The sequence below is a fragment of the Vombatus ursinus genome, unplaced genomic scaffold, assembly GCF_900497805.2.
Source record: "Vombatus ursinus unplaced genomic scaffold, bare-nosed wombat genome assembly UNPS02000580.1, whole genome shotgun sequence".
NCBI classification, from domain to species: Eukaryota; Metazoa; Chordata; class Mammalia; order Diprotodontia; family Vombatidae; genus Vombatus; species Vombatus ursinus.
Window position 1 is genome coordinate 14,608,624 of NW_020940358.1, and position 72,089 is coordinate 14,680,712.

The window sequence follows — 72,089 nt, forward strand, 5'->3', positions numbered from 1 at the left end:
ATGTATACATAGATATCTATATTTATGTATCTATAGGTATCTATATCTACATATAACTGCACTGTTGCTTCTTTTTCTGTGCCTTTAGGTAGAATTCAACATTTCTATTTAGTGACCTTCCCTAGTCATACTTTTGACTTGTAACTTTGTGTCTGTGCACCTGTGTCTATCTTTCTGTCTGTCCCTGCTTCTTTCTGTTTCTGTCACTCTGTGTATATGTATGTGTGTATATCTATCACCTATTAATATATCTATAACTGTTTCTATATCTATACACACATATGTGTCTATGTATGTATTTGTATGTGCGTGCGTGTACACATATATGAAGAGCTCCATTGTATATTATGGGCTATAGGCATTATTCCTTAGGAATGTACTACTCAGACTTCAGCGCTTTGTATGCTGAGTGTGGTGTCTGACAGAAAGACTGAATTTCATCATTTCAAAAGTGCTAACTCAGTCAGTGATTGACCAATGTCAATCTTAAAGGGGCTTAGTGAAGGGAAATTATTTTATTAAAAACAAAACTCAATTTTTATAGTATAAAAAAGATTTGCAAATTACCTTCTCATCATGACCTTGTAAGGTAGGCAGTATAAGTTTTATTGCTCCCATTTTACACTGAGGCTCAGGGAAGTTCAGAGCCTTGTGCATGTTCACATAGCTATTGGTGTCAGAGACAAAATTTGAAACCACACATCTTTCTGATTCCAAAGTCCAGCAGTCTTTGAGGTATGTAGTAGGAAAAGCCAGTGTGTTCAGAGGATTCTATGTGTCAGACACCAGGGGAGTAAGCCCTAAAATGAACTCCCAAGGGCAGCCTATCATGCTAGGAGAACAGGATTCCTGAACCCAACTGTTCTGTTCTGGGATGGGCCTGGATGACTGTGTTGCTCCCCCCTCCTCTGTATTTTTAGGTGAAATTCAACATTTTTTGTTCAGTGACTTTCCCTAGTCATCTCTTTAATTTATAACTCTCTGTCTCTCAGTCTCTGTCTGTCTCTATCTTTGTCTCTGCCCTTCTCTGTGTTTCTGTTGCTCCTTGTGTGTCTCTGTATCTCTGTGTCTCTGTCCCCATGTTTTTTTTCTTACTCTCTATCTATCTTCCCATTCTCTGCCACCATTAGATAAAAGCTCTGGGCATCTTGCTTATTCTAATCTTTATATTATTCATTAATTCAATGAGCATTTATGTTACTGTATAAAAGACTGTACTTGGCAATGGGAGAAGGAGGGACAAAGACAAAAAGAATAATAGTTCTTGCCCTCAAGAAGCTTACATTCTACTGGAGGATATAACATATTAACTGATAAGTAAGTACGATTTGAGAAGTGAGTGAGCACTAAAGAGTAGGGGGACTGGGAAAAGCTTCTTGTTGGAGGTGGTTGGTACCTGAGCTGAATCTTAAAAGAAGGTAAAGATTCTAGGATATGAAGGTCAGGAGGGAATGCATTCCAGTCATTGATGATGGCCTGTGCAAAGATTGATGGTCGATAGAACACCCACTTTGGGAGTATTTGGCCACTGTTTTGTAAGTAGGCCAATTTGTTTGGAATGTAGAATGTATGAAGGGAAATAATGTGAGATAAATCTGGGAATATAGGCTGGAACTTGTAACTCAAGGCTGAAGAGTTTGTATTTTATCCTAGAAGCAATAGGGAGCCACAGGAGGTCATTGAGCCAGGTAGTGGCCTGGGCATTATGCTTTAGGAAGATTATTTTTGGCCACTCTGTGGAGGATGGATTAGAGAGGGAAATGACTGGAAACTAAGGAACCAATTAGGTTTTTTCAATTGTCTTGGCAAAAGGTTATGATAGATATCCCCATTCAATTACCCTACCCTTCCTTAAGTTATTCCTGATTTAATGGGCTTGGAGTTAGAAGAAGGATTTGAGTTCCAACCCTGACACTAACTGTGTGACCTCTAGCAAGTTGCTTAACTTCTTTACTCCTTGGTTTCCTCATCTGGAAAATGAGATAATGATACCTGTACTACCTAGTTCAAAAGGTTGTTTTGCAAATCTAAAAGTTCTGTAGAAAGGCTAGTTACTGTAATTAAAAATAATAATGTTTTTACGGTTACACACAGTCTGGTTAGATTTCATTACAAGGATTCCTTTCTTTCCTTACAGAGCTCCTTCTCCAGACAATTAGTTCTTCCTCTCTTTTCCATCCCAGAGGGATACAGCTTCATTTCTAGGGTACCTCCTGTCCCTATAAAAGCCACATTTCTCTTAGGCAAAGGCTCTCCTGATAGCATAGTATCAAAAAATCATATATTTAGGGCTGGGAGAGATCTTAGAGGACATCAAGTCCAATGCTTTCCCATTTTACAGATGGGGAAACTGAAGCAAAGAAATTAGTTCCAAGGTCTCACAATTAGTAGGTATCTAGGGGATTTGACCCCCAGATCTTTCCAATTTCAAGCCCAGCACTCTATCCAAGGAACTGCCTCACTATAGAGCTGTGAACATCTCTAGGAGTTGGATATTTGGGTGTCTTGGACAAATTCTAGACCCAAGCTTGTGTTCCTGCAGAACTCTGGCATGTTTTGGTTTGATTTTATATGTCTTCATGTAGAAAACATAGAATTTTCTGGGGGAACCTATCTATATTCATACTCTGCCTTCTCCCATACCCGGAATGCATTCTCTTTTCCATCTTTATCTTTCTGGATCCCTCCCTTTCTTCAAGACACAGCTCAGAGGCCACTCCTTTTGCACCTGAAAGTGTTTCTCCTTCCTTCAATTTTTCTAGGGCATTTTGCCTGAATCTTCCCTTTACCTCCATCTTGTCCCTACCTTGTATTATAGTTTTTGATCCACATGCCATAGCCTTCACATGTAGAATATAAGCCACTTGAAGACAGGGACTATGTATTTAAAAAATAATAACAAATCTCTGCCTTCCAGGTACCTTGCCCACGGGAGATGCTTAATGAATGCTTTTTAAATTTAATCAAATAGGGGCCTGAATCAGAAATCAAAGGAAACACCACTGACAGAAAGTGTAAAGTCAGATCAAGAAGCAGGTTTAGGGTAAAAGATAATCACCTTGGCAAGCCTGAGCATGGATGAAGTGATGGGACTCCTTCCAGGGCCCAGAGCAATCAACCAATTGAGGTTCATTTTAGAGCTGAAGGCAGGGAGTGTAGCTAAGACCAGCTCTCCTGCCTCCAGGCTCATGACCACTGAGTGAGGTGTGTGAATTGGAAGGCCCAGCACCAGGTGTGATGGGGAGAAGTGCTGATCCAGCTGGTGACTAACTGACTTCTATCATAAATGACTGACTAACACAGCAGATAACTAAGCAAGCACTGGGCAGAGATAACACCCTGTGGAAATGCTTATTAAACTTATTATTTTTGCTTTTATAAAGATTAATAACAGCAGCGGCTACCAACCAATGGATCTTTTTTGGCCTCCTATGAGAGCTTTCCAAAAATAGACATTAAAAGATGAATTTGATCCCACCTTTCCCACCAAAGAAAGGAATCCTAGAATCAAAGACTTTGAAGGCCAAGAATGACCTTAGCTGTGAGCTAGAGGAAGCAGCAGGGGAGGCCCAGACCTCTAGGTTCCTCCCACAGGGAACAGAAATTATTTCCCCTCTTACTTTGTGTGTTTTTCAAACAAAATAAAAATGTAGCAAAGGAAAGTCTTTTCATCAGCCGTAATATAAGGACACCCACCCACCCCTATCTCACCCCTTCCATCCTTTCCCCTTGGCCTCTTCAGTACAAATGCCTTGAGGCTCTGGAAGCCGGGGAAGGTTGGATATTTATCTGGGATCCTATTCTAGAGAAATTAGAAGCTTTATTCTCAAATACTGAAAAATATCTGAATATTCAGATTATTGAGGCTGAAAGAATATAGAACTCCAGATATGAAAGTGACCTTTGAATGTGAAATGCAAAGTATAGATATGGTAGAGCTCTTAAACCATGAGAATGCTGGAGCTGGAAAGGACCACAAAGATCATCTAGTACAACCAACTCATTTTTTCAAAAGAGGAAACAGGTCTCGAGAGGTGAGTTGGGTGACTCAAAGACATATAGAGATCAAATGGTGGGAATGGAATAAAAATTCAGGTCCTTTCATTCCCCCAAATGTTTACAGGTCTCTGTTTTAGGGTGAATGTCTCAGCACCAGGTCTACCCTTAACCAAAACTAAAGGAGTTAATTAAACCATGCATACCCTTTGAAAATCCAGTGATACCAATATTAGATCTATACCCCAAAGAGATCAAAGAAAGAGGGAAAGGATCCACATGTATTTATAGCAGCTCTTTTTTTCTGTTGCAAAAAAAACTGGAAATGAGGGGTGGGATACCCACTGATTGGGGAATGGCTGCACAAGATATGGTATATGAATGTGATGGAATGGTATCGATTCTTTAAGAAAGGATGAAGGGGATAGTTTCAGAGAAACCTGAGAAGTCTTATAACAATGACAGAGAGTGAAGTGAGCAAAACCAGGAGAACAATACACACAATAACAATAATATTGCAAAGATAATCAACTTTGAAAGTCTGGAATGACTAATCACAATTCTAGAGAAATCGTGATGAAACATGGTATAGATCTCCTGATAGAAAGGTGTCCTCTGAGTTCCAGATGGCAGATTAAGACTTTTTTTTTTTGACATGGCCAATTGGAGATTTTGTTTTGCTTGACTATACATTTTTATAACAAAAGATTTTCTTTTTCCTGGGACAGGGTGGGGAGAGAAGAAAACAGAACTTTGAAAAAAAACAAAATTTAATTTAAAAAATAAAATAAAATAAACCAAAGGAGCTAACACCTGAATACCTAAATTTCTCCCTTTTCTTGTCCATTCCTTCTTTCAATAAACCTTTTCAGAAAGGCCCCTCAAAAGCACTTTATAATACAACTTATATTAAAGTTAATGGTAACCTAAAAGAACTATTCTCAGATCAAATGAAAGAATTTCAGTCACCATTAATTTGACAGTGTTCATTCCACAAGCAGTTAAGTACTTCTATGGGAAATCACTTAACTTCTCTGGGTGCCATTTTCCCCATTTATAAAATAAGGAGGGGATTGGACGTGGTGACTTCTAGGTTCCCTTTTTACTTTAAATTTATGATTCTACAATCCAGTATACCAAGCATTGTGCTAGGTACAGAGATACAAAACTAATAATTAAACAGTCTTTGTCTTCAAGAAGTTTATGTCCTACTGGAGGGAAACAACATGAAGGTGCATAAATAAGTAGAAAGTACACAGTAAATACAAAGTAATTGCAAGGAAAGATCACTTAACTCAGCTACCAGTGGGGATCAAGACCACCTTCTTATAGGAAGTGGTACTTGAGGTGAGCTTGGAATGAAACAAGGCACAGGAAGAGGCAGAAGTGAGGAGGAAGTGTCTTTGGCTCATGGTGAACAAAGGCACAGGGAAGGGAAATGGAATCCAATGAGTAGAGTTCCATCCTAGAGCTCCATGCCACAGAGTTGACTGTTCATTCTGCCTATGGTTAATTGCACCAACTGATTAACTAATCAATCAACATTGTCTGTTTTGAGACAGACCCTGTGCTGGTTACTGGGCACGTGAAGACAAAAAAAATAAAAACAATTCAAGCTCTCAATCACAGATAATTAAGATAGTTGCAATGCATAGTATTTTATGATAAGTGTGTTAGAAAAATGCAAACAAAATGCTACAAAAGCTCTGAAGAGAAAAAGGTCCCTGTGTATGTACATATTCATATATGGGTGTGTGTATATACACACATACATATATACATGCATATGAAAAGATAAAGATCCATATATATTTATGTGTTTACATATATATGTATGTGTGTGTGTGTGCATACACACACACATAGATAAGCTAGTAAATGTTTATCAATCAGCTGTCTGAAAAAGCACGACACATTTTTTTTCCCAAGGCAATCAGGGTTTAGTGACTTCCCCAGGGTCTAGTAAGTGTCAAGTGTCTGAAGCTGGATTTGAACTCGGGTCTTCCTGACTGCATGGCTGGGCTGTATCCACTGCACCACCTAGCTGCCCCAGCACAGCACATTTTTAAATTTAGTCTTCATTATTAACATTTTCTCCATCATTTTCTTAGATCATTCTAGACAATTAACAAATCATGTTTGCTTATTTCAGAGGTATAAATGCTCACATTGAAAATTTAACAATTGACTTATGAGCCAGTATGAGCTGGTTCCAGCACACCTTTGTATTTTTTATGTTCTAATATTTTATGAGTCTCTAATCCTCTGTTCTTAGTAAATGGTCTGAGCTCAGCTTAGCATCTGGGGACATTCTATTGGTAAGTTCCCTGCCTGAGTGCTGCAGTGGAAATAACCTTGGATTTGGAATTAGAGGTTAATAAGCCTAGCTCTACTCTTTACTATCTGCGTAGTCTTGTGAAAATCTCTTAACCTTTCTAGGCTTCAGTTATTTCCTCTGTAAAATGGAGGGGTTGGAAGAGATGATAAGTCCCTTCCAGTTTTAAATCCTGTGATCTTAATTCTAGCTGACCAAAAGCTCAGGGGAGTCCAAGACTGTCCCTGCCCAATCCGTCTTGGCTCTAGGCATTTCCTGGAGCATTGAAGGAGTCTGCAGTTGTCAATCCCAGTGTTCAGCTTTGTTGACCAATGAAGAGGTCTAGAGAGTGGGTAACCAGTAATAGATTAAATAAAGCAATTCTGCTCTATTTATTATTTGTGGTGGCCCATTAAGGTTGGCAACTTTCCTAACCGAGTTGAAAAAGGCTATTCCCCAAAGTAATACTCATACGTTGACTTGATAAAATGGCAATTCTTTTTCACTGGGTTTAGAGCTACCTTCCGGATCAGTAATGGGGATCAGTTTGATAGATCCATCGGCTCTCTCTCACTCACACACACACATGAAGGTTTTTACCTATGACCTTAGCCTCATTGACACACAATGAGCCCATAGTTGGAATTCATTTGTCAGGGAAGGTCAAGGTTGTAGGTGGAGAAAGTGGGAATATAGGAATTCAAGGGTATGTCCACCAAATACCAGAGCCCTGGAATTAGGGCATTCCCCTTAAGTTTGAAAAAATGTCAAGTTTAGGAGAACTAAAAAAAAGATCTATTTTATATAGCCCCCTGAGGTGATATAGACTGAAAATATCAATAGGGTCAAACAATCTTGGGATAAATTCCTGTATGTTACTGATAAATTCATAGTGGGTTACTGAAAGAAAATGAGAAAGTAATTGTTATCATTTCAAGGCATGAGAAGCAGTGTGTTGAAGTGGATAGAGGACTGACCTTGGAGTAAGGAAGACCTGCTAAGAATCAAATCTTGCCTCCGACAGATGATGGCTGTGTGACCTTAGGTAAGTCACTTAAGATGCCTGTGTTGCAGTCAAGCCTATGAGACTACAGATTATAGACAGTTTTGATCCATATCAGTAAAATAAGTTTCCACAGAGGAGCTTTTCTCACTCCCTGCCTCACAACACGCATAAAGTGCTTTACAATTTAGAAAACCCTTTCAAAATATACTTTGACATCTATAGTTTCATTTGATTTTCACAAAAATGCTATGAAATAAACCAAACAGCAATTATTCACCTTCATTTTACAAATGAGGAAACTGAAGATAGATAGTTAAGGGACTGCATATGGTTGTATAGATAGCCATAGATGGAGGAATTAAGAATCAAAATAAAATCTTTTGACTTTTCAATTCAGTGCTTTTTCTGCTTAAAAATATCTGGGGCACATCCTTGACTTTTCTATTTGTTCCCTGTCACAAAGGTGATACTCTTATACTTTGTCCCATGATCCCTCTATAGGATCATAGATCTGAATATATAATAATATAAGATCATGGGCTGAATAGACCCTGGGTATTTCTATTTTTTTTTTTTTTTAGGCAATTGGGGTTAAATGATTTGCCCAGGGTCACACAGCTAGTTAAGTGTCAAGTGTTTAGTCTGAGGCTGGATTTGAACTGAGGTCCTCCTGACTTCAGGGCCGGCAACATCTACCTGCCCCTACCCTGGGTATTTCTCATTGGAAAGTTTGTTGTTGTTGTTGTTCACATAATCTCGGAAAGTGTCTGATCCAATGAGTGCCTCAAGCAAAAACTCCTACAAAATTCATGAAAATAGTCATTCAGCTTCCACTTAATGGGGAACTCATTAGTTCTAGAAGCATCCTATTCCATTTTCTTTTGGACAGCTCTAATTCCTAGGAAGCTCTTCTTATCAGCCTAAATCTGCTGCTCTTCATTTTCCACCCATTATACTTAGGAGCTATTCCCTTAGCATGACTCAACAAAATATGTCATCATTAAGAAGACACTGAACCTGTGGTTTTCTTTTTTTTTCTTTTAAAATATGTTTTTATTGATATTTTTCTGTTTTTTACATCACCATAGTATCCCATGTATCCCTCTCCCTCTCCTTCCCTGAGAGCCATCCAATATGACAGATAACATTTTTTAGGGAGGAAAAAAAAAGTCAGTACATTGATTTATGCATTGAAAAAATGTAAAAACATGTGTAATGTGTAATAACTGTGGACTACCTACATCCACAAAGAGGTAGGTTAAGGGTGTTTTCTCATATTTCTTCATTCAAGTCTCACTTGGTCTTTATCATTTTGTTGCATTTATTTTTATTTTTTTGTTGCATTGTTCTTTCTATTTACATTTTTGTAGTTATTGTGTATATGGTTTTCTTGGCTCTGCTTACTTCGCTCTGGGTCAGTTCATATAGATCTTTCCATCTTCTGTATTCAGCACACACCTCATTTCTTAGAACACAGTAGTGTATGATTTCATTCATGTGCCACAATTTTTTTTAGCCATTCCCCAATTGATAGGCATCTACTTCGTTTCTAATTCTTAGCTATAACAAACAGCGCTGCTATAAATATTTTGGTGTATATGGGGACTTTTTTTCTTATCAATGGCTTCGTTAGGGTATAAGCACAGTGTCCAAGGGGTAAAGACATTTCAGTCACTTTATTTGCACAATTCCAAATTATTTTCCAAATGGTTGTTCATAGCTCCACCAACTATATATTATTGTGTCTGTCTTGCTATAACCCCTTTAGACTGTTGCCATTTTTTGGTCATTTTTGTCAATTTGCAAGGAATGAGGTGAAACTTTCCGATTGTTTTGATTTGGATTTTTTTTATTATTAGTGATTTAAAGCATTTTTTTCATATGACTGTGAGTACTTTACAGTTCTTTTAAGAACTATTTTTTTATATCTTTTGACTATCCATTGGGGAATGTCTATAAGATACACACATATATACATACACATATATGTGTATAGATGTATATATGTGTATATATACACATATAAATGCATACATATGTACATGTTTATATATATATATATATATATATATACATATATAGGATACCAAACCTTTATCAGAGAAATTTGATTCAAAGATTTTTATTGCATTTAATCACTTTCCCTCTTATTCTAGATTCATTAATGCTGTCTGTGCAGACTTTTCCATTTCAAGTAATCAATTTTCTATGATCTATTTTATCTTTTGTAATTGTCTCTATTTCTTATTTGATTAAGAATACATCTCCAACCCATAGCTGTGAGAAGTATATGATCTGTTTTCCCTCCAGGGGTGGGAAGCTATGGCCTCGAGGCCACATGTGGCCCTGTAGGTCCTCAACTGCGGCCCTTTGACTGAATCCAAACTTCACAGAACAGATCCCCTTAATAAAAGGATTTGCTCTGTGAAGTTTGGATTCAGTTAAAGGGTTGCTCTTGAGGACCTGTAAAATTTATGCTGTGATCTTTAATATTAAGTTTATGTAACTATTTAGAATGTATTGTGGTATGTGGTGTAAGGTGTTGACCTAAGCTTAATTTCTGCCAGACTACTTTCCAGTTTTCCCAGCCATTTTTATCAGATGGGGAGTTTTTTTTCCCCCTAAGTAATTTATACTTTCTATTTCATCAAAGACTTGGTAACTGAGTTCCATTATTTCTGATTCTCTATTGTATAGTTGTTCCATTGATCTATTTCTCTATAACAGATACCAGGTGGTTTTAATGACTGCTGTAATAATAGTTTGAGGCCTAGAAGTGCTATCCTACCTCCTTCCTTTTTTATCATTTTTCTTAATATTCTAGATCGTCTGTTTTTTTCCCAAATAAATTGTTATTATTTTATCAAATTCTATAAATTATCCCCTTGATAATTTGATTTGTATAACGTAAGTGTCAATTAGTTTTGGCAATATTGTCCTTTTTATTATTTTGACACAGCTTGTCCATGAGTATTGAATATTCCTCCAGCTATTTAGGTCATTCTTTATTTCTTTAAAGAGTACTTTGTAATCCATGAAATCTATATGTAATCCATGAAATCTTTGACTCTATATAAGTCTTTTTTGTGCTGTGGGAGGTTGATCTCCAGATATTTTATGCATTTTATAGTTATTTGGAATGAGATTTGTTTTTCCACTATTCCTTCTTGTGTTCTGTTATTATTATATAGAAATGTTGATTTTTGAGGACCTTTTTCGTAGCCTGCTACTAGGCTGAAGCTATTACTTGTCTCAGTTACCATCTTTGCCTATTCCCTGAGGTTTTCCAAATAAACTAGCATATTGTTAGCAAATAGGGATAATTTTATTTCCTCTTTAATTATCATTATTCCTTTAATTCCTTTTTCTTATTTTATTGCTATTGCTAGCATTTCCAGAACTATATAAAATGATAGTGGGGAAATTAGGCATCCTTACTTCACTCCTGTATTTATTAGAAAAGATTCTAGCCTATTGCATATGGTGCCTGCTTTTATTTTCAGATAGATAATTTTTTATGATTTTTAAAAGAAAGGTCCCTTTTGCCTATATTTTGTAGGGTTTTAGCATAAAAGAGTGTTATGCTTTGTCAGAAGCTTTCTCTGCATCTATTAAGATGATCATGTAGTTTGGGATGTTTTGGTTTTTAATATGACTATGTTGGTTGTTTTTCTAATATTGAAAGCATCCTTGAATTCCTGGTATAAATCCCACTTGATCATAATGAGTGATTTCTTAGATAAATCACTGTAATCTGTTAGGATTTTGTTTAACATTTTTTAATCAATGTTCATTAATGATATTGGCATATAGCTTTTTTCCCTTGTTTTATCTTTCCCTAGTGTTAGGTATTAGGATTATATTTGTCTCATAAAAGGATTCTGGTTGGGTGTTTTCTTTCTCAATTTCAGAGAATAATTAGTGAAGAACAGGTACTAATTGTTTTTTAAAAGTTTGATAAAATTGTTCTATGAATCCATCAGTCCAGGAGGTTTCTCTCCAGCTCTGCTTTGGTAGTTCCTTTACAGCTAGGTCTATATCCTTTTTTGAGACTGGGTTATTTAAGATCTCTAACTGGTCTTCTGGTAGTTTGGGTACTTAATATTTTTGAAAGTATTCCTCTATTTCTTTTGTATTTCCAGTTTCATTAGCATTTTGTTTTTGTTGTTTACTCATTTCAGTCATGTTCAACTCTTTGTAACCCCATTTGGGGTTTTCTTGGCAAAGATACTGGCATGGTTTGCCTTTTCCTTCTCCAGCTCATTTTACAAATGAAGAAATGAGGTCAAAAAGGTTAAGTGACTTGCCCAGGGTCACAGTAAATTTTAGAGGCTGGATTTGAACTTATCAGGATGAATCTTCCCAATTCCAAGCACAGTGCTCTATCCACTGCACCACCTACCTGTCCTTTGTTAGTGTACAACTGTGTAAAATGTTTTTATTATTCTTTTTACTTCTTGTGGTTTTCCTGTGATTTCACCTTGCTCATTTGATATTTTATTGATTTGATTTTCTAACTTCATCTTTTTAATCAGATTAGCTAAGGGTTTATTAATTTTATTAGTCTTTTCAAAGAACCAGCTTGTAGTTTTACTTATCATTTCCATGGAGTTACCTCCAATTCATCTATTTTCCTTCTAATTTTTAACATTTCCTCTTTTATGCTTTTTAAAGGTTTGTTTATTCTCCAATTTTTCAAAATTCACCTTCAGTTCATTAATCTCTTTTTTCTGTTTTGTTATAGTATAATTGTAAGGTTACAATTTCCCTCTCAGGATTACTTTAACTGCATCCCAGAAATTTTGATACGATGTTTCATCATTATCATTTTCTTTTACATAGTTATTAATTATTTCTATGACATGTTCTTTGACCAACCAATTTTTTAAGATTTCATTGTTAAATTTTCTTTTGAGTCTCTGTCTTTTGTCTGTGATCCCTGAACCAATTTCTATTTTTGTTGCATTTTGATCTGTAAAGGATGGATTAACTATTTCTACCTTTTTACATTTGTTTGCAATATCTTTGTGTCCTAGTACATGGAAAATTTTTGTAAAAGTTCCACATGCTACAGATAACTATGTATATTCTTTTGCTGTCTAATTTAGAAGATGCCATAAATCTCTTAACTCTAGTTTCTCCAGAAATGTGTTCAGTTCCATATTTTCTTTTTTATCTTTCTGTTAGACTTATCCAAAACTGATAAAAGGACATTGGAGTCATTTGTCACTATTGTTTTATTGTCTATGTCTTGAAGCTCAGAAGCTCAGTTTCCTTTATGAATTTGGATGCTAAAGTATTTAGAGCATATAAGTTTATTACTGATACTGATTTGTTGTCTATGGTTCCTTTCACCATAATATATTTTCCTTGTTTGTCTCATTTTAACTTTTGAATGTTTATTTTTTTTTGTCTGATAGCATGATGACAGCATCTGGTTTTTTTATTTACTTACTACGTAGTAAATTTTTCCCCATCCCCTCAGTTTTATTTTGTATATGTCTTTGCTTTTTAAATATATTTCTTGTAAGCAACATATTATAGGGTTTTGTTTTCTTATCTAATTTGTTACTCTTTTTCATTTTATTGGATTGTTTAATCTATTCACATTTAAAAATTATGAGTTATATTTATATTTTCCTCCATCTGTCTCTAAAGTTGGAGTTTCTTTAAGTTATGATTTATTCCCTTTTCTACTGTAAGTTATGTTATATTGCTTCAATTATTTTATCTTTTTTTAAAGGTGATCATTTTCCCACTGGCTTTCTTCCCCTCCCCCTGACTCCCTCTTTTTATTTGTTGCCTTTTTTCCTTTAAGATTTTATTTGTTCTTATCTCCTGCTTTTATTTGTTATATATTTCTTCCTTCTCTTTTTTCCTTTCAGTTAGCCATGTGGATTCCCTGCCTCCCCTGCACCTTCTTTTCCTCCCCTCTAACTGGCCCTGTTCATTAGTTTTTTTTTCATTTTTACACCCCTTTCCAAAAATGATTTCTCTCACTCTTTTCATTACCTATCTTCTCTTTCTGTTTATTCTAGACCTCATACTCTAATTCATGACCCTTATAATTATCTGATCTCTCTTTTTTCTCTATATTCTTTATATAAACAAAGCTTCCAAGGTATCTATTCTAAGCTCTGCCCTTTAGGTGCTTTCTGCCACTGCCTTACTTATCCAATGGATTCCCCTTTTCCATTGTGTCTCACTCTTGAAACAATGTCAATTTATTGCAGCTGTCAGAGAGGACACTGCCCCACAGTAGAGCCCCTTCCTTCTCCACTGATTTATACCCTTCTTATTGACCTTTTATTTTCTACATTTAAGTGGAAATCTCCTCCCTTTATCCATGCTCTTTCACTCCTCCAGGTGCCAGTCACCCCCAGAGATTCCATCTTCCTTCCTCCCAGAACAAGTAGATTTTACAGGCAACAAATCCCCCAGGTCTTAACCAGTGTAAGGTCCTCATCTCCCTTTATTCATAGGAGTAGTCACCCCCTCCCACCTCCAAAGTAAAGGCACCTTCCTTTCCTCCCTTTTCAGTCTCCCCCATCTACTCACTCCTGTGTAGGCTTCTTTGTCTGAGACCACAGAGTTCACCTTCCTTCATTGCTAACCCTTAATTTGACCCCAAAGCATTACACACCCTTCTCTATCCCTCTGCTCCCCTTCTCAACTTTCATGTGCCTTTTTATGCCATAATGTAGACCTACAAAAGAAACATTTACCTGTAGGCAGGTTATCACCAGGTTCTGTCCATAATTCCCTCTATCCACCTCTTTGCTTTTACCTCTACCAGATTTCCACCTTTGCTGCTGTTTTCTTGTGTGCCTTTAGAAAGAAACCTATTACTTATCTTTCTGTTGTCACTGTATTGCTGTTGTCCGCATTTATTCATTTCTATTTTGTTGGAGGGTTCAAGAAGAAAACAATCTCTTCAGTTCTGGTTTTCTATCTAAAAGTGTTTCAAACTCCTCTTTATTATTGAATGTCCATCTTTTGTCCTATATAGTTAAGCTCAAATTTGCAAGATAGATCACTCCGGGCTACATCTTGAGCTTCAGTGTTCTTTGAAACACGTTATTTCATTCCCTCCACCTTTTTCTAGAAGGTATAGAATAGTCTTACATTATTCAAAAATCTTTTCCATTGTATTTGATGGTCTGTAGAATTTATTGTTTCTGAACTGAATTTTTAAATTTAACTATTATATGTCTTGGAATTTGCAACCTTTGCTTTTTTTCTTTTCTTTTCTGGGGGTGATCTGTGAATCTTTAAATTGGGATTTCATTTCTATATACAGAAGTTCTAGAAAATTCTCTTCTATTATTTCTTTCATTATGATGTTAATTTTTTGTCTTGTGTTCTTTTGGGAGACTTATGATCCTTAGATTGTCTCTATGCATCATATCTTCAAAGTCTGTTTGTTTTGCTTGCAGAGTAAGTGTATTTTCTTTTGATGTTTTTATTTTTTGCTTCTCTTCTTCTGGGTTGTCCTTCACTTCTGTGTATTTGCATTTCCAAACTATTATTCTCTCTTTTTGTTTTTTTTTTTGTTTTTTTTTTTTGGTGAATCTTTGCAGATTCAAGGTTTTCTATTCTATTCATTATTTTTGCTATCTAGGCCATGCATTCTACTCTCATAATTGTCATTTCTCTTTAAACTACTCAGGAGCAGCATGTTGTAGTTCCATGCTTTCCTCACATTCCACAAAGTACTCTGTCTCATCAAGTGTTGGATCATTTTCCTTAATTTTGAAGTATTTATTCATAGATGCCTGAACTCATTTACTAAATCTGGAGTTCCTGGGTTTTTGTTTTTGTTTGTGTTTGTGTTCTTACTTCTTTTGGATTCTGGGTATCAAAGACCATGGAAATACCTGAAATTGATCTATCTTTGGTGCATAATTTCTGTTTTGGAGAGATTTGAGAAGTTATGGGAATCACAGAAAATGTCTAGTGCTATATCTTGGTGCTCATTCTGTGACTTTCTTTTAAAAGCAGAGTGTTGCTCTCATTAACATAGCCTATCACTGTCAAAGCCATTCCCTTTTACCAACAGGAATCAGGAACACCTGGAATTTAGGAGATCTAGTTCTGATTTTGTACCCAAACTAGTTGAGGGATTCGGGTCAAATAATATACTCCTTCTTGGGGCTTCCTTTTCATAGATGGAGGGAAATGGTCTACATGACCTTTAAGATTTCTTCCATTCAGATAGATGGCATCTTGATGCACAGAGTGCTGGGTCTGGAGACAGGAACTTATCTTCCTGAGGTCAAATCTGACCTCAGACACTAGCTGTGTGACCCTGGGCAAGTCACTGAACCCTGTTTGTCTCAGTTTCCTCATCTGTAAAATGAGCTGGAGAAGGAAATGGCAAACTACTTTAGTATTTTTGCTGAAAAAACCCAAAATGGAGTCATGGAGAATCAAATATGACTGAAATGACTGAACAACAACAAAGGTTTCTTTAATTTCTATTATGCTATGTGCTATGCTTCAAGGTACTTTTCAGCTTTTTTGGACTATGTTGTATGTTTTAAGGATCCTTCCAATTCTAATATTCAATGTTCTATATTCTGAGGTATTTTCCAACCTTCTTATACTATATTCTATATTATAAGAACCCTTCCAAGTCTAAAATTCTATGTTCCAAGATCAATTCTTGCTCCAACATTCCATGTTTTATGTTCTAAAGACTCTTCTAGCTCTAGACCTTAGAAGGTGTTCTACCTTCTAAGGAATTTTCCAGCTCTGATGCATTTTCTAAGATGTCTCGTAGCTTTAACATTCCATTTCTTTTTATAAGATTTTTTCCAGTTCTAAAATTCTATGTTCTATAGTCCCTTTCAGTTCTAGTTTATCAAGTTCTAGGCTCCTCCTCTTCCTTTGGAGAATACTCCTCTTTTTTGAATACCAAGGTTATCACTAGGTGGCACCACCACATTTAAGCACACAAGGGGAAAAGGAAGTAAAGAAATAGGAGAGAGAGAGAGAGAATACAAATGGTCCAAGACAACTGAACAACAAGTCCACCCCAAAGTAAATAGTGGGAGTTGTCTCTTGACCCTATGAAGGAAAGCTTAGAGTACCCAAGGAGGCTGGCAGAAAATTTATCCCCTGCAGTCTTGGCTATACATTTATAATTTTGCACTGATACTGTGGCAAAGAAGTCTATCCTAGAAGCCTTGAGAGACACCATTAAGTATTCATAATTCACATTTCATCAGCAGATAGAAATGAAGTGCTCATTCAGAATGCATTTCAAATTTCTTGCATCAAGATGGGGCTGATGTTGCGATTTCCCCCAGTTAACAAGGATGAAGGAAGGGAAGGGGCATTTTTCTTAGGGCTGATATTATTCCAATAGACCTAATGCAACGTGTTCTTAAGATGCACAAATAAAGCCAATCTAAAAGAAATACTACCCATGATGGTCCATGGTTAGAGCCAATGTTTGGGGAGGATCAGAACTCCGTCCGAAGTAGGGCCCTTGCAAGATAACTTCAAGTTATTTTTATCAAAGATGTACATATAGAGTATATAGAACACAGCTGGCCCATGCCCTAGGAATAGTCATGGTCTCCAGGTCTCAATTTCCTCACATTAAGCATTTATATTATAATAGGGTCATAGGATTTGGAGTTGGAAGGAACCTTAGAGAGTATCTAGTTCAGGGGTTCTTAACCTGAGTTTCATGAATTTTTAACACATTTTGATAAATATTTCAATATAATTTGCTTTCTTTGTAACCCTATGTGCTTCATTTTATGAATTTAAAAGCGTTATTCTAAGAAGGGGCCCATGGAATTCACCAGATATCTATGACACAAAATGGTAGTCCCACTTCCTCATTTTATCCATAAGAAAACTGAAACCAAGGGGGCCAAAAACATGCCTAAGTCTTCCAACCCCAAATCCTGTGCTCTTTCCACCATATCAACATCCATTCTTTTCTTCATTCAGTCACTTATTAAGGACATTCTAAGTTCAAAGCACTGTGGGGTTGATAAAGAAACTTCATACCAATTATAACAAGAGGATCACAAAATCATAGATGTAGAACCTGGAAGGGAACTAGTCTAATCCCCTCATTTTAGAGATGAGGAAACTGAGGTTCATAGATGGGCAGTGATGTATAAAATCAACCATGTAGCAAATGACAGGGACAGGTCCTCTGACCCTAGAGTCATTCATTGTTCTTTCCATTTTAATGCAATGTCTAATAAAAACACATGTTGCCTCTAATATCTTACAATAAGAAGTGGTTTTTTTTTTTTTGGAAGGGGTCTTGTGAGAAAGAAGGAGGGAAGAAGGGAACATACAGTAATCTCCAAAAAAACAAAAAACCCAGAACAAAACAAAACAGAGTTCAAAATCTCTGAGCCCCAAGGGGAGACCTTGAAAAGAAAACCCTTATCAAGTCATCCAAATCTTCCTGTCCCTCTCTTTCTTTATTTCTTACTGGTACCAATGCCCTAAAGTTTCTACCTTTAGCTACAGTTTCTTTGTCTCAACTTTCTGAGAAGCACAAGTCAGTACCTCTCATAGCAAACACCATTGCCACAAAAGATCTATACAACTTCCTGTATCTTAAGCCAATGATTTAATTGACTGAAACTTGACCTAAAGTGAATAAAGCAGAGCTTTAAGTCCTAATACAAGGCTCTGTGTCTGGCTCTGCCACCTACTGACTGTGACCTATGTGACAAGTCAACCTCTCTGGACCCAAGTTTCAGTAACTGTAGAAATAGGGACTTTGAACTAAGAGAAGGTTTGACTAGATAATTTCTAATGACCCTTTCAATGCTACAGGCATGTTCATCCAGTTGTAATAGTCTACATTTTATGTTCTAAATTTCCTTCCAGCTCACATATTCTATTTTTCTAAGTCTTTTCATGCTCTGATAGTCTATGTTTTATTTATGTTTCCTTCTAATTTTGATATTCTAGGGTCTAGATTCTAAGGTCTCTCTCAAATTTCATATTTGGTGGTCTCTAGTTCTTTCCAAATCAGATTTTTTCTAAATCTGATCTTATCCAAATACCCTAAGGTCCCTTCTAGCTGTTGCCCAAATTACTTTGCACTTACTTTCTTTTTGTTTTGTATTTACACATATATGTAGGTGTTGTTTCCCCCAGTAGAATTTAAGCTTCTTGAGGGTGAAGGATGTTTTTTACTTTAGTCTCTTTTTCCTCAACACCTAGAACAATGCCTGACACACTATAGGCATTTAATAAATGCTTGCTGAATGAATGAATGAATCAATAGCATAATATTCAATACAACAAAATTCCAGCTCAACTGAATGTTTTGTAGTCTCTGGTACTTTATTGTAGCAGAATTGGGTAACTGAGGGACAGGTAAGTTCCCAAGTCATGCTTGGAATTTTATGAACACACTAGTCCCAAAGTCTTAAAGAAGGTGACCAATGAAAAAATGCCCATATGACCAAACCAAGAGTTCATCAAGGATAAATAGCAGAGGAAAAAAAAATCTCCTTAATGGAAACCATTTAAAAAATTCTAACCTTTGTTTGGCTGAATTCTGAGGGCACACAATACCTACTGAGTTCATTTTGGAAGTACAATAAAGATATCTTCTTTGGCAGGGTTGGATTTGGGGATTTCATTGCTCAATGCTACCTTTGATGGGGGCTGTATTTCTGGCCTAGTTAGGTAGTTTATCTGTTCCTATTCATTAAAAGAGAGCCTGCAGCTATCTGAAGACTATGCTCAGCATTGCATTATTATTGCTCCAAAAAGCATGGACAAGAATTGATTATAAAAATTCCGAGATTTCAGGAGGGAATTCCCAGGTGTCTTGGAAATAAATGCATCTGGGCTTTGGATAGGAGGGGGAAAGGAGCAGAGAGAGAAAGGGTACTATGGTACAATTTGGCAACTATAGTAATAGACTCCTTCCAAAGTTGAAGTAAAACCAAATGTATTCAGCCTAGCTCAGTTTACTGCCTGGAAAACTCTAGAGTTGAGGCTAAGTTATGGGAAACTGCTGGGCCTATGAGTCAATCAGATCCTAGATAGGAGTCTATGCTCCCTGACCTGGTAGAGCTCTTCGTCATGTGGTTCAGGTAATAGGGCGTACAATTAGAGCCACCACCCTAGTCTGGGGCCTCTTTCACCTCTTGCTTGGACTATTGCAACAAGCTTCAATTGGTCTCCCTGCCTCACCTCTTTCCTCCCTTATCCCTCCTCCACACAGCTGCTAATGTGACATTCCTAAAGGACAGATCTGATCATGCTCCCTTTGCTTGACAAATTCCAGTGGCTCCTTATTAGTGCTAGTAGATAGAAGCAAAGACACACTCCTCTGTTTGGCATTTGAGGCCCCTCACAACCTGGCACTAGCTCACCTTTCTAGGCGTATTATATATTACTCCCTCTTAAGTACTCTTCAGACCAGCCAAATCGGCCTTCTTACAATACAGCAATCCATCATTCATCTCTATTTATACAAGATGGCCCCCATTCCTGGATTGTGTTCCTTCCTCACCTGTGCCCCTTAGACTCCCGAGTTTTCTTCAAAGTTCAGCTAAAGCCCCCTACATGAGGCCTTTCCTGATTTCCATCCCCCCTCCAACTGCTATTGCCTCTTCACCAAAATTACCTTGTACAGTCGATTCTCATCGTTCATAGTAGTTATGTTCTATAAAGTCTCCACAAACACTCAATTAACAAACACTGAACCATTGCTCCCAGGGGAAATACAGGGTTAGGTTCCTGAGAGTCTCTGGTCACAACATTTTTATCAACTGATCAACACAACCTTGTTTTATATGTGTTTCTGTTTAAAGACACCTTATTATGTATACATGTACACATATGTGTATGTATTTCTTACAAATAACTAATTATACCTAAATTAGGTGAACTTCCTCTTCTTTTTTCTGGACATACTATATTATTGATTCATTAACATTGAAGTCAGGGCCAACAGCACAACATGCCTGAATGAAGCTTATCTAACACATGTATTTTCTCCAGAAGACACATCACAGCCTCCTTGTGCTTAGGGACACTAGGCTGCACTTTAGCACTCTGCTTAGGGACCGTGAAATTATTAACAAAAAGCACCAAAATGCAAAAAACATGGCACTAAATAAATTACATAAAGGATACTTCTTTACAGTATGAGTAACAAGAAGGTGGAATCACCTTGTTCACCCTCAGCCAGAAACATGTATTGGGTGATTCAAATTTTTCACTGCTCTGTGAATGTCCACAAATGACTTTGAAAGTACTGTGAGAATTTATTTTGGGGTTAGAAATAAATTTTAGTGAATAGGCAAATTCACAAATATAGATTCCATGAATAATGAGGATGAACTGTATTTATTTTATATATACTAAAAATATATATATTTTATATATACTAAAATGCATATATATGATATTCCTCAGAATGTAAACTCCTTGAGGATAAGAATTCTCCTATGTTAGGATCTAGCATAGTGCTGAGCCTATGGTAAGGACTTAGTAAATGGATCAAAGATTTAGAAATGGAAGTGAACTTCAAGGTCATATAGTCAAAACACCTCATTTTGCAAATGAGAAAACTGAGGCCCAGAAATTTTAAAGTGGCTTACTCAAGGTCTTTCTGCTATAGCACACATCTAGCTCAACATGATCAGTTTATAAATGGGAAAAATTAAGGCCACAGGAAGTTGCAACTGGCCTAGGGGGTACCACATCAGGTCTTCTGATTCTAAAGCTAGTGCCCTTTCTACTGTACAGATTATTTATGTGCAGTAGAAGCCAGTTTTATTACCTTGTGTGCATTAGAAATGAATAATAACAATAACTCATGTATTAGTGCTTTACAGTTGCACAGCACTATGAAATGAGTAATTATGACAGTCTGTGAGGTAAGTAGTATGAACATTTTTGTCCCCCTTTTACAGATGATGAAACTGATGCTTAAAAATGCTAAGTAATTTGCCTCAAATTACAAGGCATGTAAATAGAGACTGGGTTGGAACCCAGTTTTTCTTAATCTGTCTGGTATGCTTTTCATTACACAATTAACTCTGAAGCTCAGAATGATGGAGTAGAAGGCATTTTCCACCTCTGCTCAGACTAGTGCTGGGGTGCCTTTATACATAAAAGAAGTAGGTAGATGTCTACGTGTTGTCCTTTGAATGGACTCCAGGTAGAACTCAAATGATTTCTCCCTGTGCCTTCCATATTCCACCATGTAGTTTTGGTCCTTTGGAGTTTTAAGGTTTTTTATTGCCTTCAAGAGTTCCTTGCTTAAAACCAGACAAGATATTAGAGTAGCATGAAGCATTACAGCCTAGCTCCTCCCATAACAACTCCAGCAAAGATCTAAGAACAATGCCAGACTGAATAGTGATGGAAAATAAAAAGAAAAACCACAGTGGGTTATCTTTTCAGCTTATGATCATAAATTTGACTTATAGGCAGATGGCCAGATCAGGTAGCATAGAATAAGAGGGGGCCAGGATCACAGGCTTAACCCCTAAGCCTCTGGAACTGGACCAGTAGTATGGGGTCATCCAGAATGGGAATGGACTCAGCCCTGGACCTAGAATAGACTAGGCTAACAATGTAATCGCTCTGAACCTGCTGGACCATCTAGATTAGCTAACAGGGGCTGAGACCAACTATTATTTACTGGAGAACCACCCAGGGGCAAGTTTGCAGTTATGTTGTCCAGTTTCAAGCTAGAATCTGGAGTCTGGAAAAACCAGGAGAGAAATGATCAGACTGTGCCCTTGATGTAGACACACAGAGCCATCTGAAAGTTCACAGTTCCCCAAGTGCCTCAGTGATCCTGGAAGAACATACTACTCAATACCTGAAGAACGTAGTAGTGACGACCTCAGATAAGACAAGCTAGGACTATACAAAGCCATTACAATCCTACCAGAAGTGCAGTGAGCCTGGCTCTAACACACAGCATCAATTCAGGAAATGAGGCTGGAGGAATGAATAACAAACAAACCAAAAAATCAAGACCTTTTATGGTGCCCTAGACACCCAAGACACAAACCCAAAGAGGAGAATAACTACAAAACCACTGCAAAAAAAATTCAGAGAAAAACACAGCTGGGGCATATAAGATCAGTTAGAATTCATTGAAGAAATGAGATAAGATTTGACAAAAAAAGAGTTTAAAATGAAATAAATGAAAAGAGAACAATAGAGAAAAGAATTGAAAAAGAACCAAGAGTATTAGAGGAAAGACTTAAAAAGAGGATTAATAGCTTAACATAAGAGGTACAAAATTTTACCCAAGTAACAGACTCCTTAAAAAATAGAATGGAACAAACAGCAATTCATGATTCATGAGGCAACAAGAAATGTTTCTTTTAATAGAAAAGATTGAAAATATAAGTATCATATCTAAAACAACTGAACCAGAAAACACATCAAGCAGAGAGCATTTAAGAATCATTGGATTGCCTGAAAGCCATAACAAAAAAAAAAAGCATGAATATTATATTTCAAGAAAACTGTCTAAACATGTTATTAAAAAAAATGGCAAAATAAAAATAGAAAGAATCTCGTGATTACCTCCTGAAAGAAGTTTCAGGAAACAATCACCAAAATCTAGAGCTTCTTAGCTCCTCCCATAACAACTCCAGCAAAGATCTAAGAACAATGCCAGACTGAATAGTGATGGAAAATAAAAAGAAAAACCACAGTGGGTTATCTTTTCAGCTTATGATCATAAATTTGACTTACAGGCAGATGGCCAGATCAGGTAGCATAGAACAAGAGGGGGCCAGGATCGCAGACTTAACCCCTAAGCCTCTGGAACTGGACCAGTAGTATGGGGTCATCCAGAATGGGAATGGACTCAGCCCTGGACCTAGAATAGACTAGGCTAACAATGTAATCGCTCTGAACCTGCTGGACCATCTGGATTAGCTAACAGGGGCTGAGACACCAACCAACCAACAAAAAGACATTGTGAGTTGTCAGAAAGAAAATCCAGGTTCTGAGGAACCACAGATAAAAATCACAAAAGATTTAGCAGCTAACATAAAAAAAGAGTGGAGAACATGGACTACCATATTCCAGAAGGCAAAACAGATAGTCTTAAAATCAAGAATAATTTACCCAGAAAAACTGAGTATCATGCTATGAGGGGGGGAAATGGATTTTTAATGAACTAGGGCTTCTAAGCATTCCTGATGAAAAAATCAGAGCTGAGTATAGACTCTGAATTAAAAACACAGGAGTAAAGACAAACATAAAAGGCAAATACACGTAAGCAATCAAAAAGGACTCAATAAGGGTGCATTGCTTGCATTCTAATGGAAGAAGATGACACAAATATCCCCTCAGAACCCTAATGTCATCAGCAGCCATCATACATGGAGTCAAATAAGACAGGACTGGGAGTGATTTTGTTTTGTTTTGATGATGTTGAAAGAAAAAAAGGTAGGGGAGGGAAGAATTGGAGAGGAAATGTGGAGGAAACTCATTATCTTACATAATTGTGGGGCACAAATAAAAGTCTATGCAAATGTGGAACTGTAATATTGCTTTCATCTGAAATGGTCACAGGAGAATAGAACACACACCCACATGTACACACACACACACACACACACAGAGTTTGGGATAGAAATATCTTCAGTTCAACAGGAAAACAGGATGAGGTGAAAGGCAGGAGTAAAAAGAAGGGTAGATTTAGGGAGACTTTAGTAATAAGCAAAACATGATCTCTGATCTCAAAGGGGAGAGGTTCATAAAGAAAGGTTTTAAAAGCTTAACTATACATATTTATTACAAGCATTTTGTTTTTAGTTTAATTTTTCAATTATAGAGGGTGGGAGGGACAAAAAAATCAGTTTTGGTTTGTTGAAAAAAATTTTTGATTGAACTCTTGGTTGCTGTGGGCTAGAGCTGAACCAGGGCATTCCTCTGTAGTTGATGTCCAGATATTAGAATGAAATGAGACACTCATAGGTCATTAAACAGATAGCTAAAGGAGATTTACATAGACATACCATGGAAAGGAGATTCAAAAAGGATGGGTACCAAGGACATCTCAAATTGATTCAACTGAGCAAAGATTCCCTGCCTCTGAGTTGCCCATGATGGTCCCAGCCTAGCATCAGAGCCAGCCTGGAACTTCTTATGGCTGTTTGTACTTAAGAAAGCAGAAATTGATGCCAACAGCCCAAGTCAATAGGATCTTGAGGACACTTTCAATACTTTTAAAGGAAAAACCAGCCTAACTTATATGGAGGTTGGGACTGAGAGGGTTAGGGTACTAACATACCAGTAGTCATATTTTAAGCATCATAGTTGCATAGCTTCTAAATCGCACCTAAGTCAGCCTCAAGGGAGGATTAGTAGACTGGTAGCTAAAAACAAGCTGTGGCTAGGAACAGTTGCCTGGAATTCAAGAGATGAAGACACTTGGAGAGAGAAAAGAAGTATTGCTGTTAGGGAAATGGCAAAAGGATACCTATGGGGAAAATGAATCAGCTTGATAGTTTGACTAAGGACACTCCTTTGGCATAATTCAGGATGCCATGAAAAGAAGCTAGGTAGCAAGGCCAAGACCATGGTGGGGCCCTACCTTCCCATTTCTTTTTGGTTTGCTTTTCTCTAATGTCAATATTCTATTGGTGTTGCTGTTTACAAACTGTCAATCAACATTGGTAGAAGGAGGTTTCCCAATGGGAGTACCCTAAACTATTGAACTCATAGACCCAGTACCTATCCCTATTCTGCCATTACAAAGTATTTTCCTTATTATGACTCTGTGAAGTAGAAAAGTATTCTCCCTATTTTTTAGAAGAGGCTCTGACAGGTTAGATGACCTGAATGGGATCCTATAGCTAACTAGTAAGTAGCAAAGCCAGGACTCAAGCCCAATTCTTCTGACTCCAAATCTGGGACTCTTTCCAATGCATGCATGTTCTCTACCCCTACCCCCATCACTGTGTTTTAATTCATGTGAGCACAAAGAAATTGTCTTTGACTGACTAGAGACAAAATAATGGTTCAACCTTAGTCTTTGTCTCCTGTTCCCAAATAGAGCCTCTCTGTCTTTCCCTGATTCTGAATTCTAAAAATTCTAAATTCTATCCATGTCTACACTGGCCTAGCACCCAACATGAATAAGCATTCCTACTTTTGTTCCAACTCAAGTCTCTCTTCCATTAAGGATTCCAGGCCTCTGACTTTAATTGCTCAATCAGATCTATAATTTATCTAAATGAAATATTTGACGACTCTCTGATGACTTGATTGGCAGAAGAAAAATGAATATGAATATGCTGTTACTAGGTTCCAAAAGATGCAGAGTTGAGCAGACCTTTAGTAGGTCTTAACTTTTTGGTCCTTTCTTGACCTATGACATTTTCAGTTCCTGGAGATATGCCAAAACCAGCAAGGGGTTGAGTAGTTGCAAGGCTGAACTTGGTCAGTGCATATTTTGGGGGAAGGAACTGCAATGGAGTGTGGAGAACCAGGAATTTCAGGCAAGGGGGAGTTCTCTTTCTAATAGATGATCCAGGATCAGCTAGGTGTCAAAATGGATAAAGCTGGTCTTGGTGTCAGGAAGATCAGAATTCAAATATGGTTTCAGACATTTTCTAGCTATGTGACCCTGAGCAAATCATTTAATCTCTATGTACCTCAGTTTCCTCATCTATAAAATGGGAATAATAAAAGTACCTACCTTTCAGGGTTATTATGAGGGCAACATGAGATATAAAGTGCTTTGTAAATCTTAGAACACTATATAAATACTAATTATCATTATCATCATTGCTATTATTATCAATTTCACTTGTGGGGATGAGATCTGAACCCCTAAAAGGAAAAGACCATGTCTTTGGGATTTGGATCCCAAAAAGGAAAAGCCCTGGACTTTTCCATATGGTCAAGTCTCAGGTATTCACCTGAGGCTATAATCCACTCAACTGGCCCTTCATTGTGGCTAAGTCCAATCTCCCAATTCTGTTCTGTTATCACCCCAGGCCACTTCCCACCCTTAATCCTATCTAGATTCCATTCTCTCTTGGCCACATGTTCCAGGACCCTGGCATTCTATTACCACACAGTTACCCTAGCTTACTGGCCACTCCCATCCAGATCCTCCCAATATACCTCCTCACAGTCACCTCAGACTACTTGTCCACTCCTAGACCCCTCCCACAGTCTTTCTGTATATAAGATCCATCTTGTTTCCATTAAGGTGCTCAACTTCTTAAAATCTGGCCAGGGGCTGAGATTTAATCTAGCCCACTTGTCAATATGATCATCACAAAAGTTCAGATTCCTTAACAGTCTGGCCAATATGACAGATCTTTAATAAACCTTGTCTTTGGCTGAAAGAAGGCTTGGGTCAATTTCATTCAGACAGGACCCACATGTCGCTATTTTGGGGTCCCAGCACCCCTAAACCTCAACATTACCATCTCCTTTCTGTGTGATTCTCCTCCCATCTAGGTTTCTAGGATAGTCTTAGAGTGCTCTGAGAGTTCTGATTCTCTGAAGGGAGTGGGATTCATAGTAGTTATTTCTTGATAGGGGAGACAAAAGCAAGTTTTCAGGCTGAAAAGAAAAAAGATCCAGTAGAGAGGGAGAGATTGAAGGTGCATGATAAAGAGAGGGCTTACCCAATGAAGCCAGATGCTGGTAAAAGACTGGAGGGAATAGAGATAAGGATTCTGGGAGAGGGATTAGCTTTGACAAAGTAGAGTATTGCCTCTTCTTCTGTGACCTGAGGGGCAGGAGAATGGGCAAGGGCACTGAGAGGTTTAGAGGAATGTAGGAGGGAAATTGCGAGAATTCGTGTCAGATAACAGTCTTCTGGGTAAAGTGTTTGGGGCTTGAGAAAAAGAAAATTGGAAGTACAATTGGTGTGACATGATGGTAAAAAGAGTTATAGTGAAAAAGTAGCACTGGCTTTGGGGTCAGAAGACTATTACTTAATAGAGTGTGACAGGTGAGTCACTTCACCTCTCTAAGACTCAGTTTCCTCATCTATAAAATTAGACCATATGATACTCAAGATCCCTTCCAGCTCAAAATCCTATGAAAGAGTCAGGAGAAAGATACTCTTAAAGTCCCAAGATTTTGTTGTAGTCTAACCCCATTATAAAGCCTCTCTCTGGAGTTTGCATCCAATGAGTCTGAGAGTCAAATTATACTTCCTAGGATATATAGTAGTATTCAGTAAATAGGAATGCAAGAATAAAAGAATGAAGGCAGGAAGGAAAGAAGGAAGTAAGCAAGGAAGGAGAGAATGAATGAATGAATGAACAAATGAATGAATGAAAGAAAAAACATTTACTGTATGCAAAACTTTATGCTAAGCACTGGAGATACAAATAGAAAAGCAAGATGGTCCCTGATCTCAAAGAGCTCACATTTTAATAGGGAAGACTGCATATGGAAGGTTTGTACTAGAAGACTTGAGTTCAAGTCCTAATTTTGACATTGGTTAGCTGCATGACAATGAGCAAGTGGCTTCACCTCTGTTCTAGCAGATCTATTATCAACACAAAGAATATCCTCCACTTTAGCTCTCATTGATTGGCCAACAAGAGGTCCCAGCCCAAGGTGCTCACTTGGTCATTGTTAGGGTTCTGATGTCTCAGAGTGAGTGTAAATAGCAATTGTTTCTATTTTGGCCAGAAACTCTGAGCTTCTTCCCCTCCCAGGTTGATTTTTTTTTGACTAGGTAAAAGAGGCCATTCTTTGCCTCATTTCTTACCTAGCCTTAATCACTGATTGGGCATTGCCTTACACCAGGGGTGTGGAACCTGCAGCCTGGAGGCCATATGTGGCATTCTAGGTCCTTGGATGCAGCCTTTTGACTGAGTCCAAGTTTTACAGAACAAGAAAATTTGTTCTGTGAAGTTTGGATTAAGTCAAAGGGCTGCACTTGAGGACCTAGAAGGCCACATGTGGCAGGTTGAAGGTTCCCCACCCCTGCCTTAGACAAACTGAGACCTGGGAAAGACCTTAGCTTAAAAAGGCCAAGGTCTCCCACTGCACCTGGGGCCATCTCCAGTTACCCTAATCTAGATCTTGCCAATAGACCCAGGTGGCTCTGGAAGAGAGAGTGAGGCTGGTGACTTTGCATATCCCTGCCTCACTTAAATCCAATTCATTTGCAAGTCATGACATCACCTTCTTGATATCATTGGTCCTCTTGGAGAATGAAGGACAAACAACAACAATCCAAAAATAGAATGGGTTACACTAGGGAGATGATGGGGGCAGCTATGGGGCTCCATAGTGCGTAGGGCATTGGGCCTGGAGTCAGAAAGACTCATATTCCTGAGTTCAAATCTAGCCTCAGACACTTACTAGCTGTATAAGTAACCCTGACCAAGTCACTTAACTCTGTCTGCCTCAGTTCCTCACCTGTAAAGTGAGCTAGAAAAAGAAATGACAAACCACTCCAGTATCTTTGCCAAGAAAACTGAAAATTATTGAATGAAGTGTTATGATGAGTTTCCTATCACTGAAAGTATTTAAGTGGAGGTTAGATTATTATTGGGGATATTTTGGACAGGATTTATTATTTGTTAAACTAAAATGACCTCTTGACTCTAAGATGTTATTATTTTCTCTAGGTATCAGTTTCCTTACCTGTAAAATGGTAGCAATAACACTTGTACTACCTACCTCACAAGGATAATGTGAAGAAAATACTTGATTGTTGACGTGCTATAGGTATGAGTTCATAGTGATGATAAGTATAATAATATTCAAATATACAAGTCTTACTTTATTTTCTGGTACCAGTATCATTACGAGGCTCTACTACATTTTGATGATACCTCAGCCAGGTATCATCAGTGAGCCTTAAAGTGCTATTCATCCTCAGGAAAGATAGCAGATTAATTTTGCCTTTCTCCATAATAACACAAATGTGTAGAAGTATCATCTAAGGAGTATATCCTAAGGGCAGCTAGGTGGTGCAGTGGACAGAGCACCCGGCCCTGAAGTCTGGAGGACCTGAGTTCAAATCTGGCCTCAGACTAAACACAACACTTATTAGCTGTGTGACCCTGGGCAAGTCACTTAACCTCAATTGCCTAACAAAAAAAAAGGAATATATCTTGATAGAGCAGCCTCTAGATCTGTTCTGATATTGCCTAGAAAACACCTGCTCTGAGTCCAGCTCCCTGGAATGAATCTATCTTTTGACCATCATCAGAACTGGCTTTAAGTGAGGGGAAGAGAATGAAGCATCATGTCCTTAGACCTGTGAGGGGGAAAATTGGCATGTTCTTTCTGGGATTCAGGATGACAGATTTTCAGAGTAGGTAGGACATCTTGTCCGACTCTCTCCTTTTTACAGAGGAGGAAACTGAGACTCAGAGAGGGGAAGTCACAAGTAGCCAACTACCTCATGCAGTTTCCTATTCTATTAAATAAGGGAGTTGGATATGATGAGTCCTAAGTTCTCATTCAGCTTTAAATTCTATAATCCTATGGTTCCATGAGCATCTGTGAGAGAAGAACAATTAGGAAATTCATGGATTGTTTCAAGTTTAATGAACATTTACAAAGTGCTTACTGCATTCAATATATTCCTTCCATTCAGCATCCTAAGGAGGAGTACTCCTAGGAAAGAACGTTTGAGTTTCATGAGAGAGATGGGGTCAACATAAACACTTCTGTGATCATGACCCCAATCAAGGCAGAAGCCCATAATTAAACATACAAACCATTTGACTTGGAAATAGAAAGCTAAACTGAACATGATCATTTTAGTTATTCTTCCCTCCTTCTATAACCCCAAATCAGACCCCTCAGAATGAAATAATTGCAAATTCTTTGAGCTCCTTTTCTTATAGACTGCATCACAGTTTCAGTTTTTCTCTGAGTTCCCTAAATAGGAAACCCACCTCAGGGGAAGCTTACTGTACTAAGGTGATAGGTTAGCAAAACGTGAGGTCTGACAGGGAGGTATAATGTCATCTTAGGCTTTCAAGAAAGTCTTTCAAAGAGCAACCCAGCAAGTGAAAGGAAGATTGTTGAATAAATTAGCCAGAGTAGCTTGACAGGGTCCTTTTTAGATCTCATTGTGAGTCTAAAATGAGTTCTCTTCCAGGAAGGTTTACCTGTCCAGGTAACCACTGAATCTTCCCCTTGTTATTATCTCTGCCTGATGAAAAGGCATTGAGTTCCCATACAAGAAAGCGCCAAGGCTTTGAAGAAAAGATGGATCAGTGTTCAGATCAATCTGACCTTGAAACCCAAGAGTAGGCGCAGCCCTAGTCTCCTGGCTGGCTTTTTAAGAGCAGACTATTTTCAGAAAGTGAACTGGCTATTTCAGCCTCAGACCTAATGCAATTTTTTTTCTCCTCTGTATTTCCTTGCAGCCCTAGTTAGACTCTCATAAACCTGCTTTTTATATATGTAGCATTGGCCTTCTTCCTGGCTCGGTACACATTTAATTTTTGTATCTCATTTGTCCTTCTGATGTGTCTAAGTAAAAAGGGAGGGCTACTTATAGATAATTAGAAGCTTGTTAAGAGTAGGGACTGTTTATTTTTGTCTTTAAATCCCCAGAACCTAGTGTAGTTTGTGTATGTTATAATAGACCCTTAATATGTTTCTAGATTGCTTAATTGATGAGAAAACTAAGTCACAGAGAACTCATTTATCTGAAGTGATTTGGTGACAAATGGAGTCAAAGTGTAGTCACCTGATTCTTGTCCAGTTCTAACATTCTGTATCTCTTTAATTCTTAGTTGTTGAAGCTAGAAAAATAGCCAAACCTTTGCCTTTGGACAGCAAAGGGACTACAGAAATGTATTTAAAATAGTGGATTCTGGCTGCAGTGAAGAGATTCCTTGCTTTTATATTCAGACAGGCTGACTTTAATAAAAAATGATAGCTCAGGCCATCTGCTCTTTAAAGATAAGCCTTTGGTTACACTTTGGAGTTGGAAACCGAAGCACCAATGAGTTTGGGTCATAGCAGGGGGTAAGAGTCCACTAGGGTCTTAGAAGAGACTGATCTCAGGATTTGGTGATTTCAATGGAACCTGTGGGTACATTTTCACTTTGTGCTTTGGAAAAAATCAGAATCAAGGCCGTTCCCAGGTTTTTGAGGAAGGGGTCAGGTTCTGTAGCAGTCTTTCATCTGTGTGTCTAGTCTGTCCTCATCTCCTGATGCAGATGCTGCTGCTACTTCATAGTCTTCATAGTTCCAGGGACACTGCTACTGACGCCAATGGTGTCATCCTCTAGTTAAGGTGGAAGAGTAGGGGACAGATAGAGACTCTTTTCCCCAAGAATGATTTTCCCCAAGAGATTTATTCTCTGGGGCTTGCCTGGAGCTGTTCCACAGCTAAGCTGGCTTGCTATTGGAATACCAGATTCTGAATTGACACACTTTTCTACTCAAACCCCGGAAGACTCAACTGAAGTGATTTAACCAACCAAGGGCATTTCCTGTGCAGCATCATGTGATTTCATTCCATTTTCACCTAGTTTGCATCTTTGCTTGATTAATTGATTGATGGATTCATAGAGATGTTCTTACCTGATAAAGGTATCAGGTCTTAGAACATCTTGTTAGTTACATTAATTGGGGTTAAGGGGTGTGGGATATCTCTCTTTAAAAGAGTATAGAAAAAAATGGAAAAAAACCCATAAAAATAAATAAAACCAAATACCATCAATAAATCAGCCCCACAAACTAATTTAGGTAATTATTAAGTGCCAGGAAATATGATTAGGCACTGGAGATTTAAAGACTAAAAAAGAAATAGTCTCTGCCTTCAAGGAGCTTACTGTGGATCAGTGAAGACAACTTGTAAGTGTAAAAGGGTATGCAAAAAGGGCAGTAAATAGAGCACCGGCCCTGAAGTCAGGAGGACCTGAGTTCAAATCCGATCTCAGACCAAGCACTTGACACTTACTAGTTGTGTGATCCTGGGCAAGTCACTTAACCCCAAGAAAGAAAGAAAAGTGTATACAAAATATATACAAGGTAATTGGTAAGGCTGGAAACACTAGCAAGTAAGGAAATTGGGAAAGTCTTCAAAAGAAGATGTTAATTGAATTGAATTTTGAAAGAAACTAAGGATTCTAAGGAATAGAAGTGAGGTTTCCAGGCATGAGTAAGAAGAGCCTGTGCAAAAACACAAAGATGTGAGATTATATGTAGAGGGCCAATTTGGCTGGACTATGGAGCACATGAAGGGGAGGCTGGAAAGGTAGGTTGGAGTCAAGTTGTAAAGGGTTTTACAAGTCAAATAAAGAAGTTTATATTTTATCTTTGAGGTCATAGGATTATAGATAATCATAGCTAAAAAGGGTCTTAGGAACCATTCATCCCCTAATTTTACAAAGGAGGAAACTAAGGTCCAGGGAGGAGAAGGGATTTGCCCAAGGCACATAAAGTGATAGAGAGAAGCCTTAAATTCAGATCTTCTGTATAGGGTAGTGCTCTTTCCCCATCAGACTAAAGGAGGAGAAAGTAACCAAGGACCAACCCCATACAGCTGCTACAGGTGGACCAGTTCAAGACATGAAGTTTCCACGGATTGACCCACAGTCCTAGTAGCCTGCTCAAGGACCAAACATGGATTGCCCATTTTCCTTTCAAAGTACTTACTCTGGGACTGAAGCATTGCATTTGCAGGCCCATAATCTTGTTCTATTAGCATCAAATTCAATAAGTTATACAGTGTTTTCATCAGCTCATCTATCAAAGAGCAGATAATCAGTTCCATGATTCTCCATACTTTTTAAAACCTGTCTAATACGATCATAAAGTCACTATTGAGCCCAAGTCCCACATTGTGTTTTCATCATGGTGATTGCCAAGGAACCTATCAGGGCCATGGGCATCTAATTAAATAGGTTATTTATTCATTCTAGTTGAGTGCTGACTGTTTTCTATATCATCTGGGCTTTTGATGTTTCATCAACCTCATGGCTAAGAGGATGGACCCCATGGACTTAATAAGCCCTTTAGTCTTTTGGAGAATACACAGCACGCAAGAGGATGATGGGCCCAAGTTTGAGTTCCAGATTTCTTTCTCTTTTAGGAAATATTTGTTGAGATAGTTTGGCCAGAGGAAGAAGGAGGGACTACAGACAGAAATAGCCTAGACACACAAAAGAAATTGTATATGAGTGTGCATTCCTCTTAGACTTATGTCTGATTGTTATATCCAGAGGAGCCTGGGATTTGTTGTCCCTAGATTGGTAAATTTGAGAAAGTCATTGTAGGGACCATTTTCCTTTAAGGCACTACACTCCAGCACTATAGTGGCCCACTATATCAGGCCCACTGCTCCAACCATTTTTTGTTTTACTCCTGTCCCTACACTTCTACGTCTTGTATCCTCCATGTTCTCCTTTAACCCCCTACCCCCTTTCCAGTTCTGGAAACATAATTGAATCAGTATTGCCACTGCTACTGGAAAGCATGTCATTCTACTCTTCTATGACTCCATTTACCATCCTTATAATTTTCCAATCCAAAGCACCCCTTCCTGGCCACCACTCCCATACTATGTTTGTTGTTTTCTATTATTAAAATTTCACTGAGGTCAAGAATTGCACTTGATTTTGTTTTTGTTTCCTCAGGGATTAAGATGGTGATTATCATATAGGAAATACTTAATAAACACTTTTTTATTCATTCATTTCACTAAGTTCCTTTGTTTAAAGCATAACACTGTGTACACCCTGGTATTTTGGAGCCATTGACTGTCAGACTGTAGTCTTGGAAGTGCTAAAGCTCCTGGTTGGACTTTACGTATGAGGAAGTATGAGAATCAGACAAAAAGGACCCAGCTGCTATGTCAGACCAGCATATGTAGCCTTGTATTATTCTTTTCTCTATTATCCTCCCAGATGTCTACCTCCAAACCTCTCCAACAAGAGGGAGGGAAGAGCCCCAGGGGTAGGGGGTGCTGAGGAGGCATCAGATTCAGAGTCTACTTCATCTTGCAAAATAATGAGTTTCTAGAGATCTTGAAGTTTAGGAAAGAAGCTGGGTGGGGAATGGTGAAGTGATCTCTTAAAGTCACTTCCAATTCTTAGATCTATAATGCTGGAAAAGGAAACGCCCATGAGAGGTTACATAAGGATCCTAGGGGACAGTGGAAAAGAGAAGCCAAGAAGTTAATAAATTTCTATATAATTCTATTCTTAGCATAAACTCTACCAAGTTTGAAAGTTACTACCTCTCTGAGTCTCAGTTTCCTCATTGTAAAACTGCTCCTATTTTCCTCATAAGAGTTGTGAGGAAAGTATGTCATAAATCTTAAAAAGCTCTGAAAATATGAATGATTGCTATTAATAATGTAGAAACTGGATCTTCCAAATAAGCATAGAAGAAAATATTTTAATCATCACTCTAGGCAGCCCTTTTTTGAATAATTTTATGAATTTTGCCTCAAACCCTTGGAAATTCCAGATTTTCTTGCTAAGCTACACAACAGACTATGTTTGCTTCCACCACCTCAACGGAATAGATTTTTTAATAATGTATTTGACAAGCTCTGGCAGAAAAGCCAACTGAACAATCAGTTGTTGCTATCTCCTTTCCCCAACACCAACACTACTCTCTATGCATGCATAATCTACAAACTGTACAGTCAGAGCTGGTTAAAGTATCTCTTTAGTAGAAAACGTTCATGTGGTATCCATAGACATATGTCTGTATTATAGTGGAGATGCAAGGGGATAGCTATAGAAAGATGGTACATAAATACCTTAATAAAATGTCTATAGGAAAGTCCCATATCTCTGACAAGGCTGTGTACTGGACTTTCCTGCAGAGAAAAATCCCACAATGGTTGGATGGAGATAGAGAATACCTGCTCTTTGAACTATTGAGTATATGAGTAGGGACTGTGTATTCACATGGAGAGTATTTGCTCATGTTGTCCTCCATGACTCAAATGCCCGCCATATCATGTGTTCCTGATCTATGATGAAAACTCTCACTTTCTTCTAGCACTAATTCACGTGCCTCCTGCTCCATTAAAGCCCTCCCTGACCTTCCTCCCACCTCCACTCCACTCTACCTTCCAAGAAAAAGTGATCTTTCCTGATGTATATGAACTGATGATAATCAGTCAGTCTAATGTGTGTGAGGAGTGTTCCCATTGGCCCCTCCTGAGGGAAGCTTGGCAAATAATGACTCTTCCCATAGGAGAAGGGCCAATGAAAATGCTCCCCTAGCATGTCTGGGCCACTAGCCCCCATTTTAGGGCCAACTATGGAAGTGTTACTGAGTGTCATGAGTAGAACCAGAGAAACAATATACATAATGACTACAACAATGTAAATGGAAAGAACAATGGAAAGAACAATAAAATAAAATAACCAGGACATTGAATACTATGTAATGATAATGAATGAAGTTGGTACTAAAGAAAAGTTGGAAAATGTACCTCCCTCCTTTCTTTGGAGAGATGAGAGACAATATGGTGTGACATACTGCATTGCTTGTACATCAGACACTTGTGTTGTATTGGTTATTTTTTTCTTGAACTGCTTTATTTCTCTCTGGTTTTCAATCTTCATTACAAGAGGGCTCACTTGGGGAGGGAAGGGAAGGGATATATTTAGAAATGACATGGATATCAATGAAACTAAGATTTTTAAAAGCTACCTTTTCTCTCCATTTTGTTTACCTCTTTGGTATGTTCATTTTATGTATTTGTATACCTCCTCTATTCCACTGGAAGTAAGTCAATGGAGTATTTATTATGCTTACTATGTACTGAGCACTGTGAATACAAATATAAGAAGAAGGAAAGACAGTTCCTGCCCTCAAGGAGTTTACATTCTAATGAGGGAAGACAAGACATTGAATGCAATTTGCAGAGGAATAAAAACATGGCTGGCTTCAAGCCCCTCCTTCAATGGAAGTACTGGAAGGAACCATTTAATCAAAGGGAGAAACCACTAGAACAAAGCGTACTTCCAATGTGTTCAGGTCTGGAGTGAGCTTCTGGATGAAGAATTGGACTATAGTAGAGACAGTCAGGAGCACAGCCTGGGGAGGAAGGCTCTTGAGGGCAGGATCTGTATGTATGCCCAAGGTCAAGTTTAGTGCCTTCCATATGTTAGGTGCTTAATAAATGTCTGTTGAATGAATAAATGAAGGTAAAATTTACAAAGAAATTCAAATAATCTTCCTCTTCACCCCCTAAAAAATATTCTTTTTTATTTTATATTGAGACTGAAGGCACATGGTGGTATTATCTATACGACCTAACCTCAGCAAAGTCTTTTGAAGAGGGATCTTCAATAGTGACTGTTTGTATTGAAAATTTTGCCTTTGATCTGTTTTTTTTTTAAAGAACTTTCATTGAAACAAATATGTTGGACTATCTCATGATGTTAAGCCATGTATCCCTCCTACCTTTTTGTATATATGAGTCTCATTTTCAACTCTGTAATAGGACCTAAAATCCAAAACAAATTGGCATGGTTGAAACATTTGATGCGGGATATTGATAAAGTCTTGAGTCACTCCATTGCTCCAACCATCTTTAATTGATTGCAAGATCATATGATCTACTCATGTGTCAGAGTAACTAAAAGCAAGTACTGTGGTCATAATACTTATGTACCCTCCAGTGCTACTGACTATTGTCCATTCAAGCGTGCCTATTCTGTATGATTCCTGTTCCTGTATTTCCACAGAGGAAACCCAGAGGGTCCATCCAACATGCTGGGAACTTCCTTGATTTCTCTTGACATCACAATGATCTCAACAGAGCAAACTTAGATTGAATTATTACAAGTGTAGTATCCAGCCCAAAGGGAATCATAGTCCCACCACTATATTAGACTTACTATATGGTGCACTGCTCTGGATGCCACATTTTTAGAGGTTCATTGGCAAACTGAAACACATTCAGAGGAGGCTATCAAAATGGTGGGAAGTCTGGGAAGTCTGGAAAGTCTTGTCACATAGGGAAATTATTGATGGAACAGGAAATAGCCTGGAAAAAGGAATACTTTAAAAGGACATAATGGTTGTTTTCAACTAATTGAATGGCTATGCCATAGAAGAGGAAATAGATCTGCTCCATGGAGCTCTAGAAGGAGGCAGATTTCAACTCAACAGAAAGCAGAGTTCTTTAAGAGAGCTGCCCAAAAAATAGGACATATGAAGAAAGCTACTATCTACAGAGAAAGAAATGATAAATAGAAGTATGTGAAGAATGATTTTACATACACACAAACATTTGTGTCTAATGATAGCCATTGCTAGGGTGAGGGGGGGAGGAAAAAAAGAAAAAGAAATTTACATAATAAATTTATTATAAATGTGCAATCATCTTTTTCATTATACTATGTTATGGAAATGATTGTTTTATTCTGTAAACAAAAAATAAAATAATTTTTTTTTAAATGGAATCTTTGCCTTGTGAGGTCTTAGGTCATAGATTCACATCTGTAACAATTATTGTGTCACAGATATAGAGCTGGAAGAAAACACTTTCACTTTATAGACCAGGATACTGAGGCCCAGAATGGTCAAGAGACTTGACCCTGATCGTACAAGTAACAAATGGGAGAACCAGGATTCAAACTCATGTTTCCTAACTCCAGGTCCAACACTATTTCATTCAGTTTCTTGACACTGGAAGTGTTCAAGCAGAAGAGATTTCAGAATGAACTGGGAAACTGGGCCAGGATCATAGATTTAAAACTGGAAATTATCTTAGTGATTTGATTCTTAAGTCTATCTCCCACCCCCCATGTATAGATAAAGAAACTGGTAGGTATTGGGGGTGGGGAAACTTACACAGAAATGTGAAATACTTTCCCCTGGGTGAAAGCCCATGATCTTCTCATTCCATGTCTACACTCATTCCTCTCTGGTACACTGATGACCTCAAAGGTGGGTCTCTTCTACCTCTAATGTTCTACAAGTCTACGATCACTCTGTAGTGTGCCTCTGGGGCTATATGATTTTGCTAGCTTCTAAAGGTAGTCAAACTCTCACAATAAGAGTTTAGCTAACTCCTCGTTCTGTCATTCTTGGTACTGAAGGCTGCCTGGTTTAGAAAAAGTAGCAGAGGAGTAACTCATCATCACCACCTTTAGCATCCTGGAGCTCAGAAAAAGCAATAATAATCACCTGCAGCAAACTGTCTGCTCCTGCACAGCCTTGTACCCAGCATCAGTGGGTCCCTTTAAAAAGAAAAAAAGGTTCCAAAACAAAGGGAATTTTCCTTTTTTTAGAAGAATTGGATTCCAGGTGGGTTTGGATGGAACAATTTAGTCAAGAAAAGAAAGGCCAGGACTTTGTTTCCGGTGGCCCATGGCCATGATCTTCAGAAACAAAAGTACGGCCTATGCTAGAGCCAGCTCCAACCCTCCTAAGTGTTGAAGTATTAAATCTTCAGTGGCGACATTTACACCTCAGAAATCAATAAATGCTACAATTATATCTTGATCTGTTGTTTTGTTGATTATTTAGACTTAAAATGGTGATGGAGAAAACATTTAAAAATGCCGATTAAATTTTAAAGTATGTGTTCATACTTTTTCCTGAGAACTGGTTGTTAAATATTTACCAGCATACCTGTAGGCAAGGGCTAGAGATAGGACCCAGAAATTGTCTTGGGGCACTTATCAATGTGAATAATAGGAAGGATTCTATCTGGGACCTACTTTACCCCTTAAATGTCATAATATAGTTTCAGTGCTATTGGTTGTTTGGGGTTTTGTTTTGTTTTTTTTTTCCCCAAAATGTTCTTCTGAGACCACAGCTGACTTTCCCTTCTGGGACTTCAAGGTAATGCTATTAAATTCCTCTAATAATGCAAGCATCTGTCCCCACAAAAACCTGGGCTTCATCAGCACATAGACCTTGTTCATGTTCCCACTTGGTGTAAGGGAACATAAACCCAAATAAGGGCTGAAGTGTGGTACGGAGGAAACAGCACAGAATCTGGAGTCATGGGTCCTGGGTGTGAATGCTGGCTCTTATAATTTGGTAGTGTGACCTTTGGCAATTACCTTCATAATTAGGCCTCAGTTTCCTCACCTGAAAATTTAAGGGGATGGGCTAAAAGATCCTAGTTATATCTCAATCCTAGGATCATAGGGTCCAAACTCATTTTAGGGTCTCCGGATATAAAATTCTCCATATCCTAGTGTGGTGTCCTTGAAGCTGGCCTCTCTGCTAAACACCTCCCTAGGGGAAGATAGTTAAGCTCCAGAAACACACACACACACACACACACACACACACACACACACACACACACACACACAATCTTTAATAGGATTTACAGAATTTAAGGGCTTCTCAGCTTTCACTGCTGTGCTGTGGAATCTGAAAGGTTCTGCCAGAGCCCACTAAATCATCTGCCTGAAACAGATGGCAAGCAAAGAGCCATCAGGAAGGGCCTTCTCATTTAGTCCTATTAGAAGAGACAGGGAACCAAACCTGCTGGTATCAGACACATAGGACAGAGCTTCCCTGCAAGTTTAAGAAAGAAAAAGGAAGAGGAGGAAGTGGACAGTTGTTAGAACTTTTCTAACTCACCTTCTCCTCCGAGCTGAGAACGTGGAAAAGCAGCTCAGGATTTTTAAATGATGTGTCATTGAAATGAACTTGGGCCTTCTAGGAATCCAAGGTCTCATTCATTTGACAATGAACTGGTTTCCATACCTGGAGCATTTAAGCATATACATTCGCATTTCCCATCTGTACTTTAAAGGGAGTAAGTATTCCTCTCCCTCCTCTTGCGGGGTAGAAAAGGCCTCATAGAGGTAACTCACTTTTAAAAATTATTTATTAAAAAGATGGAGATGGGTTGGAGGAAGGGGAGGATGTAGTATTTTGTGGTAGCAAACAGGTACCCATTTTCTGAAATATACCCCAATCCCTGTCTCCTTGCCAAGATAACAGGCTCCTTCTCCACAAGGAATCATTATGAAGGGTCTGTCAGCTTTTTCATTAAAAATCCCATTTTCAAAGGTTTATAACTTGGCCATAAAATTTGGCTCTAGGCAGGAACTTGGCACATGAAGGGTCCCCGCTAGGGAGCAGATCTCTTTTTCTCCTCCACTTAAAAAAATGACTTTATCAGGTTTGCCACTGGGGGGACAGGAAAACTCCAGGGAGAGGTGGGCAGTGTTTGAGGCTGAGCAATGTTTGAAGAGCCCGTGGGATAAGGTTGTAAGAGAGGCTGACTTTACATGGATGAATATATCTCTAAGAATTTTTTTAGCAATCTTTTGGTGGGGGTACAGGATAAAATGTACCCCCCCATCCAGATTCATTTTCAATTTGCTCCTTTCTCCAGACTTTTCAAAGACAAGGAGTGTACCCCTCAGATGCCAGCTGCTCATTTTAAAATTCCTTCTCTCTCCTCCTCTCCTGGCCATGTAAAGCTTCTACTTTGAACGCGCTGCAAGTTCAGTCTCCTTTTACATGTCCTCATGCCTCAGTTACTGCTCCCTCTGCTTCTCTGATGCTTTCCTTGGCTTGTAATCCTCATGGAGGAGTACACAGACAGCAGAAGGAAGGACAATCTACCACAGAGCAAATGGGAAAAGGGAATAGGAGTCTTCAACTATCTCCTCGGCAGAAGGTGCCAAGCCACCTGAATGTGTTATAGTTTTCTCAGCCTGGCATTCTAGGCCCTTCACCATATAAAGTATTTTGTCTGGCATTTAAACCTCTTTACAACCTGTCCCTTCCTACATTCCCAGCTCCCTTATACTTGACTTCCCTTCATGCCCTCCATGATCCAGCCATACTGGCCTGCTTGCTGCTCCTCCAACATGACAATCTTATCTCCCACCTCCATGTCTTTGCACTGGCTGTCCCTCCTTCCTGGCATGCCCTTCTTTCTCATCTCTTCCTCTTAGAATTCCTGGCTTCCTTTGGCTCAAGCTCAAGCTCTTCAGGAGACTTTTCCTTGTCCGCACAGTTGCTAGTGCCTCCATATACTCTGTATATATCTTGTATAGGCATACATTTTGCCTCCTCTGCTAAAATGGAAGTAACTTAAGGACAGGGATTGCTTTTGGTTTTCCTTTTTTTTTACCTAGTTGTCACACTACCTATCCAACTTTTTTTTTAACTTTTCTAATCTGGTCCAACCAATGGATTTGGGATCAGAAAATCTGAGTTCAAATCTGGGCACTGCCACTCACTTTTGTGACCTTGAGCAAGTCATTTTCCCTTTGGGACTTAGGTTCTTCATCTGTAAAAAGAAGAAGTTAGGACTACCTGTTTTCCAATGTACCTTCCAGCTCTAAAGTCTATGAATGATGTCCTTATACTCTCTCAATTTTCATTCCCATCCTGCCTTTGCTCACTGTTTTCCCTGGGGTTTGGTTTCCATCTTTCTCTCTTGCTTGTCCACATCTCTGAATGTTCTAACTCAAGTCCCAGTGTTTCCCTCTCTAAAAATCTTTCCCTGCCTCTCCAGCCCACATTGACCTCTCTCCTTTGGACTCCTGTCTACATCCCTCATCTGGCGAAGAGTGTATATATCTGTCTATTACTAGAAATCTGTCTCATCAGCTAGACCAGAAACCCCTGAGGGCAGAAACCATGTCTTACTCCTCTCAGAATCCCCACTAGTGCCCAAAATAGGTCTGTGAAGAAGGTAAGCATTCAGCAAATATGTATTGCACTGAAGTTAAAGAAGAAAGAGGAGGAGAGAAAAGAAGAAGAGGAGAAGGATGAGAAGGAAGTGGAGGAGGAGGAGAAGGAGAAAAAGGAAAAGAAAGAGAAGGAAAAGGAGGAGAAGAAAGAGGAGCAGGAGGAGAAGGGGGAGGAGGAGGAAAAGGGGGAGGAGAAGGAGGAGGAAAATAGAATGAATTATAGGCAAGTTTAATTGAAGGCAGAAGCTGGGTCATTTTTGTCTGAATATCCCAGGATACACAGACTTTGTCCACACACCTCTAGATACCACCCAGTACATAGAGGTTCTTTAGTAAGAACCTGCTAAATGATTGATTTAGAGTCAGGGAGATCTGAGTTCAAGTACTACCATTGATCATTTTACTTGTTAGGAATTGCTGATCTGCACCCCTGGATCACGTCATGGATGCACAACAACAATGTCAGAGGAGCCACTAAAGAAAGGGCAAGATCATTGTTTGTCCTCCCCTTCTCTAGGCCTCCATGTTCTTTAAGCTACCTTCTAGATCCAACTTTCTAATTCCATTCAGTTCAGATTAGGGGAATGTTGGAGCCAATGCATATTGGTTTTTGAGAGCTGGTAGTTAAATTTTCAGTGTGCTCAACTACACCATGAAAATGGGCAAATACTACAAATAAGGGCTTGCTTTAGTGTTTTGTTGATTTTCTAGTCTTAGGAAAGTGATGAAGAAAATGTTAACAATGGAAATTAGCCTACTGCTAAACATTTACCAGAACATCGCCTGGCTATGTCATTCTATGTGTTCTGTAGTCTAAGGTCCCCATCAGTTCTAATCTGTGTTCTCTGTGTCTAGGTCCTTCTCTTCTCTGACATTCCATGATTACCAGCCATGGCACCCAGCTTTTCTGCTGGGCCACTGTGTCTTCTGGATTGACTGATGATCACTAAGCTACAATCAAGTGAACTGGCCTCAGCAATCTTCTTGGATCAGTTTTTAGTGACCTCAGAAACCTGGTGACAAGGCAAAGGAGTAGAAATTTTAATACAAACCATTTGTATCAACTCTCCTCTGAACCTTATTTCTTTTTCTGTCTTTTTGTGGGAGACAGTTTTACATCAGTGGTATCAAACTCAAATAGAAACAGGGGTCTCCTAAAATGTGCATAAGGATCCCAGTGGGCTGCATATTGACTTAGAAAGTCACATATCAACATATTATTTGTGTTCTATTGTATTTATAATGTAGATTAAACTTAATTTCCCAATTACATTTTAATGTAATTTTTTTGCATTAAGTATTTCCCAATTGCATTTTAATCTCAGGGCTTGGAGTTTGACATCTCTTTTACATTACAAATCATCAGCTTTAGAGCTGGACAGACGTGGGAGACTGTGTAATCCAATCGAACCTCTTCATTGTATGGATGAGGAAACTGAGGTCCCAAGGAAGACATGGGTAGTAGCCGTCAGAGGTACGATTTAAAGCCACCTTCTTTGACTGTATATTTAATGTTCCTTCCATTGTATGTCAGACTCCCAAAGGCGGGCTTATGTTTGCATTTTGGAGCTTACCACCAACCCGACCAGGCACTCTCAGTCTGAAGCGGAGTTTGTTCTTACAGGCATTGTCTATACCAACTAGGCAAAGGCAACTGGACAAGCAACGTAATTATCTCAGTAATTAAACCTAAGAATACTCTTTGAACTCCAATGCAATTTAGCTCTAATCAATGAAATATTTACTTAGTGGATTAGTGTGCCTAGGCCTTCTGGGGGATAAAATGATAATTGTTACATAGCTCTTGCCCTCAGGGAGCTCACAGAGTCCTTGGAGAGATAAGAAACACCCTGTGAAACTATTGGACAATAGGACCATGTAGGATAAAACACCCAATTGAGTAAAACCAACTGCCAGGTTCTTGGTCCAACCATAATAACTAGGAGAGGTCAGGAAAAAGTGAATTCTGTTGGTGGACCTGAAATCAGGGAAGACTTCATCCAAGAAATGCAAAAAACAGGCAAGAGAAAAAGTAGAGAGTCTGAACTTGACCCAAGAGTCCACTTGTCTGATTAATAATCATAGCTAACATTTAAATAACACTTACTATGATGTCAGGCACTATAGTAAGTGCTTTAATTTTATTTGATCCTCACAACCATCACCTAAGAGGTAAGTGCTATTATTATCCCCATTTTACAGATGAGGAAACAGAGGCAAACATAAGTGACTTACCCAGGGTCACTAGTGTCTAAGACCAGATTCAGACAGGTCTTACTAACTCTAGGCCTGGACCTCTATCTACTGCATCACCTAGCTGACTCATTTCTAGGGATAGTGGTTTGAAATCATAACTTCTCCAGATTCTTGGTTCATTTGAAAGTAAGGAAGACTCTCACCCATTTTTCTCTATCCCTCAGAATCATCCTGCTCTAGGCAGTTTTCTAGGCTTTCCCTTTCTCCTCCCATGTGTTTAGTAGGAACACTGGTTTGACCAGGATAGGAATGATGGGCTCTCTTTCCAGATGGGAAGTAAACATTAGAGCCTCACCTGTACAATCAACAGTTCTAGGAAATCTGCCAGGGAAAGAGGGTTGTTTCTTATGTACCTGGAACATAGTAGGGGCTTAATAAACCTTTATTGATTGGTTGTCACAGGGACATTAAAGAGGGCCTGTATTACTGATTTTATTGTAATAATCCCTTACCATTATAGGGTATGTTTTGCTTTTACATCCAATGCTCACTTAATACTCACAACCCCTCTGAGCCTTACTTTCTTCATCTGTGCAATGGGAGTAATAATACCTGGGTTCTGGTCCTTCACTTCATTAAATGACTGACCCAGTATTAGCTCCAAGTAGAATGCAAGTCTCTCTTTCTTCCTAATCTCACATTCTTTCCATAGTACCAGGCCTTGATAGTCATATTTTTTTCCTGCCTATGTCCTTTTTAGAACCCCCCCTCCTTGGGTGGGCCAAGATATGGGTTTGTTCTCTCTTTTATCATCCTCTGGGGATTGTAGGCCAAAGCTCTGATCAAGATCATCAGAGCTGATTGCTTGCTATCTGGGCAATTCCTACTGGGCCTCTGGCCAATGAAAGCCTTTGAAGGATGCTCAAGGGGAGGGAAATTAACTCCACCAGAGGAAAGGATGAAGCCAACTTCTGTTTGTTTTGCCCAGGACTCAGAAGCAGCCCCTAGGAGAAAGGAGTAGGGGAGGAGAGAAGGGGAAAGATCTTGAAATAGGCATCTACCGGGGCAGTCAACATGACCAGCAGAAGCAGGCCAGCTGGAAAGGTCATCCAGACCTAGCCAGCCTGAGACTGATAAACTTCACTGTATCCAGCCAAGTGAAAAGCTCCAAAGGGAGTCTAAGAAGCCAGACCAAATATTTCATCTCTGAATACAACAAAACCAAAAGGAATACCTTTAAAAAATATAGCCACTCCAACAGAGGAGAAGGCCAAAGAAATGCTTTTCCATCAATTTCTTTTCTTTTAATAGTATTTTATTTCCCCCCTCCATTACATGTCAAGACAATTTTTAGAATTCATTTTTTGTAAGATTTTGAGTTCCAAATTTTCTCCCTCCCTCCCTCCCTCCTCTTCTCTCCCCTCTTCCCAAAATGGTAGGCAATTTGATATAGGCTACACATGTGCTATCATGGAAAACACATTTTCGTATTAGTCACAATTGTGAAAGAAGAAAGAAAACATGAAAAAGAATAAAGTAAGTAAAAAATATGCTTTGATCTGCATTCAGAGACCATCAGTTCTTTATCTGGATGTGGATAGCATTTTCCTTCATGTAGCTCTTTGTACTTCTCTTATATCATTGTGCTGCTGAGAAGAGCTGAGCCATTCATAGTTGATCATCACACAATGTTGTGGATCCTGTGTACAATGTTTTCCTGGTTCTGCTCATTTCATGTTGCATCAGTTCATACAAATCTTTCCAGGTTTTTCTAAAATTTGCCTGTTGGTCATTTCTTATTGCACAATAGTATTCCATTACATTCATATACCACAACTTGTTCAGCCATTCCCCAATTGATGGGCATTCCCTCAGTTTCCAATATTGTGTCACCATTAAAAGGGCTGCTATAACTATGTTTGCATATGTAGGTTCTTTTTCCTTTCTTTATGATCTCTTAGGGACACATACCTAGTAGTGGTGTTGCTGGATCAAAAGATATGCACAATCTTATAGCTCTTTGGGCATAATTCCAAATTCCTTTCCAGAATGGTTGGATCAGTTCAAAACTCCACCAACAGTGCATTAGTGTCCCAATTTTCCCCACATCCTCTCCAACATTAATCATTTTTCTTTTTTGTCATATTAGCCAATCTGGTAGGAGTGAGGTGGTACCTCAGAGTTCCTTTAATTTGCATTTCTCTAATAAAAAATGACTTAGAGCACTTCTTCATATGCCTATAGTTTTGATTTCTTCATCTGAAAACTGCCTGTTCCTATCCTTTGACCATTTATCCATTGAGGAATGGCTTATATCTTATAAATCTGACTCAGTTCTCTATATATTTGAGAAATGAGGCCTTTATTACAGACACTTGCTGTAAAGATTGTTTCCTAGCTTTCTGCTTTCCTTCTAATCTTGGTTGCGTTGGCTTTGTTTGGAGAAAACCTTCTTGTTTTAATATAATCAAAATTATCTATTTTACATTTTGTAGTGCTCCCTATCTCTTGTTTGGTCATGAATTCTTCACTTCCCTAAATATCTGACAGGTAGACTATTGCTAGTCTTGCTCTTTTAATTTGCTTATGGTGTCACCCTTTATGTCTAAATCATGCACCCACTTTGACCTTATGTTGGTATAGGATATAAAATGTTTGTCTAGTACTAAGTTTGTGTCCTATTGTTTTCCAGTTTTCCCGGCAGTTTTTGTCAAATAATGAATGCTTATCCCAAAGACTGAGGTCTTTTCTTTGGGTTTATCAAATACTAGGTTGCTATTGTCATTGACTACTATGGCTTGTATACCTAATCTATCCCATGGATCCACCACTCTTTTCTTAGCCAGCACCAGATAGTTTTGATTGCTGCTTTATAATATAGTTTGAGATCTGGTATTGCTAGGCCATCTTCTTTTGTATTATTTTTTATTAATTCTCTTGATATTCTTGACCTTTTGCTGTTCCAAATGAAGTTTGTTGTTATTTTTTTCTAGCTCTATCAAATAATTTTTTGGTACTTTGATTGGTATGGCACTGAATAAGTAAATTAGTTTAGGTAGAATTGTTATTTTTATTATATTGGATTGGCCACCATGAGCAATTGATATTTTTGTGTTTAAATTTTAATGTTAAGATCTGACTTTGTATGAAAAATGTTTTGTAATTGTGTTCATGTAGCCCCTGGGCTTGTCTTGGCAGGCGGACTCCGAAGTATTTTATATTGTTTACAGTTATTTTAAATGGAATTTCTCTTTCTATCTCTTGCTGCTGGGCTTTGTTGGTCATATAAAGAAAAGCTGATGGGGCAGTGAGGTGGCGCGGTGGATAGAGCTCTGACCTTGGAGTCAGGAGGACCTGAGTTCAGATCTGGCCTCAGACACTTGATACTAGCTGTGTAACCCTAGGCAAGTCACTTAACCCCAATTGCTTCACCAAAAAGCAAAAACAAAACAAAAGCTTGTTGAGCCTAGTTAATAGGGGCAGCTAGATGGTGCAGTGGATAGAGCACCAGCCCTGGATTCAGGAAGACCTGAGTTCAAATCTGGCCTGAGACACTTGACACTTGCTAGCTGTGTGACCCTGGGCAAGTCACCTCACCCCATTGCCTCGCCAAAAAAAAAATGATGCTGATTTATGTGGATTTATTTTATGCCCTGCAACTTTGCTAAAGTTGTTAATTATTTCAAGTAGTTTTTTAGCTGATTCTCTAGGGTTCTCTAAGCATACCTTCATATCATCTGCAAAGATTGATTGTTTCCTCATTGCCTATTTTAATTCCTTTGATTTCTTTTTTTTTCTTATTGCTATAGCTAATATTTCTAATACTGATTGAATAGTGATGGTGATAATGGGAATCCTTGATTCACTCCTGATCTGAATTTTTTTAAAAAAACATTAACTTTTATTCTGCCCTGCCCATTGCATTTGAGAAAGCCCTGAGTAAATTTTTCCTCCTTTGAGGTTCCCTCTTATTAGTAGAAAGAGGTTATAGTATTTTATTTTTCCCTTTGCTTTCAAAACAGAAGAGAAATAGAATATAATACAATAGATAATATATGTAAAGTGATTTGCAAATCTTAAAAGCATTACATAAACATTAGCTCTTATTATTTATTTTATGCCTACTGTATCCTCGTACTCTGGAGACAAAGGTGCAAGAACTAAACCAGGCTGCCAAGCCTCCCTTGATAGACCTTTCATTAAAACTGGGGACTAGAGTCATCCGAGCTTAGAGCCCATTACAGTTGGGCACACACTTCCAATCTGCTCAGTGTGCTGACTTAATACTGTACATCCTGTGCTGAAGATGAGTCAAGATTTGGGTGGAGCAGTTCTGCCCTACCTCCCAGCAGCTGAAAGTCATCTTTCCTCTCTCCCCCCAGAGGGCTCCTCCCCATCCCCCAGTCTCACTCTCAAGGGCATGAAAAAATCACCCTGTCCTTGGGTATGTGTGTAAGTTGTCATCAGATGACAAATCGCTGGATAAATCTTGGATTGTCTATACATACTAGCACACTGCTAAAAGGGGATAAGTGAATCAGTCATCTTGTTTTTTTGGCCTTCATCTTTTATCCCCCTTACCCCATCCCCATCCTAACCTAAGCTTCCCTTTCACACATATCTAAAATATCTCCCAAAAATTAGATTTTCCCTCTGACTTGAATTATCTGGGTCTTTCATTTGCTCTACTGATTCACTACCTCCTTTTAGATATTTTCTTTGGGTTGGTTACCTTTGTATGCAAACTGATCTGTAGATACTCACCTGTTTATCATCTTCCTTGCAGGTGGGGAGATAGGATCGTCCCATGTAGAGGGTAATGATTTTGAATTCAGAAGACTTATATCTGAATCTCAGCCACTCTGGGAGTTGGACAAGTTATCTCTAAGGTCCTATCTAGCTCGGCAGTCTATGGTACCAATTAGGATTAGCTTTGAAGCAGGTTTTCAGCTGGTACTAATGATACTCTCTAACCTGGCAATGGCTACCTTCTGGTGGGGCATTTCTTAGGTAGCAGATTGGGAAAACATCAACAGCTGCCCTGTAATTAATGGCACACCTCTTTCTTAAAACTTTCCCTAATCTTCCTGAAAAGTAAAAACTTTTGCCCCTGGGTTTCAAATAGCATTTTGTTCTAGAACTTTCTAATATACTTATAATGTAATATGTATTATAGTTATTAATGTTAAAGTATTTTATCATACTACTTACCTATAATCTCCATGCGGGAAAAGGCGTCTTATCTAAACTTTGTATTGTCCACTAATGCCTAGCAAAAAGCTCTGTATGTAGTAGCAGCTTAATTAAATATTTGTTGAATGACTTTGAACATTAAAACTCAAATCCTGAAGGAGAGGAAGGGAAATAAATTAGGCTGTTACAAACATTACAATAAAATAAACTTATAGAATAATAAAAAATAAGGGAAATTTATATAGAATCAGATAAGGAGGGAGGGATTCAGCCTCAGTGGGTAGATTCCAATGTCAAATCAAGGATGAGAGCTGGAAAAAACTCATTTGTCATTTGACCAAGTTGGGAGATATGGAGATGTTGGTTACTAAGTTAGAAAGTCTTGTGATTAGACAAACTGAACATAGTATAGAATTTATAGATGGAAGAGACCTTAAGGATTATGTGGCCCAACTCCCTTATTTTAGAAGGGGAACCTGGGGACTCAGGGAGGTGAAGTGACTTTTTGAGGTTGCAAAGTAGTTAGTAGCCATCAGGCCTAGAACCCAAGTTCTGTCCAGTATTCTTTCCCCTGTGCCATCCCTTCTTCATTAAGTGCCATATGGGTGAACTAGGAGTCATTCTATGGACTCATTCTATGACTAATATCATAAAAACCTATGTATTAGAACCTCATTACTCTTGAAATGTCATCAACTAAGTGATGGGAGGAGTCAGTATGTTCCAGGTCTAGCAAACAAGGCCATTCCTATGCTTTAAAACAAACAAACAAGTAAAATAAAAAATTAATGTTTTACAGGCTAGGGAAGATGGGAGAGAATTCTCAACACAATATAAAAAATTAAAGCATTTCTTTCTTTCTTCTAGGATATAGGATATCAGTCTCAATTGGACGGTCTCAATTCAACTTTTGATTGACTATTATCACCAAAGAATATCTGATGAGAAGGCTGTAGTGTTTTGAAAACAGTATTATCCAAGTAGTTGTACTTAGAAGGAGTCCGTGAACTTTCGTTAGCAGAATCTGGATGATGATCCTCCTTTATGAAAGACAAAACAACTTGTGTCAAAAAACAACAATTAAGGGGACCTAGTGGATGATACTCCTGGATGTGACTACACTGTAAACATTTAGCCTCTTCATTCCAGAAGGATGAATTTGGCTGAGAATAGATATATTCTATACCCCATCCTAGCTTAATGGATAGAGTGAGGGACCTGTGCTCCAATGCTGCCTCTGACACTTATTAGCTATATGACTGGGGCAAGTTTCAGCTTCTTTACCTATAAAATGGGGATGATAATAATAGTTATAGTAGTACCAACCTCAATTTACCTTGAGTTGTGAGGCTCAAATGTGAAAATGTCATTTACCTAACTCACTATTAGAGTGTAAATTATCCTAAAACTTGGGTTTGAGTCTGTGCCTCTGATGCTTATTATAGCTATGTGTCATTGGGCTGGTCATTTTATCTCTCTTGAGTCTGTTTCCTCAATTGTAAAACTAGCTATGTGTCATTGGGCAGGTCATTTTATCTCTCTTCAGTCTGTTTCCTCATTTGTAAAACTAGCTGTGTGTCATTGGGCAGGTCATTTTATCTCTCTTGAGTCTAAATGGGGAGACTTGTACGTAAGTAGGTAAATATGATATAAGCATATAGTATATGAGAAGTAACTTTAGAAGGGAAGGCACTAGACAGAGTAGTCGTGGAAGAAGAAGGTAGTCACCAGTTGAATCTTGAAGAAAATCATGGATTCTAAGAGACTGAGAAGGATAAAATATTCTAAGCATAAAATGCACCCAGTATAAAGGCACAGAGATGGCATATGGGACATTATGTGTAAGGAACAACAAATATGGTCTGATTGGACCAGAGCATATAGAGATGAGAAATATATAAGACTTAAATGATTAGGAGGATAGAAAGGGGCTAAGTTGTGAAGAGCTTTAAATACTAAATAGGAGTTTATATTTGATAATTGAATATAATAGAGAGCCTGAGGAGTTTATTGAGTAGTGAAGTGACGTGGTCAGACCCATGTTTGAGGAAAATTACTTGGACATCTATGTGGAAGGACACTGAGATCAATGCTATTGCAATGGTCCGAGTGAGAGATAGTGAAGACCTGAAATAACACAGTGACTTTGTGAGTGGAGAGATGTTATGTGAATAGAAAATAAAACATATTTAGCAATTGATTGGATATACAAGATGAGTAGGAGTGAGTTGAGGTTATAAACAACAAGGTTCTAAACCTAAGGAACTGGAAGTATTATGGTACCATTGACTGTAACAAAAAAAAGTTTGGAAGAGAGATGAATTTGATAGGGAAAGAGGATGAGCTCTGTTTGGGACATATTGAGTTTGAGACGTGGAATACTAGATATGATGTTGAATCTCAGATATCAGATTCAGTAGGACCTGGGTTCAAGCCCCACCCCTGATGCATATTGGCTATGTGACCCAAGTCACTCAAACTCTTAGTGCTTTAGGAAATTTTCTAAGACTATAAGTTGCAGAGAAGGAGCTGATGCTGAAATGTTAGAAGGGATTTACTTACCTGAGAGTTCCACATATGGATGGAATCACAGATCCAATTCCTGTACAGTTCCTTTCCCTCTTCTATGGGATATTCAGTTGAAAATGTTCAGTAGGCATTTGGTGGTGTGGGGCTGAAGTTCAGCAGAGAGATTAGGGATGGATATATAGACCTGGGAGTCATCTACTTGAACATGATCATTGAACCTATGACAGCTGATAAGATCACTAAGTGAAAGGGCATAGAGAGAAAAGGGGACCTAGATCAGAGTCTTGGTGCGTGCCTATGGCTAGTGGCCATGACATGGATAAAGCTCCAGCAAAAATTAAGACCGACAAAGATCAGACAGGCAGGAGGAGAACCTAGAGGGAGAAATGTAGTGACCCAGAGAGTATCCAAGAAAAGGTCACTGTCAAATGCTGCAGAGAGGTCAAGAAGGATGAGGACTGAGAAAAGGCCATTTGATTTGGCAGTTTAGAAGTCCTTGGAAACTTATTGAGTGCATGTCATTTGAATCATGAGGTTGAAAGCTAGGTTGCAACATGTTTGGAAGAGAGTAAGAGGAGTAGAATCATCAAGTGTAAGAAGGCTTTTCAAGAAGTTTGGTGGAGAAGAGGGGAAGGGTGATATAGAACAATAACTGCAGAGATGGTAGGAGCAAATGAGAGGTTTTTAAGGATGGGGGACACTTGAGTGTGTTTGTAGGCAGCAGGAAAGAAACCAATGGACAGGCAGATGTTGAAGATTTAGAGAGAGGGAGAAATGAGAGCAATCTACTTGAGAAGACAGAAGGGACTGGGATCAAGGGTACATGCAAAGAGGTTCAACTCCGGTAAGAAAAAGGGCCATTTCTTCATTCAAGACTAAAGTAAGAGAAAAGATAGTAGAGAATGATGTCCAGAGACCTTGAGGTGAGGAGAAGGGGAGATTAGGATCATGGCAAATGACCTTAATTTTTTTTTTTAATGAAGAGGTGACGTCCTCAGCTGAGAGGGTAGGGATGGGGGGTTGTGGGAAGCTTCAAGAGAAAAGAGAAGGTTTGGATTCAGTGGTAAATGGGATAGAGAATCCCATGGCAATGGGAGAAGTATTAAGGATCGCCTTACTGCAATGGGAACACATTTGAGATAAGATCATAAATTTGTAGTGGAACAAGTCAGTATGATTTTGTGACTTCCTCCAAGTCCATTCTGCAACATGTGAGGAAGAATGAAGGAGGAGGATGGTGGGAGTAATCTAGGGTTGGGTTTTAGCAAGGCATGAGTCATGTGAGTTCCCTGGGACAAGAGAACAAGGTATTCAAGAATAGAGAATGGTGAAGAATTGAACCTGTTCACCAAGGGGTCAAGACTAGGAAAAGAGAGTGTACCTAGAGCAAGGGTAATGGTCTGAAAAAAGAATCAAAGTGTAGAAAGATTGGAGGCCATGGTAAGGAAGAGTTGTCATAGGTTTAGAAGTATGAAGGCACAGGAAGAGATGGTAAGATAAAAAAGTTATCATCGGATAAAGGAAATTCAGAGTTCTTGAACATGGAAGTGGAATGTTTACTAGTGATGGCATGATCAAGCATATGACTATACCTGTAGGTGACTAAGGTGGAGTAAAGGAGTAGGTCATAGAAATTCAGCACAGTAGAAGGGGAGGGCAGATCTGGAGTGCAACATTTTTGAGGGGACACAGGAATGTTAAGGTGCATGGGAATGTAGGAACTGCCAGCCAGCCAGAGTTTGCAGGGGGAGGTGGGGGGATTTGTTTAGTGCCTGGCATATAGTAAATTCTTGTTGGCTGATTAAACCTTATAGAAATATGTTAACCATATAGGAAAGTGAGCTATATTATTATTAATCAATGAATGGATGAATAAATAAGCATTTAAGTACTTATTATCTGCAAAGAACTATGCTAAATACTGGGGATACAAATAGAAAAATAAGAAAGTCTCTACTCAGAAGCAGCTCACATTTTAATAAGTAGGGACAACACATATTTCATTGCAAATCAGTTGTCCTCAGGGTACGGTGACAAAGTAGATGATAGTGATTGTCTTTAGTGTCATTGTCATTAATAAAACCACATCAGTTCCTAAGGTTGGACTATTTTATAGTAAAAAGGACGCACAGAGTCACTGTAACTTACCTCATTCTTCTTAATTCTAGTGTCTTTCCTCTGTTAGTTACTGCCTTTTTATTCTGTATATAGCTCGTTTGTACATATCTGTTTGTTTGTTGTCTCCCCCATTAGACTGTGTGCTCCTTGAGGGCAGGGACTGTCTTTCGTGTTTCAGTATATCTCCAGTGCTTAACACAGTGCCTGGGACACAGTAGGCACTTAATAAATGCTTATTGACTGACTGATTATGGAGATCAAAGCATCATATAAATGTTAGAGACTGCCACTGCTACAGAGCAAATCCAGAGTGGTCCTGAGAGTAGAATAAGGGGGTCACCCCTGAAACCTGAAAGAACAATAAAAGGTAATCCTGAGTCATGTAATAAGTAGGTTAATTAACTTATGGACCTTATTACCTGCCAAGGAGTAGTTCTAAAAAAACCTGCCCAAAAAAAAAGATCTTGATAAATTCATGCATGACAGGTGCAAAATGACTTATTAAGGGAAACTAGGCTATTTGAGGAAGTGGGTCCCTAATTCTGAGCTTGTGATCGGGGAGTACAGTTCTGCCCTCTTATAATCCAACCCTTAATTCTCCCATCTGGGGCAGATTACAAAGTTCAAAATAACAAAGAATTGCAGAAATACAGCATGGTGTATATTCTTATCTGGGTCTCAACACCCCTTAAGAGACTCACAGAGAAATCCAAATCTGAAAGATACTCCTGCAATAAAAAGATCGGTTGAAAGAATTGGGGATCCTGTGTCTACAGAAATGGAGACTTAGGATCAAGCAAGCATTGCTAGCTGTATTCAAATATCTGAAGGACTGTCATAGCAAAAGGGTATTAGATGTCTTCAGCTCGACCCCATAGAAAGATGCAGAGAGGCAGATTGCAACTTGATTCACGAGAATGCCTAATAGCAATTAGATCTACTCCCAGAGTGCTCTACATAAGAAGGTAGTGAGTCCCCCCATCACTGGAGATCCTCAAAACAAGGTTGAATGACTAATTGTTAGGGACATGGCTGAGGAGATTCCTATTCAGATAGATTAGACGAGCTAACCACTGAGATGCCTTCCAACTCTGAGATCATATAGTTACCTCTAAACTTAATTTGAAGTTGGGCCCAATGTTTCACTGAGGGCTGGGCCTAAAACTGAGTGAGAACACAACGTCTCTTCAGGAAGCATGGTGGAATGGAAAGAGCATTGGGTTTGAAATCAGAGGAACTGGACCCAAATCTTGCCACTGTCACTTGCTACCTACATGAACATGTCAAGACATGTTTCTAATAAAAACCAAAGAGATTCAGTGCTCAGTTAGAAATCAGGGTGTGTGAATGGCCCAGATCACTCAAGGAACTTTTTCACATGGTTCCAGTGACCTTCCCAGTCTCCAGTGTCACTACACTCATCATCAAAAGCCATTTCCTCAGCCAGCAGCGACTTGACATCTGCCATATTGTTTTTCTCCCTCTTAATGTCACTTAACCTAACTGGGTCTTGGATTCCTCATCTGTAATATGAGAAGGTTGGAGTAGAGAGTCTCCAAGGTCCCTTCTGGCTCTAAATCTATGATTCTATTATCTTATGAAGAATGATAAAAGAACATTACATTGGCCAAGTCAGCAGTAGCAGTCTCTGGCACATATCATCTCAAGCAGTAATTGCATAAACTCAGGGAAAGAGCAATTCAAGAAGAGATGGTTGCTCTAAAGCTGGTGTGAAAGTGGGAACCAGGGAGCTGCTCTTCGTGATCCTAGGAAAGGAAACCGTGAGGAAGGCATATGGAAAAGTAGGCATTCTTGGGTTGTCCCTTTGAGATAAGAATAATTGAATCAAGGATGAGAGAGACAAAGGGGAGCTGTGTAATCAAACATTTGTCATTGGAGTTTGTGGTGCCCATGGATCATATTCCATTTTCTGGGAGTGATGAATTTGCTTTTGCAAACAAACACTTTCTTACCCCCAACCTCAAAAAATAGTAGGGGACAAGGGACGATTGGGGATGGAATCAATTACCCAGCAGATCAGACATTTCAGTTTAAACCTAAGACCTTGCAGAGCCTTGCATGAAATCTTACTAGCAATATAAACAGAGCCGGTGCCAAGCTCACCACCAGGAGTATTCAATAATAAAACACAGCTGTCTCTGCTGGCATTTCCCCACCAAAGTTTGTCATTTTTACTATTAGAAATGCTGACAAAGGGAAAGCTGTTAAAGGAAAACTTTTTTTTCCTCCCAAAGAGGGAGGTTTTTGTGAACTGCAACCTAAATATTCACTTAACATTTGAACAGTCCATAAAAATAATTTATAACATAAGTTCTTCTTGGAAACTCGTTTTGACCGAGGACTTTTGAGAGACCTTGGCTGATCTTGGCAAGGGTAATCACTTTGATTTGAAATCTATAAGTCTTGATTATTAAAATACTCTAGCTCCTCTTTCCTTGGCTCACAGTGAAGATAATTAAAGAAGGGGCCTTCTCCACTTCAGTTTCATTTCACTGGGCCAGCTAAAGAGGAAAGCAGAACCTGCTGGGTTGAAAGCTGTTGTTTTCGAGCTTTGTTACCGGGAGGAAAATACTGATACGTTACAGTGCCACTTTCAAAGAGAAAGCCTCAGATATAGAAAGAAGGGCTGTATGGAGATGAAAAGCAGGCTCACCTGCCAGCTAGCCTCTCTCTCCCACTGGGGCCATCTTGCCCATGGAATCCCAAAGAGATGAGCTGAATTTTCTAAAATAAAACTATGGACTCTGAGCAGACACCCACTGTATGAAGGTGGGAAGAAAAGAAACAGGACAGAATGTGATTTCTATTAACCACTGTGCTTTCAAGCTCTCTGCCTCAGAAAAGAAAGGATTCTGTCCTGCTAGGGACAGTGGGAAATGATTTCCATCTTGCTCAACTCATCTCATGACAGCTAGTTAGTTTCTTCTTCCTTGGAAATCTTCAAAGAGACCTCAGGGGATACAGCAGAGGCTGAATGCCCTTCTGAAAAGCCCTTGGAGCTGCTCTAGTGAAGAGGCCTATTCTGAACCATAAGGCACTGATGAGTGGGACAGAGGAGAGGTGTAAGGGGGAGGTGGATTGGAATCCAAGGGCCTGGGTTTGAATCCCAGCTCTGCCACTTGCTACCTCTGTGCCCTTGGGCAAGTCTCTTTACTCCTCAGTTACCTCCCATATAAATGAAAGTGTTTGACACAAAGACCTCTGAGGTGTCGCCTCTGTTTGGAGCTATCCTTCTGTGATGCTGCAGTCCTGGGCCAGGAGGCAAATGGGTAGCCTACATTCACATACCGTCACCCTGGACCTCAAGTTGGGCAGGAAAGCCACGCTTGTACCTCCTCTCCTCCTGCTTAGAGTCTTCCTGGTCCCCAAGGCAGTGGTCAGGAAGGGTAGGGCTCCCGAGGCCCTCCTTTGAAGAGAGATTGTTCTCCCTGTTGGAACAATTGCCGGGAGAGGTAGCAAGTGCAGACACATACACAGAAACCCGGTTTCCTGTTTGGGCTCTTGGGATAGGCAGGGTCTCCACAGCCAGGAAAGATGAGGGGAGGTGGGGGGGTGGAGGTGGGGGCAGGGGGAGAGGGAGCCATTCTTTTTCCTTTGAAGGAAAGTTTCTCCCTCCAGATGTTTTTCTGCTGATACTAAGTAGAGAGTAGGGTCTCCAGTCCCAGCTGGAGTCTCATTCTGGCAACCACTTCCCAGCCTTGAGAGGAAGGAAAAGGAGCCAAACCTTATGATGCTTGCTCCGGGCTCAAGCATTTGGGACATATTTCCCTCTTGCCTCTTTATCCCACCCCCTTCTCAACCTCACTGACCTTTCTCTGGACTGCTGTCCAGCTGCACTACCCTACTTGTCCTCTCTCTACAAGACTTCAGTTCCACCTGGAATTCTCTACAGAGAGAAAGCACCCCCAAAGGACACCGGCCCAGAGTAAATTTCCTCCCCTTAAAACTCCCTAAAGCACCTAGTAATTGTACCCAGTTACAGAATAGGGCTCTCAAAGTTGGAAGGGATCTTGGAGACAATGGAAAGAGTGATAGATTTTGGAGTCTCAGGCTCCAAATCCTCTCTCTGCTAATTACTCCCTGGGCATAGTACAGGCCCATGTATTTGGTATGACTTAACTTCTTTGTGCTGCAGTCTCCTCATTTGCAAAATGGGGGTTGAACTAGAGTACCTCTAAGTTAACGATCCTATGATTGGATATCTAGTACAGTTTTACAAAAAAAGGAAACTGAGGATTACTGAGCAGAATAACTTTTCCAACACTATTTTCACTTCATCAGCGCTTCCAAAGTTCTGTGATTTCATCCATACCAGCACTCCCTTTACTGAGGCTGATCACCACTCCTCTGTGTGTTAATGGATCGCCTCATGAGTTGCCCTGGCCGAAACAGCTCCTCACTCAGTAGTCAACTTTCTAATAATGAGTCTCTCCAAACTTTTTAAACTGGTCCTCAGAAGACAGACACAAAGACTTCCCAGGCTGGTAGGAACTGCCAAAACTTGAGGTCAACTTGACTATCCTTTGGGAACACACGGTGACCTCCTTACCAAAATAAGGAACCAGAGGAGGAGGCTAATTGGAGAGCCTAAGGGCACATCAAAAGATAATAGCAGAGACTGAATCAGAATTTTAAAATTCTAGTGCCTTGCCATTTCCAAATCTGTGTGTTTTCACTGGCTGTCCACCTCGTCTGGAATGCATTCCTGCCTCACCTCCACTTGGCAGAATCCCTGGTTTCCTTCAAAGTGCAATTCAAGTGCTACATTCTCTAGGAAGCCTTTCTCCCCTTTCATCTAGGCAGCAAGGTAGTATTGTAGAAAGAGAGCGTTGGACCTGGAGTCAGGAAGGCCTGAATTCAAATCCTGTCTCTGACAGTGACAAGCTGTGTGACTCTCAGCGAGTGACTCAATCTCTTTGTCTCAGTTTCCTCATCTGTAAAATGGAGACAATAATAGTATTTACATTACAAGGTTGTTATAAGGATCAAATGAGTTAATATTTATAAATAATTATATAAATGTTAATTGATGTTATTACCTGCTGATGCCTTCCCCATTCCTCTCAAAATCACCTTTTATCTATCTGATATATATTGTGTACATATTGATGTAAGGATGGGGGTCACCCAGACTTTGCAATGGAATCAATCACAGGTATAAACTATATCAAGTAGGTATCCCCTGAATTCTGTGTTTACTTGTGGGAGTAGGTATCCCAGGTTTTATGGGGGATGAGGGGAGGAGGAATGTTTTATACCAATTATTCTAACTATACTAAGTGAGTAAATATTCCTAAACGGAAAATAATGAACTCTGACTGACTAATTAATAGGAACTGGATAATCAATGAGGAGCACACCTGTAGGGAGCTAATGAGTACTAGTATTAAAATAGCACTAACCCTCCAGGGTTACTCCCAAAATTCTGAGGGGAGGAATAATAGTCATCCTAAGGGGATCTACCTGACTGTGGAGAGGACAGGTTCAAAAGCAGTCCCAGGTCCTGTGCTATATTCATATTTGTACATATTGAGTCCTCGTATAGAATATAAGCACTTTAAGAACATTAAGGAATATTTTACTTAAGTCTTTAAAGCCCTAGTACCTAGTATAGTACCCAGTACATAGTAGGCTCTTTAAATATGTCATTTATTGATAGATTGATTATATTATACTCTATATAAGTTTTATTTTCATATTTTGTCTCATGCCTTACTAAGTACACTTTAAGGTCCATAAGAGCGCGGACCAAACACTGCACTGATAGGCCAGAAGGCCTGGATTCTGGTTCTGATTCTTTTGCCAACTACCCATATGACCTTGGGGAAGTCACTTCCCTTACTCTAAATTGAAGTTTCCATCTATAAAGTTTGGTGTATCAATAAGACAATCTCTAGGGTCCCTCCTAGGTCTGATAATCTGTGGTTTTGCAATTTAAAGTTTCTATGTTTTCTGTTATTTTCTATATCTTCTTCCAATAGCCTTATATAAGACACTGACACTACTGGGTTTTTTTTCTTTTTTTATCTATTTTTGGTTTTCGACATTCACTTTCATAAGATTTTGAGTTCCAAAATATTTCTGCTCCCCAAGACAGCATACAATCCAATATAGGCTATACCTATATAATCATAGTAAACATATTTCCAGGGGCATTGAGGTGGCACAATGGATAGAGCACTGGCCCTGGAGTCAGGAGGACCTGAGTTCAAATCTGGCCTCAGACCAAACACTTGACACTTACTAGCTGTGTGACTCTGGGCAAGTCACTTAACCCCAATTGCCTAAAACAAACAAAAAAACATATTTCCACATTAGTCACGTTGTGAAAGAAGATTCAGAACAAAAAGAAAAAAAAACATGAGAAAGAGGAAGAAAAGAGAGAGAGAGAAAATAGTATGCTTCAATCTGCATTAAGACTCCATAGTTCTTTCTCTGGATGTGTATAGCATTTTCCATCACAAGTCTTTTGGAATTGTCTTAGATCATTGTATTGCTGAGAAGAGCTAAGCCTATTAAAGTTGATTCTTGCATAATGTTGCTGTTACTGTATACAATGTTTTCTTAGTTTTGCTCACTTCACATAGCATCAGTTCATGTAAGTTTTTTCAGGTTTTTCTGAAATCCGCCTGCTCATCATTTCTTGTAGGACAATAGTATTCCATTATATTCATATACCACATTCATATACACAACTTATCCATTCCCCAATTGATGGGCATCCCCTCCATTTCCCAGTCTTTGCCACCACAAAAAGATCTGCTATAAGTATTTTTGTACATGTGGGTCCTTTTTCCTTTTTTATGATCTCTTTGGGACACAGACCTTCTAGTGCTATTGCTAGATCAAAGGGTATGCAAATATTATAGCCCTCTGGGTAAAGTTCCAACTTGCTCTCCAGAATGGTTGGATCAGTTCACAACTCCACCAACAATGCATTAGTGTTCCAATCTTCCCACATCTTCTCCAACATTTATCATTTACTGACACTACTAGTTAATTGATTGAATGAAAATTGCTCCCTTCATCATTCTAATGGTTGGCATTCTATTGGTCTGGCATTACCACTGAGGCCTGATCAACATGAGAGGATTTGTGGAGTGAGAGGGAGTGGATTTTGTGGGTTAGTAGATTTGGGAAAACTGGAGTAGGAGGAGAGGCAGTGTGAGGGGTTCTCCTTGGATAGTTTCACCCTAGCTGGCTGACCTCAGTTCTATGATCTGAAGTCCATTTGCTCTCTCTTCCAGTTCTGCCCTTTCAGAAGGAAAATGAGCCAATTTGTGTACCATTAACCTGATGCAAACCCCCTGTTCTCAAAACCAGACTGAAGAGAGGACTCAAAAGATGTTAGAGGCAGCAACTGGGTGGTGGGGAGGCAAGGAAAAGTTAGCAGGACTCTGATTACAGATGTGCTTTCTGGAGCAACATCTGTGCTGGGGGCCACTGGTCCTTCGGGATCAGATCGCCTGAGCTAACAGCCAGCCTGGCTTCCTCATAATATCTGTCAGCAATTAGCTTGGTCAGGGTCAGCTGAGTCAGTGCCCCACATGCTTCCCATCAAATGCCCCAGCTTTTTTCTCTCCTGAACTAAACCACCATCCCACTGCCCTTGGCCCCTTTCTCACAAGGTGAAAAAAAAATCTGATAATCCTTAAAGCAATAAACCCTAGCTTTGGAGATGCCTGTCCCCTGGGTAGAGAGCCCTGCGGATTCTAAAGGTTTTGAAGCAGAGGAAAATATTAAAAGCCTTCAATCTATGAGTAATTAAAAAAAAGATGAAAATGGCCCCTCTGTTTAAAATTATGGTCAGTGAAGTGTCCTCCTAGTTAAAATACTGCATAGTCATAAAATTCAGCTTGAAAAATTATATGATCCGTCTCAAAGCGGCTATCATCAATAGTTCTCCCTGTCAGCCATTTACAATTTAAGTGCTGATTAAATTCTACAAAGGTGGTCACAGACACGCTGCGGCCCCTGGAGCTGGGAGCTGGGAGCTGGGAAATGCTTTGAGCTTTGCAGGTAATCTTCAGCCCAGCAATTATTAATGTGCGGGGGAATCACATTGCAAGTAATGAGAAAACACTATAACTTTAAAAGAGTAATTTCTTTAAAGGTAGAGAGGGACTGTGATCACTTTTTTCCCCCCTAATTCTATATTTATTCCTGTTTAGCCCTTAACTTCCTGAGCCTCACGATGGGATAATAATGGAACCGCTCAGATGGCAATTTACCCCAGTGCTTGAGGCCCTGTCAAACTACATGGAGAGATGCCATAATCAAATTCATAATATCTTATCTTCTCCAGATAAAGTCATCATCAAAGGAGTGTTGGCATGAACAGAGGGACCATTCTCAGTTCAGCCAATGCTTCAGCAGAGCTTGCTGTGACAGATGGGAGAGCCCCTGATTCCCTCCTACCTTTCTACATGTGGCTTCAGTCACTTTGCTAAAGCAAGGTGACTGGCCCTCTTTTCTTCTCTCCCTCCTTTCTAGCCCCTGGCATGAAGTTCCCCATTGCAGGGTTATTTTTATGTGTGTGGTTTTGTTGCTATTTTTTAAAAAAGAAAACAGAGAGGGTTAAACTGATTCAGACGGTCCATTTTGATCCCCCTATGCTTATTGGCTGACATTAGAAAGAGCAAATCCACTGACTAGACGTCTTTAGTTAAATCAATAAAATATTGTTTAAAAAATGGAGTTAAGTGAATTATGTCTCCATTACTCCATTAGGGTTTGCCCTCAGTCACAGGAGGGAGACAAAGGTTCCCCTAAGGTAAATCGCATTTGTAGTTAACCTACAGTGGGGTTTTCCTCACTGAGGAATAATAATCCATTGAAAAGTAGCATTTTGGAGTGAAGGGGGGAAAATCTTTTTTTAAAAAACTGAGCATTTAAAATATGATTTTTTTGCCACCATAAAGGGACACTGTGGGGGTTCAGGTGGAAAATTCAGCTTTTCAAAAGCCCCAGTGTGTTTGCTGCTGGAGCTGCCCCCAGCATTAACATTACAGGCAGGCAACTCTTTTTGAATCATAGATGACTGTTACCTATCTTCTTGAAAGCACTCAGTTTGTTAAAACTAACAAACAAACAACAACAAAAATACTTTAGTTTTTGAAGGCTAGCAGATGACCAGGAGCATTCTAATCTGCCATTTCCACTGGGGGGGAGGGGCCCGAGGCAGAATAAAAGCACTGCCAAGGCCTTTTTCAACAGGTAAAACTGGTAAGCATCGATTGGAAAGACAACATTCCCAGACACTTCAGCCCTTGGCTTCAAAGGGCCGCTTTCCTTGTGGACAGTGACTCCTGGGAGTTACAGGCAATCTTCCAACACTAACCCGTCAGGTGGACTTTTGTTCTAGACCCATGCTGCTCCTTCGGTGAGTATCCCTCCCTTTTTTGGAAATAGAACTAACCCAATCAAAAGTTGTACCAAACTTCTAAAATTCAAAACTCAAATGTGGATTTAAAACATTCTCTTCCAACTATTTTAGGCCCAGTAAAGCCCACAAGCATATCTATTCTGAGAGGAAGACACAAAAAGATACAGTTAGAAAATGTTCAGAAAAGCTACAGAATTATAATTACCCCTCCATGGAGGGAGAGAACATTATTTTCTCTCCTTTTACCAAAAAAAAGGCTTCTTTTTTTTTCAAAATCATGTTTTAATGCTCAGTATCAGAAGTAGCTTTGGGGATAATAATATTTTTGTTTATGTAAAGCTCTTCTGCTTTGGGGTGTTAGGGGCCGGAATGGACCACAGCAACAAGGAAGAAATCAATCCTGAATGATAAAGTATGAGGAGGCAAATCTTGGTTAGTGTGAATAGGAAAGAGGGGAAAACAGGAGGGCAGGCAGAGAAAGGGGAGCATGTCGGGGACTGATGGGCATCAGAAGAAAAATGACCGCTGAGACAAGTATATTTGTATAGAACATTTCAATGTTATGATGGAGAGGCTGATAATGCCCCTCTGCCATAAACAGTCAGTAGGCAAAATTATATACCAAACTGTTCATAGAACTGAGAGCTTGAAGGGAGAATGGAGATCCTCTAGCGAGCCCAACGGCCTCACTTCAGATGAGACAGCTGAGGCTGAGAGCGATTTGTCCAGGATTACACAGAAGCGAGTGATAGAGATAACATTTGGATCCCAGTCTTCTGACACCAAATTCAGTGATCTTTCTACTACTGTGCTCTGTTTCCTGGGGGGAGGGGGTGGCAGAGAGAAATATAACACATAGTCCTTTAATAAGTAGAGTGCCTGGATTGGAATCCAGACTCTTCCACTTGCTAGTCATTTCTTCTCTCCAGGCCTTAGTTTCCCCATCTATAAAATGAATTATCCAGACTTGGACTAGATGATTTCTAAGGTTCCTTCCAAACCTACATGTCTGATCTTTGTCATGGTTCCCCAGTACAATGTAGAGAAAAGAACATTGGAGTCAAGATGCCATAATCCAAAATCCTCTGCCACTTACTGTTTGACGAGTAAGTTGCTTCCCTTCTCTTGGCCTATTTGCTCATCTGTAAAATGAAGGAGTTAGACTGGATAACCTCTGAGCTCTGATCCTATGTTCCTATGCTAAATTTTATGCTTCTGATTTCTGTCCCTTGTCCCACTGCTTTTTCCAGTCTTATATTTCTCCCCTTCAGTACTCCAAACTCCAAACACTTGACTGATCACTATCTTCTTTCCTCTTTCTGTCCTGTTCTACTTCCGTATTTCCTATTCTTAAAATGTCTCCACTCCAAGCTATGCCAATTGAAATTATTTTCATCTTCCAAAGCCTTTGGGGTACCACCTCATCCATGAAACTGCATTTCAGAAGTGAATTCTTCTTCCTTGTGCCCTTCACAACACTGTTTGTGATTCTCCCATGAACTTAAATTCTCATTTATTTTATGACTATGGAGAGAGCACATCAACTTTCCAACTGGGCTATGAACTCCATACCTGCAAGGAAAGCAAAGTCAGTCCCTGCCTTTAAGGAGTTTCCATCCTAACGGAAGCGATGATACACATAGGAAATGAGTGGCCATGGAGGGGCATTTAGTCTGGAAAATTACTGGGATGGTGAATGGGGTACTACCCAACCTGAATCAATGACAGAGTTGATGTGATGATGCTGGTGGTTCATGGTTCCAGAAGTAGGGGTTAAAGGATGGGGGAGGGGGAAAAGGTATTTGTGACAAAGGGGTTGGAGAGGAGGAGAGGGGCATTGGGAAGAGGATACATCTGAGGCAAAGCTCCTGCTGGCTGTATTCACACTGACTCAGGGGTGAAGCCATTAACCCCTGGGGCTTAAGGCAGGAAGTTGTTGAAGGAGCCAAGCAGGGGGGTGTTTTAAGGAGAAAAACCAAGAGAAGTATTCCTATTGGACCTGAGAAGCATATGTTGAGAGGAGTAATAGAAAACAGAAGTCATGGGTTCTGTTTCTGCATCAGAGGGTGAATCAGTGTCTGACTTTAGAGCCCCCCTCTGAGCTGTTTACATCAGCTGTACCTCCCAATAGGGGTGCAAATTCACACATCAGTCACTGAAGCCAAACCACACAAGGGAGGACCCTTGTTCAGGTGTTCTCTTGTCCTACTGAGTATAAACTATGAGTATTTGGCTCCATAGGGATCCTAGCTTCCAGGCAGAGGTAGAAGGATCCATCCACTGCACCCCTTGTCCTCACACCCTGTACTTAGAGATAGGGATGGAGACCTTGTATAGGGATTCTGGCATCATGGGAAAAGAACTACAATAGGAGATAGATGACCTGAGTTCTACTCCTGGACCTTACCACTATATGTCTTAGTACAAGTCACCTAAATTTTTTGAGCTTCACTATTCCCATTTGCAACTTGAAAGAGTTGGGCTGAATGTTCTTGAAGGTCTTTTTAGCTCTAAACTCCTATGATTCTAAGTCCTACTTTGGGGTACTCCCAAAATTCTTATTTAAAGAAGGATAGGCTTCTTGCATCATCTAGTGAAAGTCACTGACTTCTAGGCACAGAAATCATTTATTCATTCACTAACCAAGTATTTATAGAATGCCTATTGTGTGCCCAGTGCAATGCTAGGTACTATGGGAGACACAGAGTTAATCACCTACCTGGTGGCACAAGGTAGGTGATTTTTCAGCTGCTGTTTGTTAGTTATTTAACACATATTTTAGGGTAGAAAAATGGATAGGGAGCCAGGAAGATTTGGGTTCAAAGCTTATTTCTGACACATTTTAGCTGTGTGACCCTGGGCAACTCACTTAGCCTCTGAGTGCTCCCAAGCAATTCCCTAATGCTATAAATTGCAGAGAAACTGCTGATTTGCATCAGCAGAGAGATGGGTAGATAAAGAAGGCAAGATCACTATGGCCTGGGATGGCCAGATACAACACGGAGAAGGGACGACTTGAACTGGATCTCCATGATATAGAAAGAGTACTGAGTTTGGAGTCAGAAGCCTTGGACTAGAATCCCGATCCAACTTTGTATAGTACTTAGCAAATCACTGGGCCTCAGTTTCTTCATCTCTAAAATCAGAGGATAGGACTAGATAATCTTTAAGGTCTATGTCCTGCGATCTATGAAGGATAGATAGGTAGAAGATAAATGGGAGATAGAAAGGAGTTAGGGAAAGTAGTAGGCCAGAGTTGAGATGAGCCCACTACGTGCAAGGAACAGTAAGGAGCTAGATGGGGCAGGAGCAGAGTTTTGAGTTGAGAAATTCTTTGGGAGCCACACTCCTGTCCTTTATTCCTTTCCCTGGATTCCTTTCCCCTCCCACACTTCCCCTAGGGAAAGATCAACTTAACTAAAGGGAAAACAGTCCATTCTTTTCTCACCAGGTTCAGGAAACACTCATAGAATCTCAAATTCTTGAAGCCGGTAGGTTCCCCTGATATCATTTAATCCAGACCCATGTTGAATAAAATCCTCCTTACCATGTCCTCAATAAATGCTCATTTGGACTTTGATTACACCTATAATGAAGAAGAACCCTCACCTTCTGATGTAGTTCATTCCACTTTTGAACAACTATTAGAAAGTTTTTCTTTAGGCAGGCATTCTTAACATTTGATTTCGGAAATCTGGTAAAACTTAGAATGTTTTCCTCAGAATAACATTTTTAAGTAAATAGGATAAAATATATAGGATTACAATGGACACCAATTATTTTGAAATAGTTTTTAATTTTTTTTTAAAAACCAAGTTCACAGACCCCAGGTTAAGGACCCCTGCTTTACAACAAGCTGAAATCTGCTTCCTTGCAGTCTGAACCCACCGGTGCTACTTCTGCCTTCATTTAATACTTGAAATCAGGCATATTATATCCCTTGAGTTTTCCCTTCTTCAGGCCCCAAAACACCAGTTTCCTCAATGGAACTTGGTAAAATGACATGGTCTCCAGTTGGATTACCATCCAGGATGCCTTTCTCTAGACATGCCCCATTTTGTCAATGTCCTTCCGAAAATGTGGTATCCAGAATTAGACATGACATTCCCAAAGCATTTTCATAAGGGTTTCATTTCTGCTGATCTGAGTTGTTAAATTGTTGCCAGGCCATGGGTGGAGAAGGGCCTGGCTCTTTTCCATTGAAATTCAAAGAACTTTTCCATCTCAAGGTTCTAAGAACACTCCCTATCCCTCACTTTCCCACAGCTCTCTTCTCATTCCCTCCATTTTTCCTTGAATAAGTAACTCTTTTGTTATAACCACAATCCTGTAGAAAGATAGAGGCCCTCCCCTGACCCTGTCCTGACTTCCAGAGACCTTTTCTGGAAGAATATCCTCTCTCCAGGGCCAAAAGAGATTTAGCCAGCCTACCCTATTGGCCTCTTATCAAAGGAGATACTGTGGAGCAGGGAATCATGAAGGGCTCTCCTACGCATCGGGGAGCCATTAACTCTGCTAACACTATTGTCCACCCCAATACCTCAGCGCACATAGACCCTTCTGCAGGTGTGAGCCTATCCTATGCCTGGAACTTCGTCAAGTCATCAAGCCATTAATTGATTTGCAGAATCTTAATCCTAATACCAGAGGAAAGGTAGATGGAGAGACAGAGTCTGAAGATGGGATGCATCTGCAGCAGTTGAAGGCCCAGAACCTCGGTTTCCAATGTTTGCTCTCTCTTCTGGGCCCAGAAAACATTTTCATCTTCTTTTTACTCCAAATAGCAGTTCCAATTAAAGAGTCACCACATCTGAAAACCAGAAAGATCAGGGGAGACATCATAGGATTTAGAGATGGAAGGGCCATTAGAGAATAGCATGTCTAACCCTCACATTTTATTTTATTTTTTTATTAATTTATTTTGATTTATCAATAATCACTTCCATATGCTTTTGAATTTAAAATTTTTCTCCCCTTTCCTCCCTACCACCCTCCCCAAGACGGCGCACAATCTGATATAGGCTATACATTTACATTCATATTAAACATGTTTTCACATTAGTGATGTTGTAAGTAGAAATTAAAACCAATAGGAGGAACCATCAGAAAAAGGAAACAAAACTCAACAGAAGAGAAAAAAAATAACAATTCAACTTCCATAGTTCTTCCTTTGGGTGTGGATAGCATTTTCCATCACAAGGCCTCTGGACATGTCTTAGATCCTTGTATTGCCGGGAAGGATTAAGTTTATCAATATTAGTCATCACACAACGTGGCTGTTATTGTGTACAATGTTCTCTTGGTTCTGCTTACTTCACTCAGCATCAGACCATACAAGTCTTTCCAGGTTTTTCTGAAGTCAGCCTGTTCATCATTTCTTATAGCACAATAGTATTCCATCACATTCATATACCACAACTTGCTCAGCCATTCCCCAATTGATGGGCATCCTCTCAATTTCCAATTCTTTGCCACCACAAAAAAGAGCTGCTATGAATATTTTTGTACATGTAGGTCCTTTTCCCATTTGTGTGATCTCTTTGGGATATAGCCCTAGAAGTGCTATTGCTGGGTCAAAGGGTATGCACATTTTTATAGCCCTTAGGGCATAGTTCCAAATTGCTCTGCAAAATGGTTGGATCATTTCACAACTCCACCAACAATGCATTAGTGTTCCAATTTTCCCACATCTTCTCCAACATTTATTATTTTCCTGTTTTGTCACGTTGGCCATTCTGATAGGTGTGATGTGGTACCTCAGAGTTGTTTTGATTTGCATTTCTCTAATCAATAGTGATTTAGAGCATTTTTTAATATGACTAAAGATGGCTTTAATTTCTTCATCTGAGAACTGTCTGTTCATATCCTTTGACCACTTATCAACTGGGGAATGGCTTGTATTCCTATAAATTTGACTTAATTCTCTATATATTTTAGAAATGAGGCCCTTGTCAGAGAGTAACCCTCACATTTTAGAGATGAAGTAATAATAACTGACATTTATATAGTCCTTTAAGGTACTTGAGCCTCACAACAAGCCTGGGACAGAGCTGAAGATAACATGCTATGATAGAAAGAGCCCTGGCTCTAGAGTCTCAGAGAAGACCTGGGTTCAAATCGTACCACTGGTGCTTATTAGCTAGATGCCCCTGGGCAAATTATGTAACCTCCCTGGGCCTGAGATTTTTCATCTATAAAATGAGGGGGTTAGTCTAGTTGGTGTCTAAAATCCTTTCCAGATCTAGGGTCCTCAATATTATGGTGTAATTATCATTATGCCCAAGGATTTATTGGAGCCAGTTCAAACTAGGGAGCTGATTATTAAATTTTCCATATGAGCCTTTACACCTCGGAAATTGACAAATACTATAAACTGGGTTTGATTTATTGTTTTGTTGATTGCCCAGATTTAAGGAAGTGCTGGAGAGAATGTTGATAATTCACGTTAAACATAAGAGTGTGCCATGACATACATTTTTTTTCCCTAGAAAGTCAATTGGTAAACATTTACTAGCACATCTCTGATTATGCCCATTTTGCAAATGAAGAAACTAAGGCTCTATGACCTGAGCATTGTCACAAAACCAATAAGCACCAGAGGGAGGATTTTAACCCAGGTCTTCCTGACTCACAATTTAGCACTCAGTTCATTCTCAAAAGAAACCAAAGCCCAAAGTCACAGTGGTTCAAATCCAGACTTGTTGGGAACCTCTGACTTCACTGTTTCTCAGTCTCTATAGGCTTTTACTAACTTTGCTTGAACCATTCTATTAGAGTAGATTGATCTGATCTTCCCTTCTCTGGCCTCTAGCATTTAGCATCTCTGCCTCAGTTTAGTACTCAGTGACATCATGAGTTACATGGTGTGCTGGTGTTTTCTGGATATTAATCTTGTCCCTTCCAATAGGCTGGCTGTATCTCTAAGACAGGGGCATCTCTTGGATGGTTACAGAATCTTCTGAAAGGATTAACACAGACCTAAGAAGACAGTAGGTACTCAATAATTACTTGTTGATAATCGCCAACCCAAACAAGTAAATCTATTATAGCTAGAGTACATTGAGTTCCTTATTAATCATTCATTCATTCTTTCATTCATTTTCATCCTCATTCAACATGAACTTCAAACATGTTGAGCACAAAGCACTGTGTAAGAATTGATTCTCTTCTTTCATTCAATAAGCAGTTATTAAACACTATGTGCAGGCACTGGGGGAACAAAGATGAAAGCAGAACAAGGAACTTGGGTTCCATTGGGGGAAGTAATAATAATAATAATAATAATAACATAATAACAATGTCACCTTACATTTCTAGTCTTTGTACTTTAAAAAGCACCTTCAAGCCAATTCAACAAACATGTATAAAGCACCAGATGGGATCAACTGAGTCCTAGGTATTGGGACAGATCTAGTTCAGATGCCCTTACAGGCCCTGGTTGCTGCCCTTACAGGTTTTACAGTTCAGTACAGGGATATGACACTTGCACCAAAGACTGGAACACCAAATATATGAGAAAGGTAAGCAAAGTTCTAGATGTGATTTAGATAATTGGGGGATTGGAAAAGCTTCATGGAGAAGGGGGTATTTGATATGAGCTTTAAAAAGAATTCAACAAGTAGAGGGGGGCGGGAGATAGACTTGAAGCAGAGGGAATAGTAACATGGGTAAAGGCCAGAGAGTCCAGAGAGCATGGGATATACAAGGGAAACAACAAGTAGTCCAGAGTGACTAAAACTCAGCCTTGAGGTCATATGTGGTCCTCTAGGTCCTTAAGTGTGGCACAGTTGAGGACCTAGAGGACCACATGTGGCCTCAAGGCCTCAGGTTCCCCACCCCTGGACTAGAATATGGAATACATGGAGGATAGTAATAGAACATGAATCTAGAAACAAGAATCCAGATTGAGGTGGGCTTTGGATACCAGGTTGAGTAGTGCCAACTTCAGTTGACAGGCAACAGGAAGACCTGGCTGAACTTTGAGCAGAAAAGCAACACGATCAGTTCTATGCAGAAGTGCTCCCCATCAATAATCTCATAGAATCCTCAGAGCTGCCCAGTGAGGTAAATGGTATAAGTACTATTGCCCCCACTTTACAGATGAGATGATAAAGGCTCAGAAAGGGGAAATGACTTGTCCAAAGGCACACAGCTAGTAAACAACTGAACTGGTACCGATTTGAATCCAGCTCTTCTGACTCCAAGTTCAGTACTCTTTAGACTACATTAGAGCAGAAGCTCCCACTAGAATGTACGCTCCTTGGGAAGAGAAATTTCTATTGCTGCTGTTGTGGTTTTTGTAGTTCTTGTTACCTTTCTTTGTATTCCGCAGTACTTAGGACAGCACCCGGCTTGTAGTAAGTGCTAAATAAATGCACTGCAACTGACTGACTAACTGATTACCTCAGTTTGCCATGAACCACCTTGATTCTCATTGCTGCTGGGATAAATCATATAACTTTGCTTCCTTGGTGCCTTAATTCCCTCTGCCCTCAACTGGAGCCCCAAAGTACTAAGCCCTAAAAATTCCATCCCCCAATCAACATTAAAGACACATGCTACTGAAATAACAAGGGACTGTGATCTTATGTCCCAAAGACTTTTCAACATGGGGTCTGAGAGTGGGGAGTAAGGGGTTGGGAGTGGAGGGGGAAAGGAACTTCAAGGAAAGTAGAAGAAGTTAATCTGACTGACCTGACCTGACCCATAGCTATCTAGTGCATTCCCCTCCAA

General features: G+C 39.3%; 1 long non-coding RNA gene across 1 annotated transcript; it reads left to right on the forward strand.

The window, feature by feature from the left end:
• The first annotated feature begins 7,244 nt into the window (after positions 1-7,244).
• On the forward strand, positions 7,245-43,173 carry LOC114032757. The gene is made up of 3 exons (XR_003567868.1): positions 7,245-7,355; positions 28,916-29,015; positions 42,770-43,173. It is a non-coding gene; the product is annotated as an uncharacterized LOC114032757 (long non-coding RNA).
• The last annotated feature ends 28,916 nt before the right edge of the window (positions 43,174-72,089 follow it).